Source organism: Rattus norvegicus, chromosome 16 (genome assembly GCF_036323735.1).
Source record: "Rattus norvegicus strain BN/NHsdMcwi chromosome 16, GRCr8, whole genome shotgun sequence".
In the NCBI taxonomy this organism is placed as follows: domain Eukaryota; kingdom Metazoa; phylum Chordata; class Mammalia; order Rodentia; family Muridae; genus Rattus; species Rattus norvegicus.
The window spans coordinates 679368-751456 of record NC_086034.1 but is presented as its reverse complement, the minus strand read 5'-3'; the positions used below and the strand labels follow the sequence as shown (position 1 = coordinate 751456).

Below are 72089 nucleotides of genomic sequence, written 5' to 3'. Positions count from 1 at the left end.
GGCCAGCTGTGTAAACATCTGGATGGAGTAGAGACAGCCCCAAGAGTGAAAGCAGGGATCAGCAGGTCCAGATGATTTCAGGAGGTTCTAAGCTGTCACCTGCCTAGGACTTGCTAGGAGAGACACTGCAGTGAGCAGAAAGGGGAGTGTATCCATCTCCCAAGGGCACAGAGGTCTGGGGAGCTGGGCAAAAGGACAAGAAAGTCGCAGTGCCTAGTGTGGGAGACTATGGAAAACAGACACGGGGGTTAGGAAAGCCTCGCTGATGACGGTAGCCTGCTGGAAACAGCTTGTCAGGTTCACTGAGACCCACTACTCACTCTTTCCAAAGGCCAGCATAACCACGGCTGTGACCTTCCATTCCAAGGGAGGAGGGTGGGTGTGAAAGCCCAGAGTCTAAGGCTGAGGTCTAAAAGTCCCTGGGCTGCTTTCCTCTTTGAAGCCACTGTGACCTACAGAGGACAGAAGAAGGAAAAGATCTGCAAGCACTTTCAGCCCAAAGCCCCAGTTATAGATGAGAGAAACAGAGCTCAGAGAGGGAAGGGGAACAGGCCAAGGCCACACAGCAGGCCAGGGAAAGATCCCATTGCTGGAAAGAAAGCCAAGTTTCCTTACCCCAGATCCATTCTGGTTTCCTCATTACCCACCTCCCTTTCTCCCATTTAAACTTACATGGGTTTACAAGAAAACAATGGTTTCTAAAACCCTTTTAACATTACATTGTTTATGTATTTATCGTCTGTGTGTTCATCAAAGCACACATGTGGAGGTCAGAGAACAACCCCAGGTGAGGGTGGGGTGTGTCCTCTCCTTCTATGTATTCTGGCGACTAGAGTCAGGTCCTCAAGCCTGACTGCCTGAAGGAATTTTCTTGCTTGAAAAACACTGTTTTTAAAATATCTAATTACAAAAGTAACATTGTAAGAGATGGGAAAGACAGGGAGGAAAACAGATAGAGGGTTAGGACTGTAACAAAGTTTCCAGCTAGAGCCGAGACATGCTCTCTCTTTCCACATATACACGAACTCTCCAACACCCCACTCCCATGGTCAGTTTCTTTCTCTTTATGTATACACATATGGCCGGCATCTTTGGTAAGCGATTACTTCCCTCCCTCCACAGATGTATGGTCTCTTGGAATCCAGCTGTCTTGTTTGGCAAGATTCATGGAAACCTGTATCTGGTCTAACATTTACTCACTGTTCCATCTACCCCGAGCCTCGCTTTCCCTGTTTGCAAACTGGGTCATTACAGTTAACATCTCACAGTAAATCAATCTGCGCAGTCTTTGTAAACAGTCTGGGAATTATTGGCCAAGGGTGGCCACAAGGTGACTAGAGACTGCTTGGTAGGAAGCATTCGAGGGCTTCTGTTATCTTTCTCTCTGACTTTCCCCAGGGCATATTCCCACCTCCTTCTATCCCAGTCTAGAGCCACATGCAGGAAGTCCCTGCTCCAGAGACTCCAAGGACAGATGCTTGGTGACAGCAGGGGTCATTAGTGGTAGACTGGGGCAGGATGGCCCACAGAGGACCGGCAGTTCCATCTCCTGTGCTGTTCTTTGGCTCAGCCCCATGGATTTCCTTCCCACTAATTTTTCAGATTTATGACCCTATGTATTGTAAAGGTCTAGAGTAGTCCCATCTGTGTACTGAAAATTCCCTCTTCAGCCTTTGCTCATCAAAACCCCTTCTTCTGCCTGGAAAGTGCTTCCATACTGACTTTGTAATGAGGGTGCAGGTCTCTCTCTAAACTCCATCTCAGCCCAACTCCCATAAGAACTTTGCTCCATGAAGGCTCTGTGAACCCAAAGCCACAGACAGGGAACTGTGGGAGTTGGTCTGCACTAGTAGGGACTGCAGGCCAGGGAGCTACCTCTTTTGTACAGCTGCAGGCACACGGAGGACAGGTCAAATTTGCTGTCCAGTGCCAGCCAGACATTGAGTCAGTCTGTAGACGTGATGAAGAGTTAGGGGAAAAAGATTGAAGCTGACCAGCACAAAGTGGAACATGAATTTACTTCCACGGAGTGGAGATTGAATGTTTCCACTCTTGAGCCTGAGGCTGGATTTCGAGGCCAACCCTCAAGCCAGGGAGACACCATGGCCTCCAAGAAGAGAAGAAACAGGTCTAGATTGACTCCTTATAGTCCCTCAAAGGACAGAGACGATATGGACCACCTGGGAGCCGTCTTCCCTTCCATGTTTGCTTGTCTTGGTCACATGCCCTCTGTGGATACAAGACAGACAGACGCCAGTTTCACCACCATCTGTAATCTTGAAGTCCTGATGAGGGTAGATGTGCATGTCTCCTCATAGAAAAAAGGACTCATGGGTCCTGCTCTCTTTACCACAGAGAGGTGTGACTGCCAGGCAAAGAGGCCATCTTTGGTACTGAGGAAGGAAAACATAGCCAAGGAGGAATGGTCCCACTCAGAGCATCTGAAAATAATTGCTATGCATTGTCTGATGGGTTGAGGGGGGTCAGCGGTCATCTCTCCATCAAAGGCTACAGCACTGTGAGCCGACCTCTTCAGGCAGCAAGCACTAAGTGGTTCTACCAGCTTTCCACTGAAAGAAGGGGGCATTTTCCTCTTCTAACAGTGTCCACACCCCACTGGGGTTCATGTCCACAGTGACATTGGCTTTCACACTGAGGCACCACTCTTAGCAGTGCTCAGTGTTGCCAGGAGAAAGCTGCTGGCTGCTCATATTTCTCTTTTGAAAGTCGGGTGGTTCTGAGAGCCTGGCCCCAGGGTGCCAGGGGAGTCCCAGGAAGCCCCTTTAATAGGTCTTGTCAAGTGGACTCTGATGGAGCACTGATAGGAGGTCCCACCAAGGGGGACTGTAGCCAGGACCCAGCCTAGAGTCTGGTCTTCTGTTTCCATGGGTGAACACTGAGGTTCAGCAGATAGAATCTCAGTGCCAAGTCCTTTCCCTGAGGGTTCCCTAGGATAACTGCTTCCTTTCTCAGGAGCTGAGGGTATGTCCTTCCTCAGAAAGTGATGCAGATGTCTAATGGTGGACTTCGCCAATCTCCTTTTATTTATACTTCCTGATATGTGCAATGGATATTTAGTGGTTGGAACTTGAGGACCTGTTTGGAGTCTTGAGGTGACCTATGCAGACACTGGTCAGCATTGTGGGTGTGCCTGGAATAACATAGGTGAGATCAGGATATATTTGAATTCTGGTTGCAGAGTGAGGGAGGGAGACAAAGAAGAGGAACAGGAGCTGCAGGTAGGGGATGAGGGAACGGAAGGCCCCATGGAGTCTGGTTGAGGTGGGTAGAGGAGGACAGGTCGAGGTCAGGAGAGTCCTGAGAGGGAGCTGAGAGTTGAGAGACAAGCTATCGTCAGTGAAAAGGTTAGAAGAGATGGTATCGGGAGGCAGTGGGTCAGTGATAGGATAGACACTCCTTAGGAGTTCAGGTACCGTGCTCACGAGTGAACCACAAGGGGCTGAAGGAAAAGTGCAATCGTGGTAATGGCCAGAAAGCTGAGCTTGGGGTTGGTCCAGAATTCTAGCAGCCTCAGCCCCCACTGCTCCTGCTTTGCACCACACTCCTAGACCACACTGTGAATTCATGAGCTGAATCCAGTACTCTCACTATGAGCCAGACCCCATTGGCATCCAGAGTAACTGGAAGACACTGGGCTTTTATACAAATGCTAGTTGAATGGATGGATGGATGGATGGATGGATGGATGGATGGATGGATGGATGGATGGATGAGGTAGCCACTTAAACTTCCCAGGGTTATAACAGCCAGTCTGCCACATGCACAAGTTCTACCCCAGGCTTATCACCACCCCAGAGCCAAACCTAGTCTGGAGGTGAGGCTCTGGGGTAGATGATAGAACTGTCCTGGAAGCTGGTCTGCAAAGTGCAGCCTCTGCTTAGGATGCAGGGATCTTCGTGGGGTGTGAACTCCACAGATAATTAACTCAGGCACAGGGAGTCATATGCCGCCATACTGCCCCTGGGCAGAGCTACAGAGAAATGATTTGGCAGGTGAGTTTTTCACAGCTGGAGAGGGGCGTGGCTATAGAGCGACATCCTAGAGAGAAGACCAAAGGGGACATTCTATAGTCTAATACACCAGCTCCTAAGACAATGAGCTATAGGCGTGACAGGAATCTTGGATCAGTCCAAGCCTCAAGAGACAAAATTAGGCTCCCGGATGTCGGCTCCAGAAGCATCCTGTGTACAGTATGCACTGTACACAGTGTAGCCCTACAGTGTTCACAGGAAATGTTAAGCATTATTCCAGGGTAGATTCACCAGAAGGTGGGTGCTGACCTGTGGATGGGAGTTGTGGGGGAATTACCAGGAAGTGATCGCAAGGAGCAGGTGCAGAGGGTAAGGGAGGAGGGTAAGAGAAATTCAACATCAGGGGCTTTGGTGACACTTGCTTCAAGCAGACTTTCCAAGGCTTCTGAGACACTCTGAGGACCTGCTTCTGCATTGTGTGGGGGAGGCTGAGGGCTGGGCTTTTATCCCCCAGCCTTGGTACCCTGATCTTAAGGATGTACCTGGTGGACAGTGAATCTCTGTATCTCTCTTTACAAAGGCTTCATGGCTCCTTTCCATGGTGAAGAGGCTGAGAGCTAAGTGAGTCACTGATTGGACTCTGGCTTGCCTGGATAGGATACTTGATGCCCCTTTCAAGATTTTGCTCCGTTTTCTGTGTGCAAGTTTTTACTAGACATATAAAGAACTCGAGGAATGGATCAGAAAGACTACAGAGGAACTCTGTTCCCTGACACTTGGATAGCTTCTACAGTTCTAGATATTTATACATGCTGATGTCAGCCTTGGAAAAGGACTCAGCTCTTTAACAAAGCTCATTGTCCAAGGCGATGAACCCTGACTCCTGAAGGCCTACCGTCCTTGTAAGACCACTGTGGGGTGAATGAAGTGTTGGGCAGTGATGACTTTGGGCCAGTGACTTATTACTTACTGGCTTAGGAGATGGGCAGGAAGTCAGTAGGTTCAGGAAGGTTGAAGAGTGAGTAACAGTACTGTGTTTGAGTCCCCTGTGAGGGTTGGTCAAACACAGCATGGGGGTATACCAATCTCCCGGGTCACTGCTTCCTTAGGGATTCTCTTTCCCTGTATTGTAGCTTGGCACTGCTCAGAGGCCACTTATTGGAAGAGGAATCCTTGTGCAAAGTCCTTTGCATACTCACTGCCCAGGTGTCTATTCCTATGAGGGTGTTTGGGACAGCTCTGATGTCCATGTGGTGGTCCCAGTCTACCTCCCAGGGCTTTTTATCTTCCACGAGATGAGCAGAAGCTGCCTTTTTGACAGGGCTCCATACCACATGCCTTTATCTCTCAGAGATGCCACCGTCTCCCTCATTGTTAAGGAAGACGTTTGAGTATGAGGTCTGCAATAAGTGATGATAACTAGACTGAAGCCAAGATATAGCTGACCCTTAAGCTAGGCTACTCTGAAATCAAATTCTAGAACATTCTATGGCTCTCTAGACTCTTATGCCTTGTTTCTATCTGATTGCCTGCTTTCTACACATGTGGATCTTAGGAGCACTCTGTTGAGAGATATATTCTTCTAGCAAGACCAGAGAGCTGGGCTGGGCTGGAAACTTGCTCTGTAGAAATGCAGCTACTAAGGCAGACATATGTGGTTCTGAACTTGCGGTCACTTCTAACAGGCTTTCCCGCCTGCAGGGACAAGGATGAGTTGGAGCCCTGAAGAGATCCTTGGGTCTGAGATCAGCTGGCAACTTGTGGGCATAACTCAAGTTTTCTTTCTCAAAAAGTGGGGGATCTCGTGGCCTTCAGATCCAAGTTACAAAGTGAGCAGACTCTGGAAAGTGGGTCTTCTAATTGGACACCAGGGTAGAGGACATGCTGGACACAGAAAAAGGCAGTGGGCAGGAGACAGCCAATCGTAGCTTCAGTACCCTCAAGATGACCTGGTGAGAGAATGACATTGGGGTTTTTTTTTTTTTTGTTGCTATCTGTCAATCTCCACTGAGGGTAACTATTGCCTTTTGAATTCCAGGCTGTAAGTGGGTGGAATGTGGGAGGCCTGTCAAAGGGGACCTGGGAGAGGTGGAGCAAGACAGAAAGGCAAGCTGGTTATGTGTGTTCAAAGATAACTGGAGGGACATGCAAGGGTCTGTCTGACCTCCCTAGCAAATGCTTAAAGTGGCAGAAGGCGGAGGTAGGAACAGCACAGACTGTGTCCTGTACTGTGTAGATTGTGGGCTGGGTTCTGTGCAAACAAACTTACAGCATGATTTTTCTGTCTACTGCATACACTTGTGTGGTGACTTCCATATTCTTAGCAGATAGATGGCCTGGTGAGATTTAGAGACATTTAAGTCCTGCATCTGTGATAAGTGATGAGACCAGAGTTGAAGCGAAGGTACCTACCAATGCTCCTGAGACCACACAACTCTGAAGTCAGGCTCCAGAATGCACTGTAGGCTCCCTGTGCTCCCTCCCTGCCCCACCCTCTTATTGACATGGGGCATCTTACTGTCTCCTCATATCACTCTCCAAAGTAGCTGCTAAGGCTCCGTGTCTTCTGTAAAAGGCTGATCCTCTGAGGCTGCTAGGGCAGCTGGCCTTCCCAGCAGCCTGCTGGGCTACTCTGTTTTTGCCGCCTGTGTGATCTGCTAAGTCTCCTTTTCAGCAACGGTCCCCCTATCTCTGCTTCTGTTCCAAGAAACTACTTGAAAGCTTTGCTGCCCTTGAGGAAAAGTGTTCCAGGTCAGTTCACATTCTAGAAGCATCTATGGCTGAGGGTATTTTAAGAGTGAGTGAGCAGCTCTGGAGAGCAGCCAACTCCCTGACACTTGTCTGTGTAGAGGAGCTTGGGCTGACAGGGTGGGTGGGGAGGATAGAAGGTTTTATTATTAGTATTTTTTCTTTTGAGACAGCATACTTCCTCTGAAAAGGCATACTGAAGTGAGGGCAAGAGAAACACATCAAAATATCGTTATATCTGGGTGTGTTTGTGCCACTGTTCTGTGCGGGACCCCAGTCATCAGCATCATGGGATCTGCCTGGAAATGTGTCTCAGCCTCTCTTAGGCCTTTGGATGATGGTGCGGGCACTGTGAACTCCCAATGGGGAAGCGCTTTTCTGGCCACTGAGGGGCACATGCGTGTGTGATCCTACTTCCCACTGTTACTCTGTCAAATGCTTCATACACTGTGTTCTTGATTTCATCTGGACCTCGTCCTGTTGCTAAAGACTAAATCAAAGCCATTCCTCCCACTCCTTGTCTCCCATCCCCAAGTCTAGGAATCCAAATTGCTACACATCACTTGGCTAGTTCACTGATACTTGTCCTCACCGTGACTCTCCCACCACCGTTAGTCTGAGCATTCTGATAGCTGTCCATACTTAGGCTGAATTCTTTTCTTCCTTGTCTATCTGTCTTTCTGAGAAAGTCCTCTTTGGAGCCCTAAGTCCCTAGGCGCTCTACCTTGGCTGAAAGTGTTCTTTTTCCTCTGGGAAACCACAATCTGGCTTCCAGAAGAATCTCAAGGGTTTTGTCTTTTCTTCTCTGCCTGCTTTGTCTTTTTTTTTTTTTAATCGTTGGTCCTAGCAATTTGATTCTGATGTATTGTGGTTGTGTGTGTGTGTGTGTGCGCGTGCGTGCGCGCTAGTGTGTGCGTGCAGGCACTGATCCTGCCTGGGTAGCTGACTCTCTGAATCGGGGAGTTTATAAATTTCATCAAGTTTAGAAAGGTTTAGCCATTATTTAGTCCAATAATTTATTTTGCTTCCCTTCATTTTATGTTTCTGCTAGGTGATTCAATATTGTCCCCAGGGCTCACGGAGGCTCTTCAGTATTTCTCTTCCTGCAGGATCAACCCATTCTCTGTCTTCAGGTTCATTGGTCTCCTCTCCTTGGAGCATCTAATCCCTTGCTAATCCTAATCCTGTGCAGTCAAACATTTCTGTCAAATGTGTTGTCTTTCTTCTTTGGCCCTTCACTGTATGATCTCTCTCTCTCTCTCTCTCTCTCTCTCTCTCTCTCTCTCTCTCTCTCCCTCCTCCCCCCTCCATCCCTCCCTCCCTCCTTCCTTGTCTCCTCTACCTTCTCCTCTCCCTGCTCCTCCATGTTTTGGGTGTACTCCCCTAGCAGCTGTCAACTCCACCACCTTCTCTCCTGTCTTTCATCTCCATCTCCTGACAGACATCCTGTTTGTGTGAAGTCCACTCTCTGCTACTTCTTGGAGCATCTGATGGTTTTTGTAGGGTATAATGGATGGGGCACCTTGGGTTTAGTCTTATATCTGGGTCTTGTTAGCTTCTTTTAAAGCAGTGGTTCTCAACCTGTGGGTTGAGACCCCTTTGGGGGTTTGAATGACCCTCTCACAGGGGTCACCTAAGACCACTGGAAAACACAAATATTTACTTTAGGATTCATCACAGTAGCAAAATTAGTTATGAAGTAGCAAAGAAAATAATTTTATGGTTTGGGGGATCACTACAACATGAGGAACTGTATTAAAGGGGCCATTAGGAAGATTTGAGAACCACTGCTTTAATGGAAGTGGATTTGGCTCTGGAAACTAGTTGTTACCCGTGGCTTATTTGGTCAGTTTTAGCTGATTTCTGAGAGTTTCTGGGCAAATCTGGAGTGGTGTTCACCAGAAAGAGCTAGAATGACTTCTGGAGGTCCCTCCCATTCAGTGTACAGCAGACCTTGAGGATGGTCCAATCTCCTCCTACAGTGTAAACACTTTCCTGCCTGGGCACTTTGGCAACAGACATTGTACAGTCTCCCAGTTGCTGGCTCTTCTGCTTTGCGGCATTTTATGCTGAGAGCACTGCCTAGTACTCATCAAAGGCCTCCCTAGACGTTCTGCAGGTTCCTGGAGATCATTTTGCAGTCTTATTGATTCAGAAGTTGGTCTTGCTTCATACATCTACTTCTGTCTCCCTGAAGTCCATCCTTTTTGCCTCAGTCAGACTATGATGTCAGTTTGACTTATGACTCTTTGGGTCCATGGGCAGGAAACAGGGTGATGCCAGGTTAAAGACTGGTGAAAATGGGCTAGCCTTGGCATTGTCCTTCTCTGGATCCCCCGTCTTGTATTGCCTGCTGTATGTGTTGGTAGCTGGAGGGGAAGTTGCCCCTCCACTTGCCACTGGCTGCCTACACAGGGAGTCATGGTGCTTTTCCTGGCTAGATCCTCCCTGTGGATCCTTCCAGTGCCTCTGTTGGCTACTTTTATGTCAACTAGGCACCAGCTAGAGTCATTTGGAAAGAGAGAATCTCAACTGAGAAGATACTCCCACCAGATTGTCTTGTAGGCAAGTCTGTGGTGTGTTCTCTTGATTGATTGTTGTGGAAGGGCCCAGCTCACTATGGACAGTGCCCCATTCCCCGTGCTTGTGGTTCTGGGGGCCTATAAGAAGGCAAGCTGAATAGGGCCTGCACACATCTGCACAGGATTCTCTCTCTCTCTCTCTCTCTCTCTCTCTCTCTCTCTCTCTCTTTCTCTCTCTCTCTCTCTCTCTCTCTCTCTCTCTCTATATATATATATATATATATATATATATATATATATATATCTTCCAGTTTAGTGTATTTATGGGATTTCAGAGTGTGCAAATGAGTGTCTTTGGTTGTTGTCCCTGCCCTTGGGCTTTATCCTTCAATTTGTCTTGACCAACTTGGATAGTTTTTACTTCATGTTATTCTGCCTTATTTTGTTATATTTTATTAACATTTTGAAGCCTATTCTTTTCTAATGAAAGACAGAAAGGGAGTAGATCTGGATGGGAGGGAATGGGAGGAGAAAGTGTGGAGGGGGGAGTAGAGGGAGAGGAACCTCCCTCAGGATTTATTATGTGAGAAAAGAATCATTTTTAATAAAAGGAAAAAGATTCAAAAACAAAACAAATCGATAAAGCAGGCCGAGTAGAACATAAGGAACTTGCATTTCTCCATGGCCTTTGCTTCAGTTTCTGACTCAGGTTCCTGCTTGAGCTCCTGCCCTGATTCTCCTCAATGATGTATGTGACCTCAAAAGACTGTTCTTCCCAGGTTGATTATGGTCAGGGTACTTGATCACAGTAATTGATAACTTACCTAAGATGGGTCCTGCAAAAGCATGACACTTGTTAGGGGGCAGGGGCAGTTCTCTTTGTTAGTGAGTTATAGCCAGTCCAGCTACAGCCTGCTTCCTAGGGTTTCCCACTGCCTGGGGCCCATGATTATTACAGATGTTTACTCAAAGTCATTTTCACAAAATGTTGCCAAGTGCCCAAGAAACACCATTCAGAGGTGCATAGTCTGTTCCAGGAGATTTCAGGGGACTCTTCAATTCTGGAGTCATGAAGGACCTCATGACCCCTGGTTCAGACCTTTCACCCTGTTTCTCAGGGGTATGTGTGACAGAGGATGCACAGTGACTCCAAGTTAACCTCTGCACGGCAGTGTTCTATGCCCTCCCTACTGAACCCACATGTCTCCCTGTACTTCTACCCATCGTGAGCAGGGAATCTACTAGACAGAGGAGGAGAGAGGCGGGTAAGCATCCTGCAGATAGGGTGGCATGGGACAGTGAATTTCCTTCTCAAGAACACTGGCCCAGTTGATGATGTCACCTGGGATAAGGTTTTGGGCGAAGTGCTTTATGTTTCTGGAACATGAAGAACCCATGGGCCAAGGAGAAAGAATTAAGGGAGTTAAAAAGCAAATAGAGAGGGATCCTTCCGTTTATTAAGCACCCATTGCACACAAGAGGTTGTATTAGAGATGGTGTATGTTAGAGATGGTATCTTTCATGATTCTCACAGGGTCTTCCTCGGGAAAATGGAAAGACTATGTAGTAGACACTCATTGACCGGGAAAGCAGGGAGAATCCTAACCAAGCCAAACACGTCACTTCTCTGACCGTCAGAGTAGTAATGAATCAGAATGCTAAAGAGTTTTCCAGAAAGGTTCGAGATCAGCACTGTTGGGTGCAATGCATCTACTACAAAACTGGCTCACTTTACGGCACAGATGGGTGAATTTTAGCACGTGTCTGTGATGGAAAATCCCACAGCATCAAGCCTGAGACCTCACCGACTATCCCACACTTGCTCCTGCATTCCTGTTGATATCAGTTTCCCTCACTGTGACTCATGGACACCCATGTCCTTGGCCTCCTGCTCCTATTTTGGTATTTCTACTCCTGCCGCTTAGAGCCATTTGACAGACACATGCTAAGCATTATCTTATGCTAAAGTTATGTCCTTCTGACCAGTGGTGGGGTGTCTCCTCTCCAGTGACTAGTACCTGCTGACGTGTAGTCTTTGGTGGAGTTCTGCTCAAATACTCCCCTCTTTTCAAGACTGTGTGTCATTTCCTTTTTGTTGGAGTGTATGAGTTTTGATATAATCTAGATACATGCTCTTTCTCTGACAGATAAACAGCTTACAATTATTTCCCCCATCTATGGATCATATTTTCATATTTTCAATGGTCCTGAGAAGGGCAAAGGCATTTTATTTTGATCAAATCTAGTCTAACAATTTCCCCTTTCATAGAACTTTCTGTGTAAATACATTTGAATAGGATTACAAAGGTACAATCATGCTTTTTTTTTTTACTATTTTTAACTGCATATGTCAATTGACTTTGAACCTAATGTTCCCAGACTATATTTTGCCTAATCATACTTCATTATTCTTCTAACACCCTTCTGAAATCTGATACATATACATATTTATTTAGAATTTTTGCATATAAATCCCCTAGTGATGATACTTTATGGATTATTTTGTATATTGTATTTGTCAGGCATAGTTATTAAAAACTACTCCAACTTGGGTCAGGGGAGATGACAAAGAGGGTAAAAATGCTCACTGCATAAGCATGTGCCTGGGTTGAGGTACCCAGCACTCAATGCATGATATGAGTGATGGGTTACATCTATAACTACCACTTAGTCCTGGGGAGGGCAGAGGCAGGAGGGTGCCAGGGGTTCAGTAACCAGCCAGTCTAGCTAAAACAGCACACTGTAGATTCAAAGAAGAGACTGTGTCTCAGTAAATATGGTGGCAGGGTCGGGGTAGGGGCTGGAGTAGTACCTCAGTGGTTAAGAGCATTTATTGCTCTTGTGGGGGACATGAATTTGGTTCCCAGTACCCACATGGTGACTCACAACAACTTGTAAACTCAGTTCCAAGATCTAAAGCCACCTTCTGGCCTTCATGTATCCTGCACAGTGGTCCGCACACACAAATAAAAAATATTCTAATGAATAACAGGAATTGGATATCATTTTTAGACACCCTAGAACAGTGTATAGACCTCAGAAACAATTTAATCACTTGAAATTATCTTTTGAAGACCCACTCAACAAAGCTATTTAATTTTTTTTTAATTCAAAATGTTTAGTAATATAATCCTTCAAATTTTCCCTCTGAGACTTTTGGGGTTTCATCTGATGAAATGTCCACTTTTGAAGTTAATTTCAGCAATTTATGTTTTTGAATAAAATGCTGTTTCACTTTGATGCCAACATCTTCCAAACTGCCATGCCTGTGATCTCATCTCAGGGCCACGGTGTTTCACGTCGCACCAATGCATAGATTCCCTTTTCTATCGGCATCTTGGATATTCTTTTCTAGGTCTTACTTTTATCGCTTGGACCAGCTGGCTGACTCCCTCAACTGTAGGTCTCCATGCCCTTTGCTTCCCAGACTTAACCCTGGTTTGGTGATTTCTCTTAGTTTCTAAGAAATGTTGGTTAACCAAAAAAATGTAAAATATCAGTTTCTGTGGAAAGCACAGCAATCGCTTCAGAGAGGTTCCACAGATGAAGATGCTGAGCTTCGTAAGGATGTGGTAGAGCTGAGGTTGGATGCCAGACAAACACATCTTGCCAATCACACTTCACCCTTAAGTGGTGATGAAAATGCTGGGCTGAAAATCAAGGCCCCCCCCCAAACATTGGGAGACAATACCTCTTAACTCTTGGGGTATAAGCAACCTCAAAGCCTGCTCCTTAGGTGTTGAGTCCAATGATGAGCCCAGCCTTTCTTTGTAGGGCCGTGGGTAGGATAACCACATCCTCAAGTGGAGAACGTACACATGGGGCTCCAGAGAGTGTGCCCTTCCTAGCTGTCAAGGGTCTGGTGTGAGTGTGGGGTGAGTGTTTGCGTATAAAGAAAGCAGAAGGCCGAGCTGTGTCGATAGGGCCCAGATAAAAGAGGCTGGACCAGTATGTGGCAATATCCAAGGACATGGCCTCCAACAGATGCTCTTGGGAACAGAGAGTGCTACCTGTCCCCATCTGTCCGCAAAGCTTCCTCAAGTAAACATGGAACTTAGTTCAAAGATCAAGTAAGGAGTTGGGTAATGTAGACAGACAATCTGGTGATTGTGGGATCCTGTCTGCCACCCCGAATTAATACACAGTTGTCTTTGAGCTTGGAAAGGACACAGGAGGGCAGCCCGTGGTTCACAGCCAGAGACTCCTCCAAGCTTCAACTCTGCTTCCTCCAGGAAGTCCTCAAATGTTTCCATGCAGGACTGATGTGATCCCTTGGCCTCCCTGGGCCTCTTTGGTTTCAACTCTCATTGACCTCCCTCAGGCTCCGTCTTGTGACCATTTATTTATTCTTCCATTTAAGGAAGCATCTGGGAAGCAGAGAAGAGGCTGGGATATGAGTATCTGTGCAGCAGCTCTCTCCTCTCCACTTGTATTCTAGCATGAGGAATGGTGCTATGAATGGGTTGCAGTGGTGTACAAATCAGACAAGACGTCCCTGTAGCTCATAAGTGGCTATGGTATGCTGTGACGGGTGTTTTTGAGAAGTAAAGGCCAACAGAGTGTTGGGACATGAGACAAAGGGGAAGGACTTCAGGGAGAAGATCAGTGAGGAGATTGGATCAGGTGAACCAGGGGAGGGATGGCCTGTGGTTCAAATAAGGTGACAGAAAGAGGGATAAACATGGGTACAAAGGTTGACGTAAAGCACAATTATTCCCTGGTATCTCTTAGCACCTTGTTTGTCTTTCCATTGTCCTCTGTCATCACTAAGATAGGGCCAGGTGTCCCACTCAGCTTGAGAGTGAAGGCTCTTTCTCAAAGCACAATAACCCAACTGAGTCACCTCCAAGCCATGAGCGTTGCTCTGTGTACTAGTCACCTGTTTGTACTGTGACCAAAATGCCTAGTACAACTATCTGGGGGGGGAGGGGTCTGTATTTTGGGCTCAGGGTTTCAGAGGGTTCTGTCCATCATGATGGGGGAGTGTGCAGAGATGGACTGGCTCACATCATGGGGGGGCTAAGAACAGGGAAAACCTCTGTACTTGGGGGCTCTCATCTCTCCTCTTCTATTGCACAAGGAGTGGTATGGTCCAGATTCCAGTGGATCTTACCAGTAGCCAGTTAATCCTTTCTGGAAACATCATCAGACACCTATGAGGTCTATTTCTGTGCTCTAGGAGTTTCTAGAGGTAACCAGGTTGACAATGGAGGTAAACCACTGTAGCCTGTCTATAACCTATACCACAGCTACAGAGCAGGAAAGTCGCTCAGCATCTGCCTGGTCAGGTAAGCTGTAGATCAAAGGGTCAGCCAGGTGGGGAGACTATTCAAAGTCCATTGCTGTATGGCAATTCCAGATGCTCCTCTGCCCCACAAGGACAGCTATGCTTGCCTTCTGGATCCCAGATCCCCTCAAAGCTCATGGTACCGGTAAGGATGTATGTGCCTAGCCAGTCTGTGAGATCCCCAGGGGAACAGATGAGAGCCATACTCTTTCTGCCTTCTCCAGCCTAGGTCACCTGTACCCCTGTTGATCTGGAGCATTAGCATGTAATCCTTGGGGGATTGTGACCAACAGTGGCTTAGTAATAGTCTCTTCCTTCTTCCTCAGAGAGGAAAAGCAAGGCCACAGGGTGCTCTGGGAGGGCATAACTGAGGTGCCTCGACTTTGGATGTCTTCCTGGCTGACAGAAACAGAATGTGCAGTTGCAGTCTTGAACAGGACAGAAACTCTACTCTTACCTTGATGTGGCCACAGAGCTATTGTGCAGGTCCCCATGGTCATTAAGACTCGGTGGCTTATCACAAATGAATATATTCTGTCTGTAGGATTAAAGCAGACATCACACCTGAATGAGGGGCACATGTCCTTGGAAGGAGGAGCTGGCTTCTCTATATTCTAAAAAGGCAATGAGGAACATGAACCCATCCATGTTCACTCTGAACATGTCTGAAGTATGGACATGTGACCTTACTACCTTTGTTATGAAGTAGTCTACTGTTATGATGAATGAGGAGTCCACATTTTCCATTAATTTCATTCTATTTCCACAAGAGTGAACATTTCAGAGGCAAGCAGGAGGTGATCCCTCCGCCACACACTGGTCATTGCTGGAAAGATGGGTTCACTTATGGGGGCCACTCAGGAAGTTCCATTCTGTCTGTGGTGGAAGGTGAATTTTGTTCTTTTCTATTTGCTTTCAGAGGGTTGTATATTATTATGACTTTTTTTCGAAGCAAAATCTGTTGTTGTTTCTCTCCATCCCTCCTCCAACATTCCCTCCTTCTTCCCCATTCCCCGTAGTTGGCTTTCTACTGTCATGTGATAGTAACCTTTGTGCTGTGCTCACCCCTTCTCAAAAACTCTTGTCTCCTATCCAATTTCATAGTCTATACTTACCATCACACCCCCTTATTTATAAGCACGCAAACATTAAAAGTTATGATATGCATATGAGAGAAAATATGCGATTTCTGTCTTTCTGAGACTCATCAGAAGTTGACTCTTTTTAATAAGAAACTGGGGTAGCCTACTTGCCTCCAGAATTTACCCTATGCTGAAAGGGAATATTAAAATAAAATGGCTCTTTCCCTGAGGCTAGTGGACAACCTTACAGAAACATGGACTTTGTACTTGGAGAAAGTTTCCCAGAGCACACCCATAGCCCTTCCCTGCCTGTTAGCCAATGAGCCATCAGCAGCCAGGGTGATGAGCCCCAGCCAGTAACCCTGGAGACTCTGTAGATGACTATTTGCAAGCAACAGCAACATCAACATCATCAACAGCAACAAACACACATGGTTTGGACAGGCTTCATAGAGGATCCACCTATGTCAAGAGAAGGGTCATTTGTGGAAATGACATCACACTGTAGGCTTAGCCCACTGTGGTGAGGTTTTCAAGAAGTCATCCACAGCACTGCATGCGCTACTTGTGGTTTTTTTTTTTTTTGTTGTTGTTGTTTTTGTTTTTGTTTTTGACTGCCTACTGTGGAGTGGTTTCATACTTATGAAACCTTTTAAAATATTTCTTTCAGTCCTTGGAATTCTTAGGGGGCTAATGCTCCCCAAAACCTCCATGGGTTTAAAACTCTTCCCAAGCACACAAAACAGGTAGCACATTTGAGACTCAAACCTGGGCCTATTTGGGCCTTACATCTCATGATTTTAAGCTGTTTGGAGGTCCTTGGGGTGTTGGAGAGAACACAAGTTCTGACATATACACAAGACCCAAGCAGCATCATGAAGAGACCAAGAACCCAGGGCTCACATCCCACTCTCATCCCACCACCATGACATATGCAGGAAGTGGCTCCTTACGGCTCTGAGTACCGGTTTTCCAGGTTGCCAGATGGCAAGATTCCTTAAGAACGTCTCCTCTCCCTGTTCCCAGAGGAGGGCTACATCATATGGAAATGAAGACCAGACTGTGCAAACCATCTGTCTACCCAGTCACAGGGACCAGAAAAGCTCTGCATGGTGTGCCCAGGAGGTCCACCTCTATTGGCCCTATCCTTCCATGGGGAAGTGGGTTAGGTCCAGGGATGCTCACACCATCTTCAGAGAGGGCTGAATAAGCTTGCTCTCTGTTGGTCTGGAGAACTGCTAGTGTTTGACACAGACTCTCTGAATGAATGATGATGTCTTTTTAATTTGCCTTCCCTAAATCCTTGCCGCATGCTGGGATGGGCTGTTGACTTACTGCTCCTCAGAGTTCTCTGTTCAGAGCTCTCAGGACACTCTCTGAGAGTCCAAAACCTGATCACATTATCAGTAGATAGGACCCCAGAGCAAGCCTAGATCCAGATGAATAGAAGCTGTTTTTTGGGGTGGGAGGTTGGAAGGTGAGGGGAGGCATCAGATACTAAATCCTATGCAACATGGTGGCCAGTGTCTTCCATTGTTGACGGTACATACCGGCCATGTGATGTTAGACATAGCCCCTAATATATGTAAGCCTGGCTTGATTCTCTGAGTAAAAGTGATAGAAGTATCTAGGCTGTTCAGACAAAGAAGTTCAGACAAAAAAGTGTGTGTGTGTGTGTGTGTGTGTATACATGCATGCATGCATGCACACATACTCCTGTGTGTGTTCCTGTGTGTATCCCTGTGTTTATTTTTGTTTTGATGTATTTGTGTGACTGTGTACATGTATCTGTCTGTCTGCTTGTCTGTGTATATGTTTTTGTGTGTCTCTATGTGTCTGATTCTGTGTAAAGGTTTATGATTCTCAACATGTATCATGTGCTTGTGTGTCTGTATGTGTATATATGTTTGTCTCTGTGAGTATTTCTGTATATGTGTCTCTGTATGTTTGTTTCTGTGTTTACATGTGTACATGTGTACCTCTGTATGTTTGTGTGTACATCTGTGCTTACGTTTGTCTGTGTGGCTGAATATGTGTGTATGTGTGTGTGTGTGCGCGTCTGTGTGTATATTTGCCTGTATGTTTGCTTTTACACCTCTCTCTCCTCTCTCTCTCTCTCTCTCTCTCTCTCTCTCTTTCTCTCTCTCTCACTGTGTGTGTATTTGCCTGTATGTTTGCTTCTCTCTCTCTCTCTGTGTGTGTGTCTCTGTGTGTACTTGCCTGCATGTTTGCTTGTGTGCGTGCACACACACACACATGCATGCTTGTGTGTGTCTGTTTCAGAAATGCTTCTTGTAGTCTGTCTGTCTGGAATGTGCTTAGCCGAGATGGCAAGGTAGTTGCTCAGCAGGAGAGGAGAGAGCATAAGCACAGCAGGTCCTCTCTCAGGTGACATGCCACACCACATATGTGACACAGATGTGCTCACCAGAGGGTTCTGCTCCTAATGCAGAAAAGTATATAATAGACAATCCCACTGTGTGAGAATAAAAGAGTCAGTCAGTGGTTCTACAGATGATCCTGTGAGCATGGAAGACAGTCCGTGGGGATTGCTGGTGGCCTGGACAAAGGGGAGATGTCTTGCAAAGTGAGGACATGAGGTGGAAGGAAAGGGGCAGAGTAGGGGGGGAGAGGAAGTTATCCATCCACGAGGGAAGTCATCAAAAGCAAACCGGCACAGCTGCTATGGTATTTGTATGCAAATGTGTGTGAAGAGATGGTTGAGAGACTTTGATAAAATGCTATATTCTACACAGGACAATAATAGTACAAGTCTGAGAGGACCATCTTGAGGATCGGATGATAATACTGCGGGTCAGGATGAGGAAACCATCTGAACTCACATTTTCTGGGAGACACAGGGCGCGAGTGCCTCTCTGCTGACACCCAGCCTGGTGTCTCTCTTCTACACTCCAACTGCCTTGCTAAATAAACATGAACAAGACAGAGCTGTGATTGACTTGCTGAACGCATCGATCATTAGCCATTCTCGAGGGCTACAAGTGTGGATCAAAACAGATGACAACCCCCTCACTGTAGGTGGGAGACGCTCACCCTGTCAGCCACAAGCCCAGCAATCACAGCGTCAAAGCAGCCATCTCGTTCCAGTTTAAAAATAACTGGAAATGCCCACTCGAAGTGCACGTGTGACAAGGGCAAGGCTGACGGATGGGCTTGTTGGATGATTCTGACATTAAACTGTCTGTGAACAGACATGCGCAGTCATGCCCAGGAGACCGGGGAGAACTGAGCAAGTGGCTCTTTCTGTACAAAGTGACTTCGCTCACGGATACTCACTCCTCTTCCCTCTCTGCTCCCTTCCCTCTGTCTCTTGACTTCATCTTGTGCAGAAAGTCATTCTTTGCTAATGGGGATCCCTTAATCCTACATCAGCAGCCTTCTCGTAGATCAGGAAAATGGGGGTCAGAGAGGTGACAGAGCATAGGGTCATGATTAAAAAGCATACTACAGTGAGGTGGCTTTTGAGGGGCAGGTTCCTGTAGAGTGCTGAGTTTGTTTATTGTGAGCCCCATTATGCCTACCTGGCCCCCAGTACACTATCTAAACCACAATGTATATTTTGAAATTACTGAGATGTGACATCATTCAGTGCATGTGTCGTCTATGATGGCATATGTGAATCTCGGGTCCATTCACCACTGAAGTGGTTTGGGATGTGTGCTCCCTATATCAGGGTGAGGCCCTGAGTTTCAAGCCACAGAAAAAGCTGGTCAGGGCTGATCTTACCTGTAACATCAGCATTGGGGGATGTGGAGACAGACAGATCCCAAGAACTCGTTAGCCAGCCAGCCTCTCCAAAAAAATGGTTCATTTCTGAATCAATGATAACCGTCAAAAGGCAACAAGGCAGAAAGCAATAGAGGAAGACATCTCATACTCTGCTCTGCACGCACACTTTCCATGAAAGGTTCACGCTGGAAGGATTTGTCCATGTCCCTGTGGGGACTCCTGGATAAGAGAGAAAATGCACCACTGCTCCCTTGCAGATGATCTGTTACTACTGTGAGTCTGGGCAGCTGACCTGGAGAATTCTTCCTCCTGCACTTAAGGGCCCAGCAGTAGGACACAAAGGATCTTAGTCTTGTCACTCCCGTCTCTCTGTGAATGCTCAAACTGTGATAGCCAGTTCAGCTTCTGTTTGGATGCCTCTGTGGGTGGGGAACTCACTTTCTTACCACTCAGCCAATAAATAGCTTCAACTGTGAGCTGCTATACTATCTTTTTTCAAACTCAAAATATGTGAGGGCCCCAAAGAAGGAAGGTGTCTACCTCCTGATGCTCAGAGTGACCCATAGGCATGGGATACTGTGTGCCCTCTTTTTTCTGACAGTCCTTTGAGGAGTTAAAAGTAGGAACTCTGGGAGGGAGGGGGGAGGAAATAGGGAGGGCAGTGTCAGATACTGGGAATGAGAGAGAGGTACTGAGGGTCAGAAAATCAAATAAAAATATGTTGCAGTGGGGGACGAGGAACTTGGGATAGCCACTGGAATCTGGGGAACCCAGATGCCAGGGAAACGAGAGGCTCCCAGGACCCAATGGGATGACTTTAGCCAAAATGCACAGAGAAGGGCAGATAGAAACTGCAAAGACCACCTCTAGAAGACAGGCACAGCCTCCGGTCAAGGGATGGAGGCACCCACTCATCTCAAAGTTTTCAACCTAGAAATGTCCCTGCCCAAAGGAAGAACAGGAACAAAAAATGGAACAGAGACTGAAGGAAGGGCCATCCGGGAACTGCTCCACCTGGGGATCCATCCTGTCTGCAGACACTAATCCTGACACTGTTGCTGTTGCCAAGAAACACTTGCTGACAGGAACCTGGTGTAAGAGGTTCGACCAGCAACTGACCAAGGCAGATGTGGATGCTTGGAGCCAACCATCAGACTGAGCTCAGGGACCCTGGCGCGGAGTTGGCAGAAGGACTGGAGTTATAGAGAGGGATTACAACTCCACAGGAAGAACAACATTGGCTGGCCAGATCACCCAGTGCTACTAGGAACTAGACCACCAACCAAGGAGAGTACAGGGAGGGATCCATGGCTCCAGATAATATGCAGCAGAGGGTGGCCTTGTCTGACACCAATGGGAGAGGAGGCCTATGGTCCTGTGGAGGCTTGATGCCCCAAGGTAGGGGGATGCTGGAGCGGTGGAGTGGAAGAGGGTGGGTGGGTGGGGGAGGGTGGGGGAGTGGAGGAGGGTGGAGGGTGGGTGGATGGTGGGTGGAGGGTGGGAGGGTAAGCACCCTCATAGAGGCAAAGGGAAGGGAAGAGAGGACAGATGTAGGATGGGGGGGGGCTTGTGGAGGAGTAACCAGGAAGTGGGCTATCATTTGAGATGTAAATGAATGGAATGATTAATAAAAGAAAAAAGAAAAGAGTCAACACATTAAAGAAAGTAGGAATTCTGAACCTATTTTCACTCTGAAGTTGATGTTTGAGCTTGTTGAAAAGGGTCAATTTTCTGGCTAAAGAAATGTATGGTTCAGCAGTTAAGAGCACTGGCTGCTCTTCCAGAGGTCCTGAGTTCAATTCCTAGCACCCACACAACAGCTTACAACTGCTGTCTAATTCCAGGTGCAGGTGATCCGACACCCTCCCACAGACAGGCAAGACACCATTGCATATGAAATTAAAAAAAATTTAAACACGTTTAAAAATAAAAAAATAATGAAATGGTCAGTTTTCTTCTTCAGTATAAGAGCTGAGATTTGACTCTAAGATTTGAGTAAGTACAACCAGGAAACCCTTGAATGAGACCAGGGGATTCTTTGTTTCCATCCTCTGCTTCCATGTGCAGCCTTGAGTTGCCAGGGACAGACAGAAAGTACTGAGGAGACAGTGACTCCTCTGGCCCAGGAGCTCCCAAGGCCCAGCTCTGGCTCCCTCACCCTGATAAGTCTGCACTCAGCTTCACAAGCCTGGGGGAGCTTGTCGCATCGCCCACTGAGTGATGTGGCCTGGCCCTCCTCCCTCTGTCTTGCTTGTCAGCCCCTCTGAGCTCATTGGAATCCAGGGGTTTGATAAGGAGCTTTCTGTGCCTCCATTCAAGTGTTCACAAAATTTGTTTGAACAGGAGAGAGTCAAGGACAAAGGCTTATCTCAGGCTCTGGAGAGCAGCAGAACTGACATGCCGAACGGCAATGAATTAATCAGCATGCTCCGAGCATGGCTCTTGAAGTGACTATATGTCCACCTTCCTGATTGTGCGTAACCTCAGCTAGAGCTCTCTCTGTTACCCTGGAAGGTAGCGGGAAGACTTCAGAGTGCACCTCATGAGGTCAACACATTGTACTCAACTGCATAGTCATACACCATGGAGACGCAAGGGGGGGAAGAGGGATAAAGGGGAATGGAGGAAGAACTGGAGAGGGGAGGGGAAGTTAGGGAAGGATAAAATGAAAGAACAGAGAAGGAAGGAAGGAAGGAAAGAAGGAAGGAAGGAAGGAGAGGGGATGAAAAGAGGAAGGGGAGGAAAGGAAGGAGAGAGGTGGGGGAGGACAGAAAAGAAAACAAGATAGCTTCCCAAGGACTGGTGTTTGAGTAGAGGAGACACCCAGTTGCCAGGATAAGCTTCAGTGTCTCCTAGATTTTTGGTAGAGAGTGGCTCAGATCCCAGACCCTGGCCTCTGTATGTGCTCCTGTGTCATCCTCAAATCTGGAGATTGGCTCATCTTCGTTCATCACTTGGATTTTGTCAGGAGCCTGCTCTCAGCTGGTCACTAGGCCAGCAGCAAGGCACACAAGATGAGGATACAGGCTTATAAGATGCACAATGCATTTCCCTCTCCATTTCTCAATTTCTCAACATTGACAGCCATCCTTGGCCAGAGGCCTTGAATGCATCTGAACCCCCTAGGAGGTTTCTCTTCCCTTTCTGGAGTCCAAAAAGCCTCAGAGGAAGGAGAATAAAGGTGGTTCTATTGTCATTGCTTCACCACCCTGCATTGACCATGGGCAGCAGCTCCATAACTTCCTCTTCGTGTGTGTGTGTGTGCACGTGCATGTCTGCATGCGTGTACATGCACCTCTGCCTCCCATCTCTCCTTCTCTGAGATAATAGTCACCTTTGTACTTGGCTTTTTATATGGTTTCTGGAGCTTAAACCAAGGTCCTCCTTACAGGTAACTTGTGAAGTAACCACTTTTATCAACAGAGCCATCTCCTCAGCCCCTTCCTCACCTTGCCCTGAGTAAGGTTTTAAAATCCATTGTCCCCTGACTTCCCAGGTGGCCCTGCTGAGATGTGTCTGAAATACTGTTTTCATGGAGAGAGAGAATCAACTGTAAACCAGCTGAAGCCAAACAGGCGGTTTGTCTGTTAGTTGCTAAGTTGGAGAACAGAATATACTGTCTTCTGTTCAGGCATGCACACGTTGTCACCAGCCTTAAACTGCTTGCTCTCTCTGAGCTCTCCTCAGTTACACACTGAAGGGCATCCCTAGCCTCAAACAAGCTCAAGGCTCATACAGGCTTTAAGGCAATTAACTGAGCAACAACTTTCTGCTAAGAAAGTCTATGGGGACATTCTCCCATTGGCTGAGATGGTAAGCTGTATTTTAAGAGAATTTGGGCATTGTGCTACTCAGACTTAGCGTTATGCTGATGAAATACCAGACTGAGCACCTCATGAGGGGAAGGGTGGTTTTGCTCACACCTTTAGGGATTTTCTTTAATGTAGTGGGAAGGCATCTCACACCATGGCAGCTGGGAGAGAGAGGGGGCAGGGCTGGGCAACAAGCTGGCTCCTCCTCTCCACCCCTTTCCCCTTTCATTCTATCCAGGGTCCACAGCCTATATCATGTCTATATCCAGAGCAGTAGTACTCTGTAGTTGACTGTGTCTGGAAAAGCTTCACAGACATACTCAGGAGTTTGCTTTCCTGATTTCCCAGGTCATTCTCTATTCAATCAAGTTACAATCATGACCCGCAGTCACAAGGAGATTTATTTTAGATATATTGTATTTGCACACTTAGCCGGTATGGTGGGAACATGATTCCTACCTGTACTGGGAAATCAGAGCATCCCTGTGACTTACTGTGTTGGGGTATTTGCTTTAATGCTGTGCTTTGGAAAGGCAGTGTGTTATCTCTGAGGTATGTTCATAGTCGTCATTGCTTTGGAATACATGAAGAATCGTGAAGACAGAGTGCCTGGGTTAGCTCAGAGAGGAGCCTTGGTTTGGGTCCCATGCAGAATCTTGAGCTGATCACCACTGCAAGTAAATGTTGTACTCTGATGCATCCATTCCCAGATCTGGGTCTAGAGCCAGCTTCATCTGATACCAGAACTCGGTGTCAGCAGGTTTCCCAAGGAATGCCTAAGGCTACAGAAAGAAGGAACACTTGCTAAGCTATACCCAGAAGAGCTTCTAGGTTAGAGGATGCCTGACCTAGAACAGCAACTTCATAAATCTTTGGTCTTTAAAAATCTGGCACCTGTGACATATTTACATGCCCAGCTTTTTCAGATGTCCTTACTGATGGCATCTCAAAGAGTCATTCTCCTTTCTTCCCTTGTAAGTAGAACCCAACTTGGAGAGGTCCAGAGATCCATGCTGCAGGACAGAAGATTCCTGGGATGGAGAGCCTCTGGTTGATACAAACATCTGGATTTCATACTCCGGGTGCTCAGGTCTCCTTATGGACTGGCAGGCAGTACAGGGCTGCTGGTGCCAGAGGAACTGTGGAGAGGGAGGATGTGCCAAGTGAAAAGACCAGGCAAAAGGTCATCTTCACAAGGCTCAAGGTGAGGAGAGAAGCAGCAAACAAGGGTGGTGGCTCTGGGACTGAACTGAAGGGCACTGACTGAATGGGAGGGTCAGTATCACAGGAGCAGAGGCAGGGAGATGATCAATGGATTGGCTATAGGGGTGGAGAAGGGAAATAAAAGTGTCTCCCTCCTTCTCCAAGAAAGGGGAGCCTCCTAGAAATAGAGAGCTGTGTGGGACTAGAGCTTTCTGTAGAAGCGAGCTTAGTTGTGTATATGGAAGGGAAAGGCAGATGTTATCTCTGTGGAGTTTGTGGCAGGCACATGGAGACAGGAAGAGAGGCTGGGACAGAAAGACAGATAATGGCAGCCTTTCAGAAGCAGAGCTGCATGAGAGGCCAGCAAAAGAGAAGCCCACGGGCAGGAACTATGGCATATACATGAAGGGAACAAGTCAAGGGTGGGTACTGTATGGGTTAGGGTGATGGCAGAGATGGGAAAGAGGAAGATAGATCAGAATGGATTTGAACCACAAAACCCCACCTCAGACTTCTACACTTAGTTTAAGGGCTGAAAACTTCCAGCATGGTGGTCCTTATAGCTCAATCGCTCCACCAGGGATGGGGTGTTTTACCATCTTTCTGATCCGTGAGTTTATTCTATCTCACTGTATACTCACTTCAGCAGAAACAAGCTTCACACAGCACCTGAAGCACCAGATGGAGGCAGGCACCACTCTTCTTGTCTCTCATCTATAATACAAAGAGACTTTCCCCCAGAAGCCCCTTACTGCACAGGTCGACCTCAACCTCATCACTGGAGATGGAGGTAGGAAGTCCATGGCAGACCCCATGCTCTCCAAGGGTAGCCGTGGACCAACAGCACCCCCTCCGCAGTCCTATGGAATCAGAATTTTTGGAGTTGAGCCCTAATCTAAGTTAAATAGACCTTTCCATGGGGATTCTGAATCAGGTTCAAGTCCACGAACCTTTCAAGCCAACAAACAAAAGGCTCAGGTTATGCGACTTGGTTTTAAAAGCCCAGCAAGGGTCAGGGAGAGAAATGGGTCAGTGGCTAAAAGTCAGGCAGGCACATGGACCTGACTGACTCAGTTAAATCCCTGGAACTGTAAAAAGATGGACGTCATGGTTTACCTCTGTAATCCCAACACTCATAGGGGACATCAGAGGTAAAGACAGGTAAATTCACTAGAAGCAGGGCAGCTAGCCTGAAGTGTGCAGCAGGAGAAATAAGAGAGACCCTTGTGGAAGGTGAGACCTGACATCAAAAGTTTCTTCTGACCTCTATATACACACCCTGGCAACATATGAGCATATACAGTCTCAGTCAGTCTCTCTCTCTCTCTCTCTCGCTCTCTCTCCCACATACACACACACCACCACTGTCTTTTGTTCTTCTTCCAGATGTTATCCTCTCCCTGTGGGAGGTGCTTCACGGTTGATATCTGTTACCAGCAATAGATTATGTGTTCCCAAGCCTAACCCATGGCCTGGCACATGGGGATGCCCAGCCCCTGCTTTCTCACCTTCTCTGAGGAACTCTATTTCTTTGGAATTCCTTTCTTCCCACACATGACCCTATAGCCAGGGGATGGTGGTGGTGGTGATGATGATGATGATGATGATGATGATGATGGTGGTGGTGGTGGTGGTGGTGGTGGTGGTGGTGACAACAACAACAATGACAACTATCTTGGTTCTAAATTCATCAGTCCTGCCTTCAGGATGTAGGATGGGAGGCCTGTGGATCAAGCAGACTGATGAGGATGAGTGGATTGAGTGGATTTATAGAGGGGCAGCTTGGGAAGTAGCCACCAAAAGTGAATGGATCATGAGATTATGGGCTTTAACTTCTTGGTTCTGCCAAGATGCTCTAGGCTGTGTCAAAGAGACATCTGGTCCTGCCACCATACATGTGACTAGAGCCAGGTCATCATTACAGAACCATGAGCATACTCACAGAATAAGCCATGGCTCCAGCATCTTCCTGTGGTGGTCTGGAGTGGTAGCCTGTCATTTCTAATTACCACTTTTCATATGACTCCTGCCCTATGTCAGCAATACACTCATAACACTGTGTGCTGGCAGGAGGCAAAGGCTGATGAGTGTGGTGTTTGGTCATGTCAGCTCTTTGACCTGCATATCTGGAGAGAAGGAAGAGAGATGATCACTGAACCAGCTATCCTTTTCTCTAACATTGTTAAAGTACCCCAAAGGCCAGAAGCATGAACCACCTCAAAGACCAGTCAACCAAACAGGAAGACTGTCCATGTGTTGCTGTGGAAATCTTTCTTTGCCAGCAAAGGTAGAGGCTGGTATCTCAGCCAGGTGTATTCCAGAAGCACTGAGCTTGTCTTGGATCAGGTTTTCTAAAAAGAAGAAGAAGGAGGAGGAGGAAGAGGAGGAGGAAGAGGAGGAAGAGGAGGAGGAGGAGGAAGAGGAGGAGGAAGAGGAGGAAGAGGAGGAGGAAGAGGAGGAGGAAGAGGAGGAGGAGGAGGAAGAGGAGGAGGAGGAGGAGGAAGAGGAGGAAGAGGAGGAGGAAGAGGAGGAGGGAGAGGAGGAAGAGGAGGAGGAAGAGGAGGAGGGAGAGGAGGAAGAGGAGGAGAAAAGAAGAAGAAGGGGTTGGGGATTTAGCTCAGTGGTAGAGCGCTTGCCTAGCATGCGCAAGGCCCTGGGTTCGGTCCCCAGCTCCGGAAAAAAAAAGAAAAGAAGAAGAAGAAGAAGAAGAAAGAGGAGAAGGAAGAGGAAGAATAATTATATTCTTTTACCATTTTAAATTTATTTATTTTAAAAATACAAAAAAGCCAAAGAGATGACTCAGTTGACAAAGCACTGGTCTCACAGTATGACAACCTAAGTTTGGATCCCCAAAAGCCATATAAATTCAGGGTGGTGATATGCCCTTGTAATCCCAAAGATGCTGAGATTCCTATCTCCCAGTGGAGACAGATGGAACCCTGCAAGTGAGTACAGCTAGTCCAGCCATTGGTGAAATTCCAAGCCAATGTTTGCTTTAAACAAAAGATACAAGGAACCTGAAAAATAACAACTGAGGCTGTCTTCTGACCTCCAGGAACCAGAAACACACACACTTGCGCACGAGTGAAAGGAACTTAGTAGGACTACAATTTATCAGATAATGAAGGGAGCCCTAGCCAGTGCTCAGGGAAGTAAAATTGTTTCTCCATAAACCATCAAAACGAGGAGCAGGCTTTCTGCTTACTGAGTTTTTATTCTTTCTTTCTACATGCCTTTCCTCTCCATACGCAAGGCACATAAAGACGGCATCATTCAGAAACATCAAGCTCTCTTCTTCTAAGTTTCCAGTTAAACAATTGCTTGTAGCTGACAACTATTAATAATTTAAAGGGCCCATTCTTGTGAACAATGATCAAAATTAATATATCAGCCACTTGGGGATATTTGCATAAATTTGTCAGTGGCTCTTTAACAGCCTTTTCCCACTGAAGATTTCTTGTGACCCTCACACACCGTTAATGAGCAGGAGAGGATTTGGTGATTGGATGATCTTCCCTGTTCTGTATGTTTGACAAACCACCACTGGGAATCCTTTAGGAGGTAAATAAGGTAATTCCTTCTGATTTCTGCAAGCTGCCGAAGTTACAGGAGAAGTGCAATTACTTTCAGATCCCTTTACATACAATTTACTAATAAGCTACAGAATAGGGAAACATGTAATTAGTAATTACTCTAGTATGTGGTGATCCAGGGCTTACCCAGGCAGTCTGTGATGCTATAATCTACTGGCAGAAAAGAGCTCAGTATTAAGATACGTCTGTTACACATTCACACACAAACACATCTTTTATTCTAAAAATGATATTGCTTAATTTTTTTATTGGTGTGTGTGTTAGAGGTGGGGTGGGGCGTATTTTGTGCATAACATGAAGTATATATGGATGGCAGAGAGCAACTCATGAGAATTGGTTCTCTCTTTCCACCATGCTTTGTCCTTGGGAGTCAACTTGGGTCAGGAAGGGTCTTTACCTACTGAGCCAGCTTGCTGGTCCTTTATGGGGTGAGGGGAGTGTTGTTACTTATTTGGGAGACTATTATGAATCTCACAATGAATTTGAACTCCTCATCCTCCTGTCTCCGATTTCCTGAGTACCAGGATTACAAGGGTATACCACAGGTCTTGTGGCAAGAATGGAACCTAGGGCTCTGTGTGTGCTAGGCGAGTGCTCTGCTCACTGATTGGCAACATCTGTCCTATGCCTGGTATATCTGAAAGGAGTTGCTGAGTTACTGCTCTGTGTACACTTGCTATGGGATTGCAAAATCACAGATGCATCACAGGAGGAGAAGTATCCTCCTGTCTAGGGATTCAAAGTGTGGTGGTTTGAATAGGAATGGTCCCCACAGGCTCACATATTTGAATGCTTAGTTACCAGGGAGTCGTGCTATTTGAAAGGATAGAAGGATTAGTAGGCATGGCCTTGTTGGAGTAGGCGTGGCCTTGTTGGAGTGGGCGTGGTCTTGTTGGAGTGGGCGTGGCCTTGTTGGAGGAAGTTTGCTATTGGAGAGTGGGCTTCGAGGTTTTGAAAGACCACTCCGGGTTCAGTCTTCTTCGTTTGTGGATCAGGATATAACTCTCGGCTCATTCTCCGGTACCATGTCGGCCTGCTGCCATGCTCTATTGCCTTCATGCCCCCTGCTATGACGATAATGGACTCTGAAACATTTAAGTAAGCCCCCATGGATGCTTTCCTTTATAAGAGTTGCCTATGTCATGGTATCTCTTCAAAGCAATAGAACAGTGACTAAGACACAGGCTTATGTAGGACTCAGTACCCCAAAGGAGGTGTCGTTGACAGGCTAAGAATGGGCAGTGAAGAAGAGGAGAAACACAGATTCAGTGAATGCCTGATTCTGAAGGCTGATTTAGCACGTTATACGTGTTATCATTTTTACAATAAGTAGGTATAACTGTGCCCTCTTGTAGCAGAAGAAATAGAAGTGAAATCAGGGTGCATCCCTGGGTTTCTTGGCTAAGATGACACTCAGCCTCAAGGGGACAGGGATGGGATACCACCTTAAAGTCTGACTTTAAGGACAATACCCTCTTGGTGTACCGGGGATTGTTCTTGTGGCTGTGACTATATTCTGAACAAATGGCCTACATCAAAGCTCCGAAAGGACGATTTGGTCCCATTGGCAACAGAATCATAAAGCCTGTTACTTTTCTCAAGCCATCTCAACTTTTAAGAGTTTAGCCTAAAAAAGCATACCCTTCCCCAGAGAAGAGTTTATACACAGAAATGTTCAACAATGATACTATTTATAACAGCAAACCCCGAGGAGTGAATTCCAACATATATTCCTAACATAACACCAAAGAAGAAAGCTGCAGCTGCACCTGTGTGGAAATAGCAACCATGAGACACACGGGGAAGAGATGCTGGCGTAGAAGAGCAGAAATAGTGATGGAGAGCAAGACCAGGCTCAAAGACTCGTGGAAGGGAAATAATGGTATACAAGATACAGACCCAGCCTCTGTATGGCAGGTCCACAGGTAGCTTTATTTTTTAAGGTACAGCTTCTAAAGATGTACTCCGCACACCAAGATATTCTAACCCTAACCCCCTCACTGTGCAATATTTATGATTTAGTGTATTCCCAGAGTTGTATAGTCATTATCACTATCTGATGAAAATTTCATAATCTCATCTCTCTCCCCTCCCCCCAGCCCCTGGTGAACATGAATACATTTCTGTCTATAAATCTGCCAATTACAGACACTTCATATAAATGGCATCATGATATGCGGCTTTTTGTGACTGGCTTCCAAGACTTAAAATTCAAGATGGAGAAGATTTATAGATGTGCTTTCCTCTGAGGGATTCATGGGTTCAGATCTTACATGTAAGTCTTTAATCCATTTGTATGCAGTGGGAGGGGCGAATCCTGCTTCGCTGCCTGTGAATATCTAGTTGTCCTAGAAGCATTTGCTGACCTGCCTGCTCTTTCCTGTGTCTTGGCATTCTTGGAATACAAAGATCAAAAGTCTATAAATATAAAAATAATAGGCAGACAGATAGACAGACAGACAGACAGATAGAGATGATAGGTAAATACATAGATAGACAGATAACAGATGATGGATGGATAGACAGATATGCTGGCCTTCATGCCATTCCTTGTTCAGCAGAATATTCAATTCCACTGGGTTTGCAGGAGTCATGTTGTAAAATACAAAAAATAAAAAAAGTAGATCCGGCACCACAGTGCTCCAAGATATCTGCTGGATATCTTGCCAGAAGCACACATTCCAATTCCATGGCGGCCCAGACTAGCTGCACCACACTCCATTACACTTAAATCTACACATGAAAGAACACACAACACAATAACCTTAGATCCAATTGATAAGATATAATTGCCCACCTAAACATACAAAGCCCAGTACCATCCATCCCTTAAGAACAACCTGTAAATACACAGAGCGGAATCTTAATGTCACCTGCCATATTGTCCTGCCACGACTTCTCTCCATGTCCCTCTAGTCTCTTCCCCTTTCCATTTCAGTCTCCTCCTCTTCCCTCAACCTTTTCTCCCGCCCATCCTTCCTTCTCCTCCAATGACATGCCTCCTTCTATCCTGTACCTGCCCTCACCTGTATTTTACAAATTCAATGGGGAGAAGGTTCTAGTGAAGTCACCTGAGTCCTGAGTACCTGATTAGGCAGCTGTCCTTGGGGCAGTGTAATTAGCATCAAAATACAGATAACTCCAGGTCAAACCACAACAAGAGTCAGTCCTTCCTGGTGAGTCCTAGGGTTTGAACTCCGGTCACCAGGCTTGTGGGCAGCATCTTCACCCAATGAGCCATCATCACTCTGGCCCTATAATGAACATTACTAATGTAAACATCAATGAACAGCTTGCAGCCAATCCTCTGGTTCTATGGTGAGAAGTGAGATTGTCACTGTTGACACTGTAACATTTTGAATGGCTGCTAATGCACTTGAACTCTCTCCTCATTCAGTGATGCAGGAAGGTCCTGTTTGTCCACATCCTGACAGCACCACCCATCAGCTTTCTTCTTACACCACACTGGCAGATGTGGACTGGTATTTTATTATGGTTTTGATTTGTCTTTCCTACTAAATAGACCATTCTGGTCACTTTCTGTTCGCTACTGTGTGTCTTTTTTGGAGAAACATTTATCGAATTCCTGTCCCATTCTAAAGTGTGTACAATTTCTGTTTGTTACTGAATTGTAAGAGGTTCAGAATATACAGAGAAAGAGGTAGGATTCTAGAATCTTATTGTGATGAAATCTAGTCTGTTTTTCTCTTTGGTGCTTGTATTTTGGCTCCAGATATAAGAATCAGTGCCAAGTCCGAGGTTGGTGAACTCCCATGCTTCCTTCTAAGTGTTTTTACATGTTCGGACATTGCTTTGCATGGGGCGTGATGGTAAGGACCCAATTTCATTCTTATGTTTGTGGATATTCAACTGTTCCAGCAACATTTGCTGGTTGGCCTGCTCTTTCTCATTGCATTGTGTTGGCATGCTCGTCAGAAAGCAGCTGACCATACGTGGGGATATGGTTTAGTGATTGATTAGCTGGTCATGCAAGCAGGGGAATCAGAGTCCAGCTCTCCAGAACCCATGTATATACTGGGTGCGTGCAGTAACGTCTACAATCCCATCCTCAAAAGGTGGCAAAAGAAGGCCCTGGGTCACGTTCTCTGGTGAGATCAGCTGTACTAGTGAGTTACAGGTTCATTTACTAAGAGACGCCACCTCAAAAGTAATAAGGTTGAAAAGCAGTTGGGGATTCCTCACATCAGCCTCTGCTTCTAAATGCATGCACACACAGGAGTACAGGTACTCACAGACATGCGTGGATACATACCATATACACAAACACCCTTTAATTGACTATACATGTATAGATTTTGTTTATGGACCCTGAGATCTATGCTATGGATCTATACATTTATTTTTGTGTCGGTACCACGCAGTCTCTGTAGTAAATCGTGACATCAGGAAGTAGGAATTTTCATACTTAATTCTGTCTAGAGATCCTTTTTGGCTCTGCGGGGTGCCTTGTGACTGATTCTATATGAATTTGAAGATCGGCTTTTCAGTATCCATCCTAAAAGGCAGATGTGGTTTTGAGAGGGGTTTGCTGAATGTAGACATCTGTTTGCTGGGGAACCCCAGCCTGTTAACAAATGATGGCTGTGCGGGCATCAAAGCCTGGGGCTTCTTCTGAACTGTAAGTGAGCGCCTTCTTTGCCTGGCAAAAGCTGTGTAGCTCCGTGGAATGCTGGGGCGGGCTCAGAAATTACTTCTATTGGAGACGACCTATTAGGGCACAACAGCAGCTCCCCCGAGGCCAGTCCTCAGCCACTCCACACACCACGAGGTTTCTATTACTTAGTCCAGCACAACTTTAAATACCTCCGGGCACCCTCCACCACTTCCTGTGGAATACTATTTCACAGCCTAATAGATCTTCCTTGGGGAATTTCCTCTCTTACTTAGCCACGTTTCTGGCTACACCCAGGCCCACTGTTTCAAGACCATACCATTCTGGATGGATCTGCCTGCTTGGCGCTCTCATGCTTCACAGCCTCAGAGCCAACCTTCCCCTGAGTTGAGCAAACTCCAGGTGTCAACAACGAAGGCTTGCTAAGGAGACCTTTGGCAAGAGCTGCCGATGTGTTCTTATGCTCTTGAGGGTTCAGATGTGGCCGGTGCAAGCAAACACTGAATTCAGGAGGGTCCATGTCAAGAAGTTGGAAGGGCTTCTCCATAATTTGGAATGAATGACTTGCCCCCTTTTTATGTTGAATGGAATGAGGCCAGGGATAGAGATTTTTTCTAGGCTCTAGTAAGAAGGGCAAGGTGTCACAGATCAGCTCAGGGACCACTTGGCAAGCTCTGGGCATCTCCAGTGCTAAGGAGGGTTCACAGGTTACACTGGAGAGAACCCAGGTGTGTCTGTGTGTGACTCAGAGGAGACTGATGGAGCTTAGTCAAGTGTCTTCCAAGCCTGGGCTCTGGGCTGCTGACTTGTCTATATTCAACTTTCTATAATTGACACCTTTAAGAGTCAGGAATCTACAAAGAGGAGCACATACAGAGGAACAAGCCAGGCTGTGCCATATGGCATGTAGAGCAGGGCAGGAGCCTAGGCTGTCATCGATTCTCTCCGGTATACAACTGAGCCTGGTTTTCTTCACCTGTGAGATAGTGTGGACACATTACAGGGCTTCAAAGACATGGGTAGGTGACTCTAGGTGGGAAAACCTCACTCCATAAATGTTACATTGCTTCCGTTCTTTCTGCTCCTAGATGGCTGATGAGGGCCATTTCTCCAAGCAATTTAGTAAGGCAACTGTCTGCAGTCCCTCTCCTCCCGGCCTCCTGCCCCGCACTGATAAGTTTTATTAGCAAAGAGGGAAGGGATTTTCGATGACTAAATTTCTTTTGGGCTTTTAGAGAGATATTGATGGAGCTGCCTAGTTCCTCAGCTAGCACATCTGCCTGTTAGGATGGCCTGGTGTGCTCTGGGATGGGGCCGAGGGTAGCAGAAATCTTGCTAGCTGGGGAGTGAGGGCTAGGTGACGTTAGTCTCCTGAAGGGGAAACCATATTTTAGGTTTATATACCCTGGGTGCTGGGGAAGCAATTGGAATTTGCTCAGAAACCACAGTAATTCTGCTTGTTTGATAGTAAATGGCTGGAGACAGGCCTGCCTTTGATGGAGTCTCACCTGCCTTTCTGTTCTGCACAATAGGAACCAGCTCTGTGGCCTCCCAGTGCTCTGCTAACCTGGTCTGGAATGGGACTGTGTGTGAATGGGGAGGTGCATACCAGTGTTTGTATATGCCCTTGTAGATAGATATGTATGAATGTGTGTATGCATATATGTTTGTTCTTGTCTGTGGAAATGTGTGTGTACATGTATGGATTGCGTGTTTATGTGTGTACACATTCACATATATGTATAGGTATGATTTTGTGTGTGTGTGTGAATTTGAGGGATACATATTTATGTGTGCATGCAGCCATATAAATGTGTGTGAATGTATATGATCACTTGTGGAGGGGTGCATGTAACTAACTATGTGTATGTGCATGTGCGAGTGTATAAGCATATATGTGGGCAATTGTGTTGGTGTGTGGATACAGTATGAGTTTCAGAGTAGACAAACTCTAGAATGTTTTGAGTGTTTATATGTACATGTATGTGTTTGATGCATATGTGTTTGTTTCTACTTCTTTTTGTGCCAGATCAGACACCCTGCGGAAGGTAAAGCTTCAGGAGTTGGAGGGACACATAGGTAGAGGGACACTCAACCAGCAGCTCCACCCTGTGGGGTACACTGTAGCCTGCATTCTGAGTCTTCTTCCTCACACATTTGTCTGTCTCTTGTCTGCTTACCACAAGAAGCTTTCCAATGTATACTCTTAGCCTATGCCTCCAAGGGAGTTCTTTCTCTAGGCTTCACTCAAAGCCAGTATTATGAATTCCGTCATGGCCTGGCCCAGGCTCTGTCTTTACACTGTATTTCCCTCCAAGGACTGGCAGGTGGTTAGTCCCCCTCTGTCTTCCAGGGCCTTGTACTCTCAAGTACCTCATGGGAGCTCAACTCACGTGTGTGGAGGGAACCAATAAACAGCACTCTTAAGTGTTCTCATCTGTAAATTGGAGGTAAAGATGCCTCTCAGAGTTCTGGGGAATGGGACAAAGTATTGAGCAACACAGGGAATGATACACAGTGTTGAACAGCTATCCACCCCATTGTCTGGGGCCTGTAGGCACTGAGACCTTTGATGACCCCTCACCTGCCATCAGGGTGGAAAGCAGGTACAGGGCTTGGAAGGTCCTGTTTGAAATCTCATTTTCACCCTGAGTGAAGCATCTCACACTCTGGGTTCATTTCCCTAACTGTGGGAGAGCCCCCAAGTGCTAGGACCAGCCTCACAGAGCCTACCGCACACCAGGTACCAATCAAAATTAGACGGACAAAGGAGCCATCCAGGGACATAGCACTGACTGGAGTGTGTGTGTGTGTGTGTGTGTGTGTGTGTGTGTGTGTGTGTGTGTGTGTGGTGCAGGGCAGGTCCAGAAACTTAGAGTAGATAGTAGTGAGCAAAGCCTTGAGATAGAGGAGCTAGGAACTTAAAGCTGTGGCCGAACCTGCTGGGAGAAGAGAATGACCCAATGACTTGGTGTGCCATTAGCATTCTGCTGCTGCCTACCACGCTGTCAGAAGCCCGGTGACTTAACACCGTCCTCACTTGTTAGTGGTGGCTGCTACAGGATGCATGCTATGGAGGATTTAACTGGAATCTCCACTCAGGCTGTGTTCTCATCTGGGGTGACTTTTGCCCTCTATCTCCCTCAAGTCCTTGAAAGAATTTTCACTGCAGTTCTGGAACTGAGGTTACCATTTATCTTCCTGGCCCTTGGCCAGTCTCAGCACCCAGAAGGAGCCTGTAGGCAGAGTCTAGTCTCATGTCCCCCTGGCCACCACTCAACACAGCTGCCTCTTCTTCCTTCTCAGGAAGTGCTGTCACCTGATGAAGTCAGGCCTATCCAGTCTAAGCTCTTCTCTCATTTGCCTACACTTCAATCATGTCCGTGAAATCCTTTCACCTTTGCCCCAGATGCGCTCTAACCATGTCTACTGCAGCACGTCACAGGCTTAGGTTCTAGTTGGCTCATAGGAGGAAGATTGAGCCAGGATTATGCACCGAGGCTGCTGGGAAGCTGCCATGATTCTGTCAGCAGTTGAGGAAGCTGTCCTGTCTGGCTGTGAGGCCACAATTGTGAGCTTTCCTGCCTGTTCCTGCACTGGCAGGGCCAGCAGAGCAAATGTGGCTTTTAGGACCTGATGGCATACAAGGAGCTTTAGCCGGACCCAGCCGGGAGGAAACTGTATTGTAACCATGGCTAAAGAAACAGTCGTGCGTTTCCACAATGTACCAGAGTGTTCTAGAAGGAAGAGGTTGGAAGCAGCTAAACTGGGGCCATGGATGGCAGTTTTGAGTCTCCCACCCATGGAGGAAGTGTGGAGATCATTGGGCCAGAGTCTCTTATCATATCATATCTAGGGCTAGGATCTGTTTTATAAGGTTGATCTGCTAGCTCCCAAGCTCTGGATGTCCTCCTAAGAATGACAGAAACAGGTTCTTCATACCCCAAATAGAACCCGAATGTTGGCCCTACCAAAGCAGGAGCCGAAGCCGTGCCCTGTTCGTGGCCACAGTGCCAGGTCTAGAGATGTTCTCTCAGATAGCACATGATACTCGCTAAATATTTGTTCAGAGGATGAGGGAGTAAGCCCTTGACTCCGGGGAAACTTAACTCTAATATCAAAGAGAACTCATCTCTTTGAAAGTACATTCCCACAAAGCACCAGTGGAGCCCAGGATGATTCTGCTTGCTTCGATCAACGGTCTCCTTACATGCCTGGGCCGTGAAGGTGAAATGACTCACATTTACAATAATGGCCAAGAACATCCGTGCGCATGACTCCTTCAAGTCTGAGAGTGAATTAACCCATAACCACTGCAATCAGCCCACAAGTGAGGAGCGGTATAGACTCTGCTGGTTTTCTAGCCCCCACACACGGGGGTGCAGGGCCTGTGCTGGCTCCGGAGCCTGTGTGATTTACACAGTCACTCTCATGAAGCAGGCTCGTGGAGGGATATCTCCTCCAGGCAGTGATGATGCAGTGATTACCAGCTCACCTTCATGCTCATGCAGGAAGCTCTGATTGCAGCCAGAGAGTGACTAGAGGCTGGGCTTCCTCCCCTGCTGGAAGAGGGTGGAAGATGTCTGATGGCATTCGCCACAGCATCCCTTCTGATTAATCAGGCTGCTCCAATCTGTGTGGGAGAATAGCTCCAGGAAGGAAATCTGCCTAGAGAGTCACTCTGTGTCTTGTGCCTTGTGCAGGTGAACTCAAAGCAGAGGCAGAATCTCTTGTGAGGACTCTTAGGATGGGGACACTCTTTTTATAACAGAAATGACAGACACACAGGGAATTTTACTTCCCAGAAATTCCTAGGAGTCAGAAAGCCCAGGGACCAGCCTTCGTGCTTTGCTTTTGAGAGAGGTGATTTCCAATTTGTGATCCTCTTAAGTGTTGGGATGACAGTTCTTTACCATTACATTTGGCATCGAGGTGATTTTATGAAGAGGTGAGCGTCTAACCTTTGGGATCTCCTGTGTTCCTGCTTGACACTGTTTCTACTGCTTATTAGTTCTTGAGGTTGGGAGAGCTATGAGGCTATGAGTGGCCTTTTGTCATTGTTGCTGCTGTTCACAGAAACTCTGTAGAACCTGACTGGGTCCCTTAGTGGGTTTCGGATGAATGGCACCATATTCCCTCATTGACCACACCCCAACAATAGTAGCAAAGGTAGTGTGGTCCTGCTGTGATGTGAGCATGATCCCAGGTTCACATGTTGGGAATGTGACTACTCCACACAACCATGGAAGGGTGCCCAGCTCATGAAGTTTACACCCCACCCCCGTGGATGGGTCTATGCCCATTCTAAAGGGATTTGAGGGCACCAGGCAGATCCCTAGCCACCTCTCGCTATGTGGTGCCCTGTGCCATATTATAGTGCATTAAGTGGGGCCTTACTAGATGCAGCCCTCAGTCATCAGGCTTGCTTGCTTCCATGAGCTTAAGAAATAAATCTCTGTTCCTTCTACCTTACTTGGTCTGTAATGTTCTGTCACAGTGGCAGATATGGACTAGGGTGTGTCCTATAAAGACTCTTAGAATGTTGCCAGTGTTAGCATGGGGAATCTTACAGAGATATTCTCCTAGGCAACCAGCAGTGAACTTGTTAGTTTCACCAAAAATTGTGGAATTACATAAAGAATGCTACCACCCAGGCCATGAAGAGTCTGAAAGTTCTAGTGTTCTGGCCTTTGCAGAGGAGTCATACTTGAACAGAGTCAGAACTTGGGCAGGGAAAAGCTACTGGCTGCAGGGAAGAGGGCAAAGACATGGCAGGGATACTGTCCAGTCTGGACCCTAGGTTCCAGGTAAGTCTTTCCCCACTGCCTCCTGGCTTCATGGCAGCTGTATCAGGATCTTCTGCTTCTTGTGTTGCATTGTGCAGTGTTCCTTCACCGTCCTTCATCTCAGTCTTCCTGTTGAGCCATCATCACCTTTGGTTCTTTGAGGGCTTTTCCCACCACTCTGGACCAAACCATTAAGACACGAGTCTGTCTAGAAAAAAAAATTAAAAAGAGAATGTCATTCTTTGTATCAATCATGGGTCAATACCTCCTCTCTCTTTAGAAGACAGATTGAGCACAGACCCCAAAACCAAGGGAGCCAGTGAGAGAGAGGCTCTGTGAAAGGCAAGGTCCTTCCTGGTCTCAGAACATTTGCAGCAAACCACCCAGAAGCCTGCCAAGCAACTGAGGAGTTTTTAATCATTGTTTCTCTCTTCTGGGGAGGAAAAAAAAAAGAGTCATTTGAAGCCTGGTAACAAAGATCTGTGTGTTCTTCCCCCATGCCAAACCGTAAACACCACCTCCCCCAGCTCCGCATAATGGTGCTCATATGCCACAAGCAGAAAGCCTTGGGGTGGCACAGGAGAACTGCAGATACCAGCAATGCCAGCAGGCTGAGGTGCATGCTGCAGAATCCGACAGAGCAATGGTGCCCATGGGCTTTTGGTGCAAACCCAAGAACTTGTCAGAGAGCTCCATACTTTACTCAACACAGGGACTCCCTGTGGGCCCAAGGCAGTGTTTCTTGTTAGGCAGCTGTGGGGGTGGGAGCCCAGGTGGCATAGGTGCGCCCTGGAGAGGACTGCAGGTGTCCTCTGGGCTGGAGGAGTCTTTCTTCCTACTGATCAGACCATATTTTTCTTCTTACCTTTGTCCTACTCTCTGGTGGATGGCACAGCTAAATGCCTTCCTCCCAAGAGGCATCATGGACTCGACTTCTTGTGAGAATAATTCCTTTGGGGCTAAAGAAGAAACATATGGGAGGTCTTCATGGAAGTGAGTGTGCCCCAAGTACTCAGCACCCCCGTATGGGGTTAGACGGAGTAGATGATAAGGATGTAGACAGAGGTCTGATTTCCTGCATACAAATCCTAAGCACCAATGGAGTGGGTGTGGCAAGTTAATTCCCATTTCAAACTTGAATGTCCTAGAGCCTGGAAGTCTTGTCCTTAGTGCTAAAATGATGACAGCCGGTATTAGTACTACCCTTTTTAAAATCCGTGTCAGCAGGCAAGCGACATTCATATTGTAGCTACTATGCCAGGAGAATGTGGCTGTGCTCAAGTCATCAATCTTTCTCCCCTCAGGTAAGCCAAAAATATTAGCTGAGATGCTACATTGGATCCATTTAGAGGAGTTCCTGGCACCATGTTAGTTATATATGGGCTGGTGTGATGGCCAGGGCCAGAGCATTTACCTGGTGCATGTGAGGCCCTGGATCCATTCTCAGACCTGAAAAAAAATAAAAATTAAAAAGTTGTCTCTGGGTTCTTCCTTAATGCAGGGATGGAGGCCTGCCTGCCGTGCAAGCTATTGTACAAGACGGGTACTTGGCAGGATGCGTGCAAGGCCTGAGAGAATCATAAATTACTTGCTCAGCACAAAAGGAGGGAAGAAAGCAAGCCGGAATGATTAGTCAGGGGTGATACAAACAGGAGCAGCCTGAGGACCAGGACCAGCCCACACCACGAGCTCCTGGCTGTACTGCCCCGAGAGGGATGCAGTCTGTCCCGAGAGATTCCTGTCAGAAAACTACAACCTGGGAACTAGGAGAGGGGCCCTCTGCAGAATACCTGTCTGTGCAGGGAATGGCCAGTGGAGGGACAGAAGGAAAGACTGAAGAAAGTCACAGACCACAGAGACATGACACCTGAACGTAATGTGTAAAGCTGGGCCAATTGACCAGACCAGGACTAGGGGAAATGAACACAACCAAATTACTTGGACAATGGGTAAAACTGTAATATGGTCTGTAGTCTAGATATAGCCCTATAGTGTTGTTTTAGCCTTTAATTCAGAGCACTGATCTATGCTTACATTACTGAACATTTCCAGTCTTAGAAAGCATATATCAGCACAGTGTACTTGGATTCATGCTCAAATATTTAGGGAAAAGGGGGGCTTCAAATTCTCAAATGCTTGAAAAATTGTATAGCCTATATAATTATGCCCAAATATGTACATTTCTGAACTATATTAATGCAAAATACATTATACACATATGTCGATATTTTATGATCATGGTATACATCATTTTTTTCTGAAATACATGTGTGTGAGCATGATATGCAAAAACACAGACATATGGTGGGAGAGAAAAAGATGAAAAGAATATGTTTCAGCTCTGTTATTAAGTCAAGGTAATAAGGCTACCACCATTCTCCTGGTCCTTTACAGGTTTGCCTGCTTGGAGACATTAACTGAAACCTTACAGAGTGTACTTCTTGACTTAGCATGAAATCCTGACACTCATGTATATTGCTGAGTAGAGGAGTAGTTTGCTCATTTTCATGGTTGAGTAGAACTCTGTTGTTCCTGTACCTACTCACATGCATATGGGCTGTTTCCTTTTTTTTAAATCACTGTAGCAGAAAGCATATATACATGTTTGTGTGTTGGTTCATAGGAATGTAGTTGTTACCTTATCTATCATGCAATTTTAGCATCCCATGTTAGTGGGTCTTGGCAATATCACAAATTGATTGGACCTTTTTTTAAAAAACAATCTTTCATCAGCAATGCTGAAGCATTCCAGTTATTCTGTACCCTTGCCAACACTTGGTTTTGTCAGCCCTTGGAGTTTAGTCATTCTAAAATGTGTATGACAGTATCTTATCTCAGACTTAATTGAAATTTCGCTGATGGCTCCTGAAGCTGAGTTCTTTCTGTCTGTTGACTACTCAGATATGTGGTTCTATAAAGTGACTATCCAGACTTTTTGTCTGTCTTCCTGTGTCATGTCTTATTGATTTGAAAGGTTCTTTATATATTCTGGGCAGAACTCCTTTGTCAGACACACTGACTAGGAATGTACTCTTGTTCTGTGATCTGCTTTTCCAGTTTTTCATGATTTTTTTGATAAGTTTTTAATTTTCATGACATACAAACTATTTACACATTCCCCCATAATCCTACCATTTAACCTTTATAATACTCTTAAAGGATTAAACCAAAGAGATAATGAAGTATGATTTCAGGTAGATCCTAATTCTAGATTCCAATTGGAAGGGTCCTGGCCAGAGGGCCTGCAGTCAAACTCCCTTCTTCTTGGGCCTTCGAGGGATGGAGGTGCTCAGGGACACTAGTGGGAGAGGTGTGTCCACTATTGTACCTAGGATTCTGAAGTCTAGCCTTCTCAGCTGAATCCTGTCTCAAGGCTACAGGGGCACATAAAGTCCTGAACAGAGAGAATGCTCTGTGAGACAGTGATGCAGACAAGGAAACAGTGAACTCTGAGGGTGACAATCCCTCTGAAGGGAAAGTCAATGGAGGCTTCCCAGAGGAGGGAGGGAACTGTTAAAATGGGTTCTATTGGCCTCATAGAAGCCTTCCACACAGACAAGGCAGAGTATTTCAGATAGACAAATACCCAAGACCCACAGGAGCTGGAGGTCTTGGTAAACTACTATGTAGAATAAGACTGGAAAAAAGGACCAGCCACTTCCTATGCCAATCTCCCCACCTAAAAAGCAGAAGGTTTGAATCCACAAAGTCCTGGCTAACATGTCCCAGTACTGATGATTCACAGGCTCTGTCACTGTGTCTACTGTTCTGAGAGATGGAAGGGTAGGGGTTGGGGTAATCAGTACTGGAAGGTCCTATAGAGGAGGAGGCCCTGAGGCTGGCCAGGAATACCTCTGTCTTTCAGTGGCTGTTTCTGGATAAGCACAGCCTTGCACAACCCTAGGTCTCTCATAAGTGGAGAATTGAGTAAGTCAGACCCGCAAGTGTCCTTAATGGAGTTCAATTTCTTAAAAACAAAAACAAAACAAAACCAACCTTTTATTGGTCTTTAGTGAATTTCACATCATGCACCCCAATCCTACTCATCCCCCCACCATCTCCTTGTACTTACCCTTGTAATCTCTCCCCTCAACAAAGAAAAATCTCCTATCATTGTTGAGGCTGTGGTGTGTCTCAGTGTATTGCACAATATAGTTTTTCTCCCACATTTGCTTGCAAATAAATGTTTGTAGCAATGAGTTGTTGGTCTGTCATGAGGCCTGTAGTTCCTGCTATTCTATTGATACTAAAACCTCACTGGGGCTCCTCTTGGATGTCCTGTTGTTGCCCTGTGGTGGAGATTCTATAGTTTTGGATAGGTAGGGCAGCTCCTTCATGAACTCCAGTAGTTCACTGATGAGGTAGATGTTGGAATGAGCCAATTCAAAGCCCTGGATCTGGGACTAAGAAGGATCTGAGCTGGTCAGGTCCTGCTCTTTCACTGGGCAGCACAGTAGAGCTGACCCTGGTGGTGGGGGCACGAGTGAGCAGGCTCCAAGGGTATGAGTGTGGGTGAGCTGGCCCCACAACTTGTCTGCCTTGTGGTGACATGGGCAAGGGAGAGATGATCCCCATGACCACCCCTTGCCACCAACAGCAGGGGGGACATCTGGTCTCTAGGTCATCAGGGTAGCAGAGCTGGACTTGCCCTTCATCTGCTGCAGTGCCCTGGAAAGCAGGCACTGTACCTCACCTGGGCAGTACAGTAGAGCTGGCCCTGGATGGGAGGCTGGTAGGTGAGCCAGCTGGAGGGTGTAAGTGTGGGAAGGCTGGCTCAGCCTCTTGTCTGTTGGGAGGTGACACAGATGAGAGAGATTCTCTCTTCTTCTTCCTTGGCCCTCACCATCTGCAACAGGCAGGAAAGTTGGTTCAGGGTCATGAGAGTGGGAGAAGTGGCCATGTCCCTCACCAACTGCAACATTCAGAAAAGTGGTCCCTGGACCTTGCTTCGGCATCTGGATAGAGCTGGGCCTGGTAGTGGGGGATGCTAGTGCACCAGCCCCAAAAGCATGACATTTAATTTCAACTGTAGATTTTCAACTATAGCAACTCAGGGAATTTAGAGGCAAGACCAGTCCTGGGGAGGCAGGAAGGGATATAGAGCCCAGGAGACACTGGCTTCTTTCTCTCTGAGGAACTCCTGTCCCAACATCAGAGTCTGACCACGACTCCCACGCTGCATTCATCCATTAGGGGATATGAGTGGCCAAAGATGTGCTGTCTCCTAAGGAGGCAGGGGAGGAGAGGAGAGCGACAGTCACTTTGGGCACTTTGAACTCAGCTCTCTCTACTCTTAGAAGTGTTTAAGTCATCTTCTGAATCAGGGACCCCCAGGGTACAGGTTTTCTACATTCTGGGTTTCTAGGTATCTCCCAGGTATACACACATGAAGGAGGGGAGGCAACACAAACATAGATAGGCACAGACACACAGACAGATACAGACAGACAGACACACACACAGACACACACACACACAGACCCATACACAGACACATACAAATGGACACACACAGAGGTACCAGTACACACACAGGAACACACATGGGGGGAGACAGACACACTGTCCTACACAGGCATAGATGCACAAAAGGGATACACACACACGCAGAGATAGACACACAAAAAAGAGACACATATACAGAGGGACATGTGCACATAGACAGACAGACAGACACACTTGTACACTCTACACTGCTATTCAGGGATCCTCAAGCCAGTCCTGCAGTGGTTCTGTCCTTGCTGATTGGACCCCTGAATCAGACCAGAGGCTCTATCTCCTCTCTCCTCCCCACTTCTTGCTTCTGCTCTATCTTAAACTTGCCATGCCTGCTTGGGTGCCATCCTTCGCCTTGGAAGTAGGAGAAAAGTTGTGGGACTCCTGGTCCTGACCAGATCTTGGTCTAGGCAATCTACCTATTCCAAAAGCCCTATCTCCAGAATCCTTGTGTTACCTCTGTGTCAGCAATGCATCCTAGTGTGATAAGTGAACTCCTGCACAGTGAACAGATACTCAAGTGTCATGGTAGCTTAAATCTCAGCCTGGGGTACTGTTGGGGCAGCCACAGATGAAACCTTTCTCTTCTCCAAGCCTCAGTTTTGCCACCCACAAAGCGGGATTTATACCCAGCTCTGAGCTTTGCTGAGTTCTGTGTAGAAGGACAGCCTCTAGTTCAAGAGATGCTTTGCATGGTCCTGTGTGCTAGGCCTGGGTGCAGAAGCACAGTACCTTTGTACCTGATTTTCCTGTCCCCTTCCCTTCATCCAATGAGATGTTGGAGGCCCCGGGAAAGAGCCTGGATTATTTTCTTCTGGATAGCAGGGATAGTGTGGCTGGGCTTTGGTGTGGCTGTCGCAAGAACAAGTGTGCAGAGCGAGTCAGTTGTGGCATCCTGGGATGGGAATGAGATGCCAGGTTCAGCAGCCGGCTCTTGGATAGCAATACAGCAGGGAAACAGCTACAGATCCTTAAACTCTGAGCCTCCAGCCAGCTCCTTACCAGTGGGGCAAGGTCTGGCTTAAGCTCAGAAAGGAAAATTCAGGCAAGTTTCAGGGCTCACGGGCTGCGGGGTAGGAGCAGTAGGATAGGTGAGCAAAATCACAGCATGAGGACTCAAAGGCAGACTTATGTGGACATGAAGAGGCAATCTGACTCACAGAATAGTGATGGAGTAGAGGTAGGGTGAGGTGAGAGGTAGAAAGTGGAGGAGGAATTGGCTTATAGCTACACTGGGCCCTGGCCTGAGGTCTGGAAACATCACCTGCACTCTGAACATTCAGCATACTAGTTTACCTGATTCTTTCAGGCCCATTTTATAGATTAGGAAAACTGAGGCTTAGTGGAGTCTTATCTAACAGTACCTAGGAACAGAGGTATGATGAGAACCCAAGGTGACCACTTCTTCTTGCCACTCAACTCTGGCCCCACCCACTCAGTATTTTCTTCACCTCCTAACAGACTCAGCAGTGAACACAAAACTAAGACAGCCCATATCTGGGGATGTGATATAAGCCAAACCAGGCCATGCCATCCCCCTAAATGTCTCAATCATCTGGCCTGTGGAGAACCACATCCAACTTTTAGCTGTCATGTCAGTATTTCTAGTGTACAGCTGCATAGGTAGGGGAAGATGCCTCACCTCTGTCCCCCAAAGAGAACGGGCATGGTCAGCAGAAGATAGTCCTTGGGGGCAGCAGGGAGGAAAGGAACTCAGAGAAAAGTGAAGAGGGGCCATGGGGCAGGAAGTAGTAGGCTCAGGACCAATCAGCTCCAGGGAGGGTCCAAATGGGGCTATCTTCAGCTGACTGACAGCTCATCTCACCCAGAACTGTCTGGCGTGTATAAGATACCCTGGAACTCGACTGGACTCTCTTCCTGCTTTCACTGGCCCTTGTTGCTGGAACAACTGGCCCTAGACTTGGAAGTCCCAGGTGTATCCAGATCAGAAGCAGGAAGACAAACATTTTCAGGGCTGTTCCCTAGCAACCCGAGCTGCTGGCCACAGCTGCAAGTCCACAGCTGATGCCTTTCCATCCATTTGCAGGAGACATTGGTGTTAGGTGCTCTGAGGTGCTCCAGGAGGCTTCTTAATGTCTCTCCAATGATCCAAGAAGCCATTTGCTTAGAAAATCTCCCTCCTCCCATTTCCCTCCCTTCTCCCACCCCCACCCTATCAGCCAGCTCTTAGCACAGTGAACACTGCAGCAGCCGAGCTCCGAACAGAACCGGAACCCCGGGTGGCTTAACGAACAAAGCCCTAGATTCATGGCAGGGGCTTCTGTTTAGGGTGACTTTCTCAGTCGTGATGCTGCCCACCCTGGGCTCTACTGGGAGAGGGTGGGAGGGAGGGATTGGAACAAGAAGACAAGATGCACAAGAAGCCCAGTGCCAAGCAGAGTGGAGGGGGAGGGGAAGGGGAGGAGAGGCAGGAGGGGAGGAAGCAGAGCAGGGAGGAGGAGAGAGGCCACTCATTTATTTATTATGATGCCAGTTGTAGCGTTGGTCTCATGTGTGGGGAGCAGACTGTATTTTATGTTTTAATCCTCCAAGCTGTGTGTGTGGGCTGGGGATAATTATGTTGAAAAATGTGGCTAATATGTGGAAGGCTCTTTTTGTGGGGACGGGAATACTTCAGTGGAATATCTTCCTCCTGGCAACCAAGGCCTTTTCCAGAAGCTGCTCAGAGGTGCCAGTAATTGGGAGCATGGTGGAAACCTGTACCCTGCCCCCAGCTGGCTCGGTGCTCTCCTGCTATAGAGAGTCCTGGCATCTGAGGAGTTGGGCTGCACCTCCCCACCCCCCAACTCCCAACCTGCCACACCACCAGCCCCTGTGGGTGACAGACAAGAGATAAATGGGAGGTCTGATTGCTTTCCTAGCTGAAGCCTTGGAGCCTGTCCCCTCCCACACATGCACACTGAAGAATGCAGGAGGGAGGCACAGGTATTCAGTCCCTCCCCTACATACACAATACCTGTTTGTCCACACATGAAACACGTATGAAGTGTACTCATACATTCACACTTAACCCACCCATGTCATACATAGTCATTCACACACACAGACGCACAGACTCACTCATGCCTTCCCACATGCAGCACTCAGCATGCTCACACACATTCATCCACACATAACCGCACACACACGTCCATGCGGCACACACATGCAGATCTGCACAGACTTACATGTTTTGCCCACTGTGGTACATGTGTGTGTCCAAACCCTTTTTAAGTCCTCTCTCACGCACACCGTCATGTATATTCATACTCACGTCAGCATGTACACTGCAGCTCACGTGGGCTGATGTTTGTGAAATGCTGTCAGAAATAGTGCCAGGGACATTTTTATTTGGAATTTTTTTTAAAAATTGACATCTGCCTCCCTTAAAAGGCCACAGAAAACAGCCCCATCCCTGCCATCCTGGAAGTTTGTTTTTTAGCACACAGGCCTTGGTGACTGTGTGGCGCTTTAATTCAAGCCACATGGCCGGCATGCAGACTTTCCCCTGGCTCATGCGTTCTGCTCATTTGATGCCTGTTTACTCAGAAACTGCAGATCCAGTGGAAAAAACACTCCAGCCTGCTGTGGTGCCAATTAGCCTCTCTTCCCACGGTGGGCCAGCCTCCCTTCAGGAGGGGATGCACAGGGCGGACAGTGAGGTCCTCTGAGAGGCTGGCTCTGATGAATAGGGTTTTGGTTCCCTGGGGACTTGGCGGGTTATTTTGTAGAAAATTGAATTTCTTGGTAAGTTAGAAGATGTGCTAATGAGTACTAATGTGTGGCCAGGAGGGCTGAGGGTAGGCTCAGGCTTGGGTACCAGCTGGGTCAGCTCTACCTCTGCCTTTGGGACCTCCAGCTCTACCCACCTGCTGCCTCCTCCTGGCCCAGGTACAGGTCCACCCACCAGCATGCTATTTGTCCCTGGCACTACCCTGTCTCATGCACAGACCATCATAAGTCCCTTGAGTCCATGATGAAGCTAAGTTTCCCTCTCTACCTCTGTCAGTACTGAAGCATTTGAGACTACCTGCAGCTTGCAGAATTGGACCAGAGTTGTTCAGCCTGGTGCTGAATGTTGGAATTTTTGTCTGAAAAGTTTTGTCATCAGACCTATGAATAACTCGTTTTCCAACTTCCTAAGATGTTTTAAGATGTTCCGTCAGTGCGACCAGGCCTGGTCATCCTCCACTAAGTCCCTGGCCCGCCTTATCACCCCTCTTGGTGGTCCTTAGACAGTAAGTTGTAGAAAGACAGGTACTAGGGCCTGAGGTCCCTGCTATATCTCATGTATATGTGTGGGAAAGCCACCCCAACATTGTCTGCTAAAAAAATAAACGAGAGAAACACATGTCTATATCCCACTCCTTACCAGGTCATTTCTTTGCCGCTCACATGCTGGGATTAAAGACATACTCTGTTAGCCAAACGTAATAGTGCAGAGTTTAAATTCCAGCACTCGGGAGGCAGAGGCAGGTGGATCTCTGTGGGTTTCTGTAGACCAGCCTGGTTCCAGGACAGCCAGGGCTACATAGCGAAACCTTGTTTCCCCTGTCCCCAAACCAGGACAGTAAGTATCACTTCTATGGATGCAATGCTGTGAATGCATGGTATAGTGATCAAATAAAGGCAATAATGTTTCTATCCCCTTAGATCCTGTCCAGTCTGCGGTGGGTAGAACATTCAAAGAACTCTCTTGTGGTGATTTTAAGATCTACAATATTATTGTTAACTACAATCATCCAATTGTTCACAAAAACAGTGTATCTTACTTCTCCAATGTAGGAATTACCCTGGCTTTGCTGTCTAAATATGCTGTATATAGATTATTATTGTGTTTTTAAGGCTTTGCTACGTGTCTTTTTTTGTGGGGGAGTACATGCAGTCACACATGTGTACATATGTGTATGTGTGTGTGTGAGTGTACGAGAGAGAGAGAGAGAGAGAGAGAGAGAGAGAGAGAGAGAGAGAGAGGGAAGAGAGAGAAGAGGGGGGGGGAGGGTTGGGGAGAGAGAAAGTGGAGGAGGCAAACAATCGAAGTCAGGTGCCCTCATTATTGCCTGCTACCTACTTTCACTGAACTTGGAGTGCACCACTTGCCTAAGGCCACTGAGCTCCAGGGAATCCTCCTGTCTCTACTTCCCTCTGCTGGGATTACAGGTGCACGCCCCCAGCACATAGCTTTTTACACGTGTCCTGGAGTCTGAACTCAGATCCTCCTGCTTGCACAAGTACCTTCTGACCTAGCCACCTCCCCAGCTCCTTGCCATGTGTTGTTTGAGTATTTTAGATGTGTGTGTTTCTATGCAAAGCACACAGCACTGGACTTTAGAAAGACAAGCAAGCTGAGGCTCAGAGAGGCAGAACAGCTCGCTTGGCTCACACAGCCTCTACTTGCTGTGTTTTTGCCAGATCCCCACTCCTGAACTAGAGGTGAAATCCCTTTTCCTTCACCAGCATCAGTTCTTCACAATCTGCCCAGTCCATTAGTGAAGTGTGAAGAATAGGGAAGAAGGCCCTGTTGGCCAGCCATGGAATATCTCTCCCTGACACACCAAAGAGGGCTATTTTCACCTCTGCCATGTAACGTTGAGTATACATGTCTTTCTGCCTCTGCGCCCATACCTATAAAATGTCTTTCGTTCCCTCCCTCTAGGGATGTGAGATACTAGTTAATTTTTTTCCAACCCTCTAAGTAATTTCTCTGTACCTGATTTGCGTGTTCCCAGCCCAGGACCGTCTATTCACTTTAAACCACTGCCCAAGCTCACTTTTGCATTAGTATTTGAACACCTTGTCCTGCAGACCTGTACACAGCAGGATATTAAATGTACCATGCCCTTTTCTGAGAAGCAGCTCTACAGCATGCTCAAATCCCTACCTTGTATGTGGCTACTGGGTTTTAGGAGCAATGGGAGAACCCCCAAAAAGAATGAGTTGGGGTGCAGTGGACGGTCAGAAACAAAAACAAGTGTAGGCTTGTTTGTGGCTGCAGGTGTAGTGCAGGCTGGGGCAGGGAGAGGTGCTGGACCCCAGGTTAGTGGGACATGCATGTTCCTGGTCCCCGATTCAGGATCTCAGGATGCTTCTGCTTACAGCCTCCATCCCCAAGCCTGGCTCCTGCCAACGCCTGTCTACAGCAGCCTCACAGCTCCTGCAGAGCAAACAAAGGCAGAGGTGCTGCTGTAGACAGTGAACCACGGCTGGGAAACAGAGGCTGTCTGTACCTTTCGATGCTGTCACCCCATTAATCTCGTCCCTCTGCAGCCCTTCTGAAGAGCGCACTCACAGCGGCCCATTCATTACGGCTCTAATAACAGCGGCGGGCATGAAAGTGCCAGGCTGTGGAGGAGCAGGCCTCTGTAGCTGCACAAAGCCAATACTTTTTAAATACATTTACACAGCAATAAATAAAAGCGGTCTCAGTTTACCTCGGTATTAAACTCTATTTGCGCGTCAGAGTTAAGGGCCGCATTTGTGTCTTGCTATTCAAATTTATTCTTGTGCAGCCCGGATGGAGCCCGACTGCATTTATTTCATCGTGTAGTAATGGTGGCTGAAGCTTAAGGGGCCTTTCATCACCAAGCTGCCCTCATTAAGGACTCTGCTCCAGGCTCCTGGGCTCAATCCGGCCACCATGAGACCACCCCATTAACCACAGGGAAGGGCAAGGCAGAGAACTGATAGGGCTTCATTAGCCTCCCCTGGCAGCTGGCTGGCCAGGAGCCAGGGACTGGTAAGGTCTCTGTCCCCCAAACTCTGTCACAGAGAGATGATTCCCTAAAAGTATGGATGTGTCTTCCACCCACCCTTCCCCCATGTACAATATTGAGTCCCACGGGCATACTAGCACAGGCGAGGCTCTGAGAAAGCAAGGATCTATTCAAGATCATTCTGACCTTGGATAGCTTGTTTCAAGGTGGGTCAGTCTGGGAGCATTTTCACCATTGGAAGTAGTTCAACGCCACCACAGTGGACGATTCCCTCCCTCTCCTTGCAGCTCAGAGTTCAATGGGGCCCTCTGCCTCCCTTCAGGGGCTCTGGGATGAGAGCACTATGGATGTTCAAGCATGGTGTGGCACTAAATCTCTGGCTTGTAGCTTGTGGAGACACTGTCCAGAGGCCTTCAGATGTTAAAGACTCAAAGCTCTAGAGCTTCAAAGCCTCGAACATTGTCCTTGGGTTGGGGCCAAGGCATATGGTACCTGTTGGCTGTGGCCAGAAGACCTTTCTGGATGGGGTGGGACTCCATGTAGGTAATAATGACAAGGTTTACATGTACATTTGTGCGTAGAGGAGAGGTGCATGTGCCTGTGGAGGTCGGAGGTCAACCTATGGCATCATTTGGGCAGGAGCCTCTTCCTCGTTTCTTTGAAATAGTCTTGCACTTGAAGCTTTATGGGTTCAGCTCTACCCATTGGCCATGGAGCCCCAGGCATCTGCCTGTTTCACCCTCTCCAGTGTTGGAATTACAACACCATAACCTTTTCACATGCATGTTATGGATCCAAAGTGTGGGTCCCATGACCTCTGTCAAATGGTGACATTTCCAAACAAGATCTAGCTCTCAGTAACCCATTCTCAAATTCACCTGGGCAGTTCTTTCTACTATGCCTCATTTGTACCGAGTCTAGGAGACATATTTGGAAGATGTTGCCTCCCCTAGAACAGCATGCTCTGAGGAAACAGAAAGGCTGTCCCTACACTTAGGAAAAGGTAGGCACAGAGAAGTTGTCAGCCTTGCGAAAGGCCACGGAGTTGGTCGTTCTTGCAGTCCAGAAATTCCATTCTGGCTCTCTATCCCTGCATGGCAGAAAGAGTATCTGTAATTGTAGGACCGCAGTTGGCCCCTAGATCTCTGAGGCGGTTTGTAGGAGCAATTGAGGGCCCCTCTATATATTTATGGGGTCATGGGAGCCCCAAGGTCCTGTAGCTGTCAATAGCTCCAGATTTCGCCAGACTATGCATTCAGTTCCTACTCTTCTCCATGGAGCTCCTTCACATTGTGGGCACAGGAAATGAAGAATGGCAAGTGCCTACAGGTGAGGGTTTTAACTGAGGCCTTGTAACCTCTGCGTGCCAAGTTTTGGGCATGTCTTGTCACGTATAAAGCCTGCTGGAGTCGATCATGAGCCAGTGTCTCCTACCATTATTTTAAGTCCTAGTGCACAGATTTCTTAAGACAAAAGAGCCTAGGTGTTAGTCTCAGGTTGGTCAAGAATCCTAGTTTTCTATTTTACATCTATGTCACTCTAGGCCAACTGTGTCACCTCTGTGAGCCTCACTGAAGAAAGGTCGAGAAACCCATGCTTTCCATACTACTCAGGGGCTTCGTAATGACTGGACACATAGGAGGTGCTCCACCTAGCAAACAACAGGTTCACGATATGTACAATACATGCAGGGATCTAGTTCTCTTCCTTCTTTAGCTCTGGAGCAGCTACGGAATGTGTGAGTCAGCTTTTGTATCTGTCACAAAACACTTGTGACACTAGTCTATAAAGAAAACCTATATTGGCTCATGGTTTTGGAGCTTTCAGCCCATGATAGGTCAGTCTTATTGCTCCAATCCTGTAGGAAGGTGGCTCATCATGGTGGGGCTGCATGACACAGCAAGCTGACCCCTTCAAGGCTGGGACTCATGATTCCCTGGAAAAACATGACCTCAAGGACCCAGATCTCACCAGATCCCATATCTTAAAGGCCCCATTACCTCCCAGTCCACTCACTGGCTGACAGCAACAGAATTCTGCTGTGACCCAGCTATGCCAATGAGAGTATTCCCACCAACAGCACAGCCAGAGAGCCTGTTGCTCAGCCCTTTCCTCTTACTGACACCAGGGCAGTAGGCAGAGTAGACATGCTCACACTCTGACCAGCATTTGCTTCCAGGCTTCTTTCTCCCATGTATCTTGTCATGACCAAAGTCCTGGCTTTCCCAAGTATTTTCCAAGTTCTAGGTGGTTACTGGAGCAAGTTTGGACAATGGGGCATGGATAATTTCCTTTTCCAATCTGCAGGGTGGGGAGGTGTACTTCTGGAAGAGACTTTTGTGGGGATAATTGATCTCTGAACTGTCTTGACTGAGGACTTAATCTAGGTTGATCAGATCGTGCACTTTAAATAGGTGCAATTTGTTATACACCACTTCCACCTTGGAGATGTTTCTAAACATTGCCAGGGGTTCCTGGGAGAGATTGACTTTTCTAGCCAACTCCTCCGTGGGAGGTGCCTGCATTGGCCTCTTCTCCTGCAGGGAGGCAGGTGGCTATCTGCAGCCTGGGTGGCTATTTGACCATCTCAAAGAACAAATGAGTCCTGGTAAAGAGGATTCTAAACCCAACCTGAAGTCATCTTCCTGATAGGAAGAAAATGAGCCGGATGTTGACATCACTGTCAGGGAGGATTCTGTTCACTGAGGCCTAAAGACTTCCTACATAAACCTGGTGTTTGATCTGTATTTATTGGCTAAGCCACTAAGCTGGACGGGAGGCCAGGTCTCCATGGCTAGAGGCCAGGGAGGCTTTTCATATGAAGAGTAGAAACAGGGCTGGAACGGTGTAAGAGGTTGGATTTTGACAGCTGTGGGCAGGGAGGGCATGGGAGCAAAAAGGACAGGAATGGGAGATATAATAGCATGTTGTCCTCTGGATAAACCCACTCTCCCGTGCGGAGGCAACCTTTCCAGGCTTCCTCTATCTTGGCTGGATAAACCCACTGTCCCGTGCGGAGGCAGCCTTTCCATGCTCCCTCCATCTTGGCTAATAAGCTAACTCATATTTTGTTCTCCTCCCCACATTATTTTCCCCCGGTGACAGAAAATTACAGCTGACAAGTGGCAATTGATCTCTCCACATTATTTTGAAGCAATTATATTGAAATGAGAAACAATGCTTCCAGGAAAACGGCCGATAGCAGACTAACGCACAAAGCTTCCTCCAAGACAGATAGGCAAAGCCAATTTGTCCCGCATCGAAACTGACCAGATTTTCTTCCCCTGAAATTACATTTAATTACTGCCTGGAAATCTTCAAAGATAACTCCTGCTTCAACCCAAGGTGCAGAGGACATGCTAGAGTCCTTGGGTGCCCTCTAGAGGGTCTGGGGGCCCTGGGTTTGCCGAGATCCCCCCAACAGATAAGCTTTGAATGCCTATATAAAAGAAGGGAATCTGTGGGCATGTGGGTGAAGCACAAGTCAACTTCTTCAGAAAGCATGGTGGGACAACTCTCAAAACTCAGGAATTAACAGAGGAAACATGTTCCCACAGCTCCCTGGTGTGGGTTTCAACAATCACCAGTGCATACTGTTTAAATTTATACAAAGCTACAACTAGACCTCTGCTTACACTGCTCTGATGAGATGTCAAAGCACTACTGCAGATTTATTGTTTGTTTGTTTTTGAGGCAGACTCTCAAGTATACCATGCTGTCTTTCACCATGAGCTTCTGATCTTCCTACCTCCACTTCCCCAACCATGGGTCATAAGGTTGCAGCACCACGTGTGATTTGTCTGTTTCTGGGAATCAAACCCGGAGCCTCATGCATACCGGCAAGCACTCTACCACCTGAACATCTCCAGCCCTCGATGCAGATTTAAACATGAGCCTTAGAGCCGTCAAAGTGAACGTGCCACACCCCCATCTGTGGCACAACGCTGCCTTTGCTGCGTGCAGATTTACACCTGTGATCCTCCTAGAATGACAGCTGGCACAGTACAACCCACTGAAACAGTGGGGTGTGACAATTTCCCATTATGTCTCTCCTCTGGGACTTCAGCAGCATCCATTCATGCATGTGCCATCGTGCCATTAGGGTCAACATGGTAGGCCTGTGGCCTGCCTGTAAGACCAGCAGGATATCTGACCATGTGACCACTGTGAGGAAAAGGATAGACCAGTCTCACAGTCTCCATCCTCTGCCGTTCACTAGGATCTCATAAGGAGGTGTGAAAAATGTTCATACCCAGGCTCACCTCAGGCTCATGAAACTAAATCCAAGGTGCTGCAGTGTGGAGAAGCCATGATCTAAGTCAGCCTTGCAAACATGAGATTGCGTCAAAAATCTGAGGTGAATGTGTGTATGTGTGTAGGGGGTGAGAGGTTGGAGGGTGGGTGGGGGAACACAGACGACCCACCCCTGGAGTTCCTAAGTCTGATGGGTCATGAGTGGGTACAGAGAGTGGCGTCCCTCACAGATGTTCCTGCTATTCTTGCTCAAGAGACTCCATTTCAGGACCAACGACTTCAATGATGTGAATGATCTAGAGCCTCAGTAGGAGACATGCCCACAGGGTGGACTCAGCCTAAGACTCAGATCCCCCGTCTCCTCCCTCACTTGCTTCCTGTGGCCTCTGGCCAATCACCAGTCCCTATGAATCCCAGTCTTTGGTGAGTATTCTATCATCTCAGAGAGTATGGCAGGAGGCACACTGTAGGAGTCAGGCTCTGCTAAGGGATCAGATGGCTGGGCTTTGAGTCTATCTGTACTGCTCTACTGCCGTGTGGGGCCCAGTCAAGGCCTTCATTGCCATCTTGACAATGAGAATAAGGTTAACGAATCATGGCTGGTTATGAGGTTTGACCATATGCTAATACTCCTTATAAGCTACAAAATTGTGAGTGATTTGCTGTGTAAATTGAAACTTAAGTCCAGGATAAGGATATCTGAGAAGAATTCCCCAAGAGAAGCAGCCACCTATCCATCTCCTCTGTCCATACCAGGATTTTCTGAAGGCCACCCTATGGGAAACAAGCTCTTGTGTATGCAAAACCGAGAGATGATCTGAATCCCCAAGGTGGGTGCTGGTGGGTAGTCCAAGCCTCCCAGCATTCACACTACAGGAAGCAGGCCTTTTGGCATTGAGTCGGCTCTCCAGATGTCAGGGGAAGATATGATTGAGGGAAAAGGCGGAGAGCGTAGGGTAGTGCATTAGTTTGCTTTCTGATGCTGTGACAAAACACCACGATTGAAGGCGACTTGAGGAAGAAACGGTTTGTTTCTTCTCCCATGTTACTCCTATGTTACAAGGGAAACCAGGACAGGACTCAAGCAGGGCAGGAACCTGGAGGCAGGAACTGGAGCAGAGAATATGGAGGACTGCTTACTGCCTGGATCTCTGTGGTCTGCTCCTCCTGTTTTCTTATATACTCCAGGACTCCCTGCCTATGGGTGGCACCGCCCATAGTGGGCTGAGCCTTCCCACATCAATCATTCATCAAGAAAATGGCCCACAGACTTGCCTGCAGGCCAATCCAATGGAGGCCTTTTCTCAACTGAGGTTCCCTCTTCTCAGATGATCCTAGCTTGTGTCAAGTTGCCAAAAAAACTCTAATCAGCCTAGTCAGGAATAGAGTCTTCTGGGGACCAACCACTGGCTATACCCTTCTCTATGCTTTAGCTATCCCTTGCCCTCTCTGTCACAGCCCTCAGCCAAGAGGGTGACAGTGAGATCAGCTTGCTGTCACAAGATCCACAGGCTCATCGAAGATGGCTCTTTATTATGGTATTTGTCGCCTGGATCTCGTCCTTGTACCTGATCCGTGACTGATGGGCATTCAAGTTGAAGGGATGCCTGAATGAAGGAGACATCAAAGTGGGAGGCAGAGATAGTCCGGCAGGGCTCGGCTAACTCTCAGCCATTGCCTGGCCCTGCAACAGTGGGGAGGCGGCCAAGGGGAAGGAGTTTGACAAGGAGATGGAGAAGAAGTTTGGAAAACCAAGCCCTTGCATGATGGAAGATGAATTGGTGGTAGGCAGAAGCAACAGTTTAAAGTAACCAGGTGAGTTGAGTTGGTTTGGAATTAGTTACATTTAGTTACAATTAGTTACAACCTCAAAGGAGAGGGACAACAGGAAGAAAACAGTTTTGAAGGAGTTTGGATAACTCAGTGAGCAAATTTAGTGGCTCACATGGCAGGAAAATCTTGTCAGATCTAGGAGGAGAGGGAGGAGAGGGGAATTGAGTGTGTGTGTTTGAGTTTATGGAGAATTTCTGCCAGAAATCCCTCAACACCGCCACCCCTATCAGAAGGGGAAAGGGTCAGCCCACCCACATTCCTGTTTGTCATATTCCCCTTGTCAAAAAACCAACAGGCACACAGATAAAACTCTCAGAGCTAAAGCAGAAAGAGGGAAAAGCAGTTTTTTCTGGATTTAGTCTTGGAGCGATGGGCTCCTTTCGATATCCTTCAGTTTCTAACCTTGAAAGCCTCAAAATAAAGAGGCTTTAAAAACTGTTCAGGAAGAGTTACTCTCTCAGCAGGGCATGAGAAGCAGAGGCCCAGCCCCTGTGTTCTAAGGGGCCAAATCAGCAGCCATGCAAACTGGCCAGGTGCTCTGCTTAAAAGAGACACAGTGAGGAAACTGCTGGACAGTCGATGATCCACTGCAGCTGATTCCTTTGTAGCCAGAGTAAGTTCTGTACAGAACAAAGCAGGGACATCTGTTCAAGGCCTGTTTGGACAAAGTAGTCAATAAGACCTCTAGCACCCATGGGATGACTCCATGATGGCTTGACTCTTGGAGTTGTGTGTTTAACACACTTCAAAAAGCGGCCTCTACTGGTGATGCAGGGTACTGCAGCCCAGCTTGAGTAGCTGTGGTAATACTATCAGGCTTGTTAAGGAGGGCTTCATATAGTATCAACATGCTGTTGTAGAGGTGCTTGATTGGATATGAGGAGGAAATTCAAGTTCCAAAGGGCCATGCTATAGCAGTCTGAGTGAGATGTATGCTGATGCCTACAGGGTTCCAGAAAGGTGATGACCCATATGTGATACACAATACCACCAGCTCCCAGTTACACAAAGGTCAGGCATTAGCAGAATCTTTATTTTACAAAGTATCTTTGATAAACTGCTATGAGATGTGCACCTGGCTTGGCAGTGGAACTGAAGGGGAAATGTGTTTCTTGACGTATTATCACATGATCACCTTGTGTGGCAGTCACATTTAGGTCTCCTTTGGGAGTCACAGTGTGTAGGTCCCAAAGGAAGCAAAGGTTGACTGTGGGGATGTATTAAAATGTCCAATTAGAGCCAAGCATGCAGCATAAGTCTGTAGTTCCAGTACTCAGTGAGTAGGGCAGGTGGATCTCCCCACAAATTTGAGGGCAGCCTAGTCTGCAGAGAGATACTCAGTCTCAAAACTTTTTTTTTTCCAGTCAGATAGATGAGTCTGGGTACACAGAAATGATGACTCGGGACTGGGAGGCTCTGAAGGCTGTTCCTTACTCCTGCATTCCTCGGTTCACATGGTGAAGCTGAGATCACAGATGGATGATTGTGTTTCAGTGGCCCTTAGCAAGAAGTAAAACTGGTCACATACAGGATGCCAGCCCAGGGGCTCCTCTGAAAGGCAGCTAGCTCCCTATTTTGTGTGGATGTACCACCTAAGGATCTCTCCTGGAACTCCTTTAAGAGGTAATTTTATGGTGAAAATAGCATAAATTCTTCACTGGCATCTTCTACCCCCCGAGAAGAGATCCTCACTCTCCTTTTGCAAGTATGGTCAGGGTCAAAACATCACATCCTTCAAATCGGATGAAACCAGGTGACAGCGTCCGCAGGACAAATGGAAGACCAAGCTCACGAGTGCAGGGAAGTCACTCTGGGACCCTTTGAGCATCATCTAGCAGGAGCACTCTTGTGCCCAGCTTCAGTGCCCTTCAGGAGACAATTAGAGTCATCTCGAGGAAGGCTGAATCAGGGGCACCGAGCCTCCATGGACTCGAGAGTGTCTTCACTCCAGTCTCCCTTATGTGCCTCATAATGGCTCCTTTCTTTAAACATTACACCCCTCAATTAGCTCATAATTGCTGTCCATGCCCTATGAATTATGCATTGTGTGAGGCAAATACAGGTTCCCAGGCACCGGACAAATCACAAGCTGTTGAAGAAGCTGGGGGTAATTACCGAAACAATCCTGGGACCCTGGGGAAGGCGTGCATTTCCTGCCTCTCCTCCCTGCCTTCCACATGTGGCTGGAGTCACCCCACCCACCTGGCCTCATCAGTGGTCTCTGGGTTCAAAGCCTGTGCCCTGTGCCCGGCAAGATGCTGACACTCATTCTGCTTCAGTGTTCTTACTGCTCACAGTCCTTGCCCACTTTGCTGGGCAGTGCCCACTTAGCTTGAAGCATCTGCTCCCTCTGGAGTTTGTGGGTTTCATAGGGCTGGGTTTTTGGGTAAGGATCATCTTTGTGGCAAAACAGGGATGGTGGCTTATTCAGCAAGTGACAAATGTCATGACAGTGAATGGCTTAAAGCTTTTTTTTTTTTTTTAAAGGACAGAGGCCACTTGGGAAGCACTCTAGCACTCTGCAATTATGAGGGAATTTACATGTACTGAAACTGCTTTTCAAAACCTCTAAGAGAGGGTTAAGATATATATTAAAAAGCATTAAAATAGCAGTCCTTCCCGTATGCTCAAGTTCAGTCATGCTGGTTCTCCACCATCTACCCTTTCACACAAGTGTCTTGAGTTATTTGGTTAATGGTACACATACACACACACACACATACACACACACACTCATATACACATAAACACACACTCATACACATAAACACACTCACACACAGACACACAGACACACACACACTCCCACTCATACCACACACATACACACACTCACACACACATACTCACACATACTCACATACACTCACACTTATACCCACACACATACACACACTCACACACAGACACACATACATACACACATACATACACTCACACACTCACATATACATACACACACTCATACACACACTCACACACACTTACACCCACACACATACACACACACTCACACCCATACATATACACTCACACACAGACACACATACACACATACATACACTCACACACTCATACACACACACACTCACACCCACCCGCCCCACACTCACACCCATACACATACACTCACACACACACATACACACATTCACACACACACTCACACACATACACACACTCATACACACACTCACACACACATACTCACACACTCACACTCACACCCATACACATACACTCACACACACTCACACACATACACACTCACATACACACTCACACCCCACACACGCACACTCACACCCATACACATACACACACACTCAGACCCATACATATACACTGACACACACATACACACATTCACACACACACACTCACACACAGACACTCTCACACACACACAGAGTAATCTTATATTGAGCTGATGATAAGCAGAGGGTAACTGCCTTTCTATGGCTCCCACCATTGTTCCAAGATGTTAATTTGAAGAATAACAAATCACTACAGTTGCCCTCCTTTCCAGACAACTTGAATAAGGTATCTTTAGATTTTTACATTCAAATCTTTTGCTGTAAAACAAATTAGTTCTTGCAAGTTTATTCAGCTTAAAAGAGTGAATGTTAATCCCTAGATTCTATGTGTTTTGATCTGTGTGCATGTCTGTCTGTCTATTCCTCCCTCCCTTTACTTCTCCCTCCCCCCTTCCCTCTCTTCTTTCCTTCCTTCCCTCTTTCCGATTGCTCCCAAGGTCTAGTACCTGCTAGGTAAGGACTCTAGCACTGAGCTATATTCTTACAACTTTTTCGTTATTAATTTTGAAAGTTTTAATAAGTTGCCCAGGCTGACCTAGAGCTCACTTCCTAGCCCAGGCTACCCTTGAACTTGTGACTCCTGAGACCTTCAGGACCCTCCGACTCCATCTCACACATGGGATCCATACTGAGCTGACTGCTATGCCCAGCTTTTGATATTTCTCTCATTCGTCCAGTTACTCTTTAAATGTTTATTTAGGGCTATTATGTGCCATTGCACTGGGCCAGAAACTGGCCTTGCCAAAGAGAAGTCGTGGTCCTTGCTTTTAAGTAGCTCATGATCTTGCAGGGGAGTCATGCAGCCTGAGCTGATGACCTGAACTTAGGGCTCAGTAAGGCAAACAAAAGACCAAGGACGGAGCTTACATCTTGGCACCTCTACTTCCAAACTTTACAGTCATTGCGGATCTCAGTTTCTTCATCTGTGAAATGGGAGGAAGTGAGAATACAAGTGAGCAATGTTACGAACATTCTCTTCATAGAATTTTAGAGTCCGTTTGCACTTTTCAAAAGTCATCCATGCATTGGTTTGAAGCTTTACTAAGATACAAATTCCAACCAGGTAGTTACCATTTTGAAATTAGCACTGCTATTTTCTTCATGAGCAAATCACCTTTGATATCAAAAGGTCAATTATTTGTTGGTTACAAAATCTCCCTCTTTTGGTCTTCTCTTTGGCAGGAAACATGACTGAGCCTGTGGGAGCGGAAAGAGAAGGTTAGGTGGGCCTTATCTAGTGGCTTGGAGTCAGTGGGGAGCTGATGTCAGGCTATGGGAGGAAGATCAAATTTAAATGAAGAGATATATTACAGTTTCTAGCAAAGGAGCTGGACTTCAGTGAGGGCCCAGGCACACAAGGTTACTTCACATAGCAATGTTTTCTTTTACTTACTCAACAAAACGTTCTTCAGCACCAGACTGGACAGGTGCTAGTCAGTCACACAGTGTGATCCCTTTCCTTGAGAACTTTTGTGGTCCAGTAGGAGGCTCAGGCATTTCAAAAACCCAAAGGCACATGACAGCTACTGGCAGATTAGTCAACATGGCCAACAGAACCAGATCTGGGAGGCTGAATTTGAGCAAGTGACAATCTCTGTGATGCAGAGGAAGGAGCTACGAAGGAGTAAGGGGGTCCCTATACAGACATGGAATGGACCGACTTGATGGAGCTGAGGAACAGCATGAACTAAGTGCAGGAACAGTGACTCACCAGTTTTGGGGGAAGTGTGTTGGCCAGCTTTCGGGGGTGAGGGAGGGAGGGAGGGAGAAGGAAGATTACATCAGAAAAGCTCCTGTGCTTTGTGTTCTTCCATAAGTGGGCTTGTATCCAAACACAAAGAAAGCACTGAGATACTCCAGTATCGAGATTCTAGAAGGGGCTTGCCTGGGAGCCCAGCCTCTTGCTTTTCACGAGTGAACCACGTGTGAGCTCTAAGAGCTCTGGGAGAAGCTGGGTGTGAGTATCAATCTTAATCAGGCTCCCTCTCCAGCTCCCACTTCTGACCCCTGATTCTTCATGAGGCCTGCTGGTGCTCCGCCTGGTGAGAACCCACAAACTAGAGCCAATTCTGTTACTTTAGTAACCTCAACAAATGCCTCTATGTGTTGTGTGGGGAGAAATAGAGGGGTTGACAATTCAGCAAGTCTGGGAAAGAGATTAAATAATTACTTGGGCTTCTATTGTATGCCTTACCAGAGAGTTTGATGTTTGTAACATGCATTGTTAAGTTTCTAACTGGAAGCACAATTAGGGATATTTTCCAAATGCATTTGATCCAAGCATGCTTTTCCTGGGTATCCTGGGCAGACTGTATTTCAGAGTTTGTTTTGGGTAACTGCTACTTCAATAAGTGCTTTAAGTTTGACCGTTCAAAGTTGAAATGGATCATAGAGGTCATTTTGTCCAAACCTTCCATGTAACAGAAGACTGACTAAATTCTAGCAACCTTGCAGGTGTCACTGCACACATGACTCTTCCACCAGAAACTGTGATGCCGTAGGAGAGAAAAGCAGTGGCACCAGGAATAATGATGTCCCTATGTATGACTGTCAGCCAGTTCCGGCTCTGGCCCTCAGGTTCAAGATTCCTTCAACAAGTGCCAAGCATCTGTGGTGCTAAGGACTCAGCACTATCTGACAAACACCTGGCACACCAGGGTCACATAGGAGTGTTGTCTTGTCCCACCCCAAGAAACATGCATTCTGTTTTATACAACTAATTATATGCAAATATTCTTTGTAGGCTATGCAAATATTCGTGACATTTCCTATAGTGTTGGGTGTTAGTCTCAGTTCTAAGGAAACATACTGAACTTAAGGCCAGGAGAAACATTCTATTCTAGCCTGCTGGTGCACCAACCTCCCAGCAAGCACTTTGATTGTATAACCTGGTGTTAATTTCATTAAGAACAAATGCTCTGAGGTTTATTATCCTTTAGAAGAACCCAGGCTTCAGAATTAGAGCACTTCATGTTTATGAGTGTGTGTGTGTGTATGTGTGTATGTGTGTGTGTGTGTGTGTGTGTGTGTGCGCGTATGTGTGGGTGTCTGTGCATGCCTGTGCACATGCACATGGAGGCCAGAGATCAATGCTAGGAATCTTCTACAATCCTTTCCCATCATACATTTTTGAAGCAGGGTCTCTCACTGAACTTGTAGTTCACCGCTTCTGCTGGACAGAGTGGTCAACAAATTCCTGGGATTCTCCTGTCAGCCTCTTCAGAACTGGGCTCTTGCAGGCATGCATCATTGTATCTAGCTTTTATGTGGCATCTGAGGCTGAAACTCAGCTCTTCCCACTAGCATGGTGGCTCTGTAAGATTCACCCATCACACTGGATTTCCCTTTACAAATGGAAATAGGCTCCCCAAGGGGAGGCATGTACCCAAAGTTCTTACAAGACTCAGGACTAGTTCTGGTCCCAGAGAAGCTGGTTCCTTCCAGCTTCCAGCTTCCAGCTTCCCTTCCTACCAGTGACCCCATAACACTTTTCTTGAATGTTTAGACCCAACATGATAAAGTGTTTTACTGTGGAGTCATTACGCCTTGGTAAACCTAGGAAACTCCCCAAGACTTCTGTCTCTTCAGTGGTCCAGAAAGATGTTGTTTGCTGAAGAGAAAGAAAGTAAACCATCAACCATCAGGCTGAATTCATTCCATGCTGGGCTTTTTTTTTAACAAGCAGTCAGGAAGGAAGAGAAAATTCTGGACCCCAAGAGCTAGCTTGCTTCTGCCTTGTTCCCTGGGGGAGCAGGTGCCAGACCACAGCCATGACAGTTATGCGAATCAGATGTGCAGACTGTTTTTACAGGAACAACAAGGAAGGGCACTAGACCTCTTAACCTGCACTTCAGACTCCATGAATGAGGGCTGAGAATGTTAAGCCTTCACACTCCTCTCCAGTACTGATCCAGGGAACACCTTGGTCAGCATTACAGATGAGACAGGGACAGACTGTCACTGTGGCTCTGCAGTCTCCTGTTCCTCCGGCTCCCTGGGAGTGTGTTTGCTTGCATCATATGTGTAAGTGGGTGTGTCTCCCGATAAGTCTCAGGTTCTAACTCCACCTGACCTTGGGACTTCAGGCAGGTCACAGGGTTAAAACTGAGCGAGAATTAACTAACACAGCCATCGTCGAGTGACGCACCTAGCCTATTGGGTGGATTGGAAAATGCACTATCTACTTCACTTCTGTGGTTGCGCCACTGAAATTGACCAGTTGTAGCCTTCTCGAATGATTCTGTTGCCACCCAAAGGATACCTAAAAAATATTCAGTTGAGAGAAGACCCCAGCAGAGGCAGCAGGGCAAGTGTGGGCCTTAGTTATCATCTGGACCATCCCTGATGTTACAGAGAGATAAAGAAAGTGGTGCAGGAGGCTTGCGAGAAGTTGCCCAGTTAATAGCAGGGTGTGTTCTGAAATATAAGTTCTTTCTGGACGCTGGGATGGCAGCCTGGGGATGGTCAACTTAGGCTAAGCTTATTCTAAGCAACAGCTGGTAAGGGGCACTCTGCCACACAGTAGGGCTCAGAGAATGTTCTGGCATTCATTCCTCACTTTGAACCCCCAAGGGAACCAAAATAATACAAAGGTCGGAGTCTCTGCCTTCATCTTGTATTTATGTCCTTTCCTCCAGGTTCCTGGCCTGTTGAATTGCACAGGCCTGTTAATGACTGTAGGTTCAAAAACTGGAGCCACAGAGGCTCCCTTCTCTGCCTTCAAGTCTGAAGGAACAAAGAATGATTGAGCCACCTTACTGTCAGCTTTCTCAGTAGCCTTTTCATACCCATTGTCCTAAATCTAAGGTCAAGTTGGACCGGAAGAAAAAGCCTCTCAACAGGCCACCTCCTCATGACATCATCTTCAAGCTGCAGCAATCATTCCATGGGAACCACTTTGTCCCCCTGAGCCACAGGCCTTCTACAAACCTGTGATAACATCAGCCAGACCACACTTTGACACCTAATTCTGAACACCTCCCCCACAAACACTTCAATTGCCCTATTTAAATCCAGGGCTTGTTAATACCCCAAAGATGGACTTGGGGGCCACTGAGACCCATCCCTTGTGGCTGTGTTGATTAAATGTGTTTTCCCGACATCTCTTAGATCTTTTTAACTATTGCACTGGAGCCCTGTGGCCAGGCTCCTAGTTCATTAGGATTTGGCTGCTGGGGCTTGGTCCTAAAACTCTGCTAATAGCATCTCTACTCTTGACCAGGAGGTGACTTGGGAAAGACACATAAAGTCCAAGGCTGGAAACTTCATTCTGGTCTCCTGTATTTTTGCAACAGTCTCCCTCAGTGCTGTGCTTCAAGGTAAAGTCCATCTGAAACTGGCCTGTAGGTTTACCAATCTTAACTGGAATCACAGAAGTTTGAATAGCTACCTATCCCTCAGAGAAGACACTGGAGAGGCAGCTTCAATAGGGGTAGGATTAAGAGGAGAGAAAAGAGCATTTTAAAACAGAGAAGTGCACCCTCTCACCTTTTCAGACATTTATTAAGCACCTACTAGGTGCCAGGCAGCAGAGAGTCACCATCCCAGACAGCTATTCGGGACCATCTTACGCAGCCTTCCTCCTGGATGTCAGCTGTCCAATTCTGGGCTTTGTGCTGGCTCTCTTTCTTCCTCTCTCTCTTTCTTTCTTTCTTAAGCCACCAACAAGACTCTGACCTCTCTGGGAACACACAATGCAGGCAGTCACTCATGCATTAACAACCACCGGGCCCCAAAGGTCGTTTCTATGACAACCCCGGGGTCCTTAATGACCCTGGCAGGCCAATGATTTTGTTTTGTTTGAGAGTGAAGGAATAATAAGTCAGGCTGGCTGGCTCAGGCGCTCACTCACCCCGCTCCCCCTTGCCCCCCTCTCCACTGCGCTGATATACTGTTCATTATCTGACTGCTGCACCAGCCCCAGAGACAGCAGTAGCGAGCTCTGAAAGACAAGAGCCTGACTGCAGACAAAGAGCCATAAAGGACCAGAGTGTGCCTCGCATCCAGGGCTACCCAGCTTCATTAATTCCATAGCCAGCTGGGAAGTAAGAACCTGGACTTGGGGGTCCTCAGCTCCTGGAGTCCAGTGGTGTTCAGGTGAACCCCAAGTCCTTGTACAGGGTCCTGCCAGGAGACCTTTCTATCAGGAGGTGTGCCTGATTTACAGACAGCCAGTGCTGCTCAGATAGCAAGACCTATCATTTTAATGACGGGATGAATAAGGCGATTGATGAGCAGTCCCACCAGCCTCTGCGTGGAGGTTCAGTAACTGAGGAGGCTGAGCCTGACTGCGAAGACAAAGGCAGCTGCCAGGTTCGCTGCTGACTCTTGTCCAGGTCCCGGGGTGGGGCCCTGCCCCCTTGCTTCCCCAGTTCCCTGTCTCTTCTTCTACCTTGAGACACTTCCTGGGGAGGAAGCTTTCATTGTCTTCTGATCTTGGGGCAAACAGGCCTCCAGCTTGTCACATTAATTTTCAAACGCAATGTTCGGCAGCCTGGGATTTTGCTAGCAGACACTTGGAATGATTTTTTTGTTGTGTGTGCACAGCTAAAATCCCCGAGAATAAGTCATTATCCTCTAACGGGGGGCGGAGGGGGGGACCAGCTCCTACTGGCTGCCCCTTGGCCCAATCAGCTGACTCATTCTCCATGCTTCCCCTGAAGTAATTAGCGTTTTCATTTTTCCCAACCTGCCTATTAGATAAACTCCAGGTTCTCCTTCAGTTGAAGCACATTTTTTGAGTTGGTGTGCCTCAGCCTCTCCCTAAGAAACAAAAGAAGACACCAGGAGGAGAGGAAGACAAAGAAATGGGGGATTTGGTCTTCTACGCTCCTACTTGGATGGTTTTGTTCCAGAGATGACTCTAGGATGGCATGCTTCATTGGGGGGGAGGGGTGCGAGGCTGGTGAGGGAAGAGGCCAGATCCTGTACTAATTCCAGCATGAGAATTTGAATAAAAGGTATTTGGATCTTTAGAGGGCAACTTCTTAACACCCAAAGGTCCAGAGGTATTGTGATGGCTAGCTTGCTTTAGTTGTCAACTCGACACAACCTAGGCTTACCTGGGAAGAGGGTTTTAGTGTGAGTTGGCCTACATTGGATCAGACTGTGGGTGTGTCTGTGGGAACTCTCTTAACTACATTAACTGATGTGGGACGACCCAGACCACAGTGGGGGAGGATACCGTTCCCTAGGCAGGGGTTCCTCAACTGTGTAAAAGGGGAGGGATGGGGCTGAGCACAAGCAAGCAAGCAAGCAAGCAAGCAAGCAAGCAAGCAAGCAAGCAAGCAAGCAAGCAAGCAAGCAATGCATACATCCATTTCTCCTTGGCCTTGATTGGATGCGATGTGACTGGTTTCATGTTTCTGCCTTGATTTTCCTATCGATGCACTGTAACCTGGTATTATAAGCAGAATAAACTCTTTCTTGCCCAAGTTGCATTTCATCAGGATATTTGACCACAGCCACAGAAATGAAACCACAACAGATGTGGTGTTGGTCATCACCTGCATCCCAGCTCACACCCTCTCTTTGTCTTGTCTCCTTTGTCCATTGAAGGCAAACTAAAGAGCAGGCATGGAACATTCTGGGAGAGCACAGAGCCTGTGGTTGCCTCAGTCTGGAGGTAGAGTTGGCCTGGGGCCGAGATCTTTGCAGAATGGATGGGAGGCTTCTCCCATGTTTTAGAGGCTGTGAGGCACATGCAAGATGTAGCTTCTCTTCTGGATGACAGATGCAACCACTGAAACGCCAGGGGTGCTTGAAGGAGGACAGAACATGGAATCTTTTCAACATCAATGTTTTAGAGTTTTCAAATATGGTCAACTGACTCTAATGTTCTAGGGCTTGGTTCTAGTTACACACACACACACACACACACACACACACACACACACACACACACACACACAAAACTGATAACACCTTTCCAGAAGATTCCAGGGACCATCAGTTTATGTTCTATGCTAGAGGCCCTTGTGTGGATGACCTGTGGCTGGATAATAAGATAGTTTGATACTCCTTGTTAGCTCTTGGAAATGATGCTCAAGCCATAACCTGCACTCCTATATCATATCCAGGAAGTCCCCACACATGCTAAGGAAATGACTCTGGGCTAAATGCTCAAGACTGTGACATCGACTAGGATGTTCTGTGGTATTCTTCCATAAGTACAGGTTCCTCCCTATACACCTTTTGGTTACATTGCAGAGTATAATAAAGGTCCCCGGAGTGCAGGGGATCACATGCTTAGACCCATCCTGGTCCAAAACTCTCCCTTGGTAGAAGAGGGTTCTGTTGTCCAGAGCAGAGGGACAAAGGACTTTCTCCCTTCTCATAGTACAATGAACTCTTCTATTCTAGCTTTCTAGAGTCCACATTCATTGGTGTGATCAATCGCACTTCTCTCCTAACACCGGTGTCTTTCCTAACACTGGTGTCTAGCTTTCTAGAATCCACATTCATTGGTGTGATCAATCGCACTTCTCTCCTAACACTGGGGTCTCCTGCGGTGTTCCCCCATATGACACCAGCATGGCTTGAGACCCTATTGTTCTAAAACGTGTGGTGTCCTTGTGAATTTCTTCCTTCACTCACATTCCAGGTATTGCTGTATGCCCAGCTCTGTTTTCTGCTGACAGCGAGTCCTTGGACCCCCAAATCCACTCATTTACCTTCATCTTTCTGACAGACACAGACACCTTGCCAACTGAATGGTGTCATTTTGGGTTCAGGAATCTGGAAGGACTATTTCATCTTTGTTCCAAACTTACTCTATTCTACTACTAATGACCTCATCCCTTGAGCTAAAAATGGGGCGGCAGCCTTGAATGTCAGAAAGGAACAGAGCCTTGGGTGCAATGCTAACTAACCCTTCCAAGTACACGTCCTCACCCCCAAGGTGAGACTGCTTAGCAATACATGATTTAGAAGTTGACAGGAATACAATGATTTGGGGAGTGTACCTTGTCACAACTAACACCTATTTCCCACTCTCCTCTACCATCCAATGGCTACAGAATTCAGTGACTCTGCACTCCTGGTTCTCTCTTGCCACCTCCCCTTCCCTGTTGCTCTGGGCTGCACCCTAGTTGCTGTAGCTGCTGTAATTCCCCTGTACTGCTGTAACCATCCTGCAGTTGAGCTGTACCCTTGGTCTCTCTGCACAAGACTCAATGAAACGTCAAAACCCAGTAACATGGGCCGAGACTCCATGTTTGTACCCTGACTTTCAACATCTTTTACAGCTTGAGCCCAGTGGGCCTCATGCTTGCTTTCCCACTTCCCAACAGCCCTTGGTATTTCCTTAAGTTGGAATGTTCCCCCACTATGAATCTCCCTTAAATCTAAGTGTTTCCAGATGTTTCCAGGCTCAGTCAGGGTTGCTGCCTACTGCAAGCAGTTCTAGCTCAGCAGCTGACAGGCAGTCTCTTCCATCATCAAAACCCCTGTGTTCTCCCCGGGGGCAAGATTGTGCAGGTTGCTGCAGCGAAGATAGGGGCTGGGGATGCTCCAATGTAAGAGACCAATTTCCTCACCATCCTGGCAGTTAGAAGTCAAGGTTCTGATTAGTTCAGCTCCTGGATCATCACTATGTCTTGATAACCTGTCTTTGGTGTGTTCTGAGGGAGGGGAGAACTCTTGGTTTCTAGAGTTCACTAATCCTATGGAACTAGAGCATCCACCCTTATAACCTCTTTTAACCTTGGTTCCTTGAAGGCTTTGTCTCCAAAAACTACTCCATTGAAGGTAAGGGCTTTGACAAGTCACTTTGTCTAAGGGTAAATAGGTGTGGGGACACAGACCTTCATTCTGTAACAGATCACCTATCCTGGTTAATTACATACCCATCTCTCCCCCTCTATGTCTTGAGCCCCAGCTAGGCAAGCACTCTATCTCTGAGATGTCTTCCCCAGACCCCAGGCACATATTTTATTATCCTGATCCCTCTGGATAAGAGGTGCCTAGCAACTACTTGTAATATTTGTGAGCTTAAAAACATATTGTTCATCCCACAGTTATCCCACAGAACTGGTGAGTTCTGTCCTGACCTGAGCTAGCCCTGGGACTTTACTTATGTTCTCCCTCTACATAACTCTGTTCCTTTCTGCTTAGGACATGGAAGGAAGCTTACTCAATGTCTCTGTTAGTCTACTGGGGCCTGGCAAAGACTTCCACCCTGATTACTGCACATGTGCGCTAACACAGCTCAAGTCAGAGCTTCCTAAGGCCCCTCTCATGGGGACTGTCCACTTGCTGCTGGCCCACTGTAGGTGCCGGGAGCTTAACCACATTGCCACTTCCTTGCATGCTCCTCAAGTGAGTTTCTTTTTTTTTTTTTTTGGTTCTTTTTTTTTTTCGGAGCTGGGGACCGAACCCAGGGCCTTGCGCTTCCTAGGTAAGCGCTCTACCACTGAGCTAAATCCCCAGCCCCCTCAAGTGAGTTTCTAAAGGGCAGGGACTATGACTTTTTGTTCCCCATACACAACCTCTGATGTGTTGCTTGATGGTCAATAATGGCACAATTAAGTATGATTGAAAGAAGGAACAAATAAAAACCAATAACTTTCAGCATTCTCTATCATTCCAATACCCAAAATGGGGATTTAAAAGTAAATGTTGTAATGATTCAGACAATTGCTTTAGGTGGATGTTCACAGCACAGCCTCATCTCAGAGACTCAATAATGGGGTGACAAGATTAGTCTACAAAGGAGATGAAAGGCCAGAAATTAAAACTTTATGTCAAACTCTATATTTAATTTGAAAAGAGAATTTCCGTTACAAAACCTCACAGGTACTCAGCTGTAGCTACTTCACCTACAGCACGTTGTTTCCATGTAAGAGAATGCAGAAGCCATTAGATCATGAAGGATTCCACTAGTATGGAGGAATTCTCTGAAGAGTGATAGATCCCAGGAGCCTTGAAGAGAACTATGCACATGTTCCTCAGAAATATGTGCAATTATAAAAACTCAAAATGATTATCCCCATTTCACATCTTAAAAAATTGAGACCCAAAGAAGACACATAACCTGTAGGTGTCCACTATAGAATGTGAAGCATATATATGTATACAAACACACACACACACACACACATACACACACACACGCACACATGCACACATACACACACGCACGCACACACGCACGCATACACACACGCATGCACACACGCATACATGCACGCGCGCACACATGCACACACACACATGCACACATGCACACACGTACGCACGCACGCATACACACACCAATGACCAATAGGCCATATTGACAATCCTGGGAAAGTCACCGTGTAAATGAGCTTCTGCTGTTAAATACCTCCGAGTACCTGTTTAGTAAAGATTTCATCTATGGTGCTTACGCACAAACGTACAAAGACTGAAGTTGTCCATTTAAATGTGTCCCTTAGTGGTGTAAGGTGCACAGTTCACATTCTGAGGCTGGGACCTCCATCCTTCCCCCCTTATTTATTTTCCTTTATCTCCCACTCTCTGCCCAAGTCTCTGCAGGACAAGTTTTCAGGAAGAGCCTCAAGGTGAGGCCCATCCCACCGCCAAACCAGTTAGTGATAGCTTGGTTTTCCATGGGCCACACTCCAGTCCGATTGTTCACATCCACCTCCTCCGTTGACACCATCAGACTGCAGGCTCCCTGTTCCCACCCTCAGTTCCATAGCTTTTCTGTGACCTCAGAGTAGGTGACCCAGAGGGTCATTGTCAATCTTCACCTCCCCCCAACCACCCCATTTTTTCTGTCCTATTTCACTCAAGTCAAAGTTGCCCATTAGGGTGGGCTTACCGGTAAAGTGCTTACTTTACAAATAAGACAACATGAGTTTGATCTTCAGAACCTACCTTAAAGGAGTGGGGAGGACTGGACGTGGTGCGCAGTATGTACCTATAATTCTAGCATCAGGGATGTGGAGACAGGTAAATAGTTGCAGCTTGCAGACCAACTGGCCTAACTTAGAGAGAGAGAGTTCCAAAACAGTCAGAGAGACTCTGCTTTATAATGAACAATAACAACAAAATGGTGGGGAACTATACCAGAGGAAGAGACCTGG

General features: G+C 47.0%; 2 long non-coding RNA genes across 2 annotated transcripts; one reads left to right on the top strand and one right to left on the bottom strand.

Moving 5' to 3' along the window:
* The first annotated feature begins 31681 nt into the window (after positions 1-31681).
* Positions 31682-66995, top strand: LOC120097393 (uncharacterized). Its single transcript, XR_005494762.2, has 3 exons — positions 31682-31819; positions 65243-65339; positions 66721-66995. It is a non-coding gene; the product is annotated as an uncharacterized LOC120097393 (long non-coding RNA).
* On the bottom strand, positions 60441-65740 carry LOC134482311 (uncharacterized). Its single transcript, XR_010058344.1, has 2 exons — positions 65509-65740; positions 60441-61218 (listed from the first exon to the last, which is right to left on the bottom strand). It is a non-coding gene; the product is annotated as an uncharacterized LOC134482311 (long non-coding RNA).
* Positions 66996-72089: the final 5094 nt, after the last annotated feature.